Source organism: Bubalus bubalis, chromosome 10, assembly GCF_019923935.1.
Source record: "Bubalus bubalis isolate 160015118507 breed Murrah chromosome 10, NDDB_SH_1, whole genome shotgun sequence".
Lineage (NCBI taxonomy): Eukaryota > Metazoa > Chordata > Mammalia > Artiodactyla > Bovidae > Bubalus > Bubalus bubalis.
In genome coordinates, this window is record NC_059166.1 from 8,219,840 (window position 1) to 8,291,928 (window position 72,089).

Below are 72,089 nucleotides of genomic sequence, written 5' to 3' on the forward strand. Positions count from 1 at the left end.
TCCAGATTGATCTCTCTCACAAGACTTCTGGCCCACTCCAGACAACCTTGCAGGTTCTCTGTGCTGAACTCAGGCTGTGCTTTCTGAGTGTTATTTACGAATTAAACATAGATTTCTGACCGTTCACCCTGTGTTAATTGTTTGGCCTCGTTACTGAACTTTTCAGGTGCTTGTGATTTGTTTAATGACTCTTCTTAATACAGTCTCCTGCAAAATGTGATAGATGCACGCAGACATATTTGTTGAATGAATGACACCCTCAGTGTGTGATGGCATTTTTTGAAAGTAAGGGAACAATTAAAGCCATACTTTTTAAAGACATTGTTGATTGGTCAAAATCAAACTTCTAAATCCAGTGATTTCAAGTGATCAATTAGAGAACAAGTAATGATGAACTAGAAATTGACAATGAAGAAAGGAATTTTTGAACCAGAAGACAGTGGTTTTTGTAGCAGTGGATTCATTTAATTTGAAGTCTGTCTTTGACAATCATGAGGTTAAGGACAGGGAAGCCTGGCATGCTACAGTCCATGGGGTCACAAAGAGTTGGACACGACTGAGTGACTGGACAACAGATTCCTCTACCTATGAATGATTAGATGAAATTCTCACTGCAACATGAGCGTGTATGTCTTTCCAGACCCACAAATTACGTTCTGTACCCCAACCAGGAGGTTAAGGAAAATTCTGGGGATTTGGGCAATGCTGCCTCAGTCCTGCTCAGCTTTTGAGAGGTCCTCCCAGGAGGGCGCTCAAGTATTGGGCTGTTAGTTGTTGTTGTTGTTTTTCCCAGATATTCTTACTTTTATTTTCAAAAAAAAATAAACATTTTAAATGTTTACCTGAAACATTTAAGGTAGACAGCAGCATTACTTAGTATTTATGAATTTATCATTTTAGAACTTCACATTTTAATGTTTGCTTATTAGAGGGTCTCAGTTAATATACTGATACCACGAAGGTCTTTCGTGGGGCTGCTCTTCACCTTCAGGTTTGTTGAATTTTCCTCCCAACTTTGGTGGTTTCCTGGGTTTCTTGAGTCACCACAGCTCCGGCTTAAGGATCTTCCATCCGGTGAGGCACCTGGGGCTTACAGGGCTTCATTTCAACAGAAGATGCTCCTTTTCTGTTTTCGTCCAATGACCAAAGTGAACACACGGGCTGTTGGCTCCATTTTCGGAGGAGTTTTCAGGTCGGGCTTTAAAGCGCACGAATGACGTCAGCACGTCAGCGCGTCCGTGAACATGGACTTGAGTCCAGCAGTGTTCTTGTTTTCTCATTTGGCGGGGCGGGGGAGAGAGCTGCGGAGGTGCCGTCCTCCGGGGAGTTCCAGAACAGAGGCTTTGGGTTCTCTGAAAAGCTCTCTATTCTTTCTTAAAATGTTCACAGAGTCCCAGGCCAGAAAACAAAACAAGACGGCTTTATTAGTCACCCGACAATGGGAGAGGAAAGCCACCCACTTCTCCATGCTTCCTTTCAAAGTAACCTCAGCGACCCTGACAGATTCATGGAACTAATTAGAAACAACAGTAAGGAAGCCGCGGGAGGGGCGATTTTGTCTCTAGACAACACTTCAGAACTTCCCTGAGGAGCCTCTGCTGCCTCAGACCCCGCTCCCTGCCCCGCTCCCACTCCCCAGGGCAGACCCTCCTGAGAGGGGCTCGGACCACCTCCCCCTTGTTGAATCCGCCATCAGTTTAGGCACTCCCGGGTCCCACAACCCACCTGACACGCTGACGCTCTACCCAGGCCTCAGTGGGGGTCAGAGCTCAGTCAAGCCCTGCAGCCCCCTAAGCTTTCGCCCTGACCACAGGGTTGAGGGTGGTGAGCCCCTCAAAGCAGAGGTCACGACCTGTGAAGAAAGGGAAGGATGGAAACCTAGCTCTCAAGCGCCTGCTCAGAGCTGGGCACTGTGCTGGGGGGAATCTTAATTGTTGTTCTTTAGTCGCTAACTTATGCCTGACTCTTTGCGATCCCATGGACTGTAGCCCACCAGGCTCTTCTGTCCATGGGGTTTTCCTGTGTAATATCATTTTACCATGTAAGTGGCCCTTCAATTATATAGAAGGAGAAAAACAGTCAAAAAGATTAAAAATGTATAGAAGATTGCATTCCAGTTATCTCCAAAGTTGGGTGGGTCTGCTCTAGGGAAGGTGCCAAATTAAATCTCGTTGATGAACCACTAACTACCTGAAAGTGAAAGTCAATTGGGTCCAGCTTTTTGCGATCCATCAGATCAGATCAGATCAGTCGCTCAGTCGTGTCTGACTCTTTGTGACCCCATGAACCGCAGCATGCCAGGCCTCTCTGTACATCACCGACTCCCGGAGTTCACTCAGACTCACGTCCATTGAGTCAGTGATGCCATCCAGCCGTCTCATCCTCTCTCGTCCCCTTCTCCTCCTGCCCCCAATCCCTCCCAGCATCAGTGTCTTTTCCAATGAATCAACTCATCACATGAGGTGGCCGAAGTATTGGAATTTCAGCTTTAGCATCAGTCCTTCCAAAGCACAACCAGAACTGATCTCCTTTAGAATGGACTGGTTGGATCTCCTTACAGTCCAAGGGACTCTCAAGAGTCTTCTCCAACACCACAGTTCAAAAGCATCAATTCTTCGGCGCTCAGCCTTCTTCACAGTCCAACTCTCACATCCATACATGACCACAGGAAAAACCATAGCCTTGACTAGACGAACCTTTGTTGGCAAAGTAATGTCTCTGCTTTTGAATATGCTATCTAGGTTGGTCATAACTTTCCTTCCAAGGAGTAAGCGTCTTTTAGTTTCATGGCTGCAGTCACCATATGTAGTGATTTTGGAGCCCAGAAATGGAATTCTCCAGGCCAGAATACTGCAGTGGATAGCCTTTCCCTTCTCCAGGGGATCTTCCCAACCCAGGGATTGAACCCAGGTCTCCCACATTGGAGGCGGATTCTTTACCAGCTGAGCCACAAGGGAAGCACAAGAACAATGGAGTGGTTAGCCTATCCCTTCTCCAGCGTATCTTCCCAACCCAAGAATTGAAGCTGGGTCTCCTGCATTGCAGGTGGATTCTTTACCAACTGAACTATGAGGGAAGCATGCTAAGTCACTTCAGTCGTGTCCGACTCTGTGCTACCCCATAGATGGCAGCCCACCAGGCTCCCCCGTCCCTGGGATTCTCCAGGCAAGAACACTGGAGTGGGTTGCCATTTCCTTCTCCAATGCATGAAAGTGAAAAGTGAAAGTGAAGTCACTCAGTTGAGGGAAGCATGAGTGCCCTCCAACTGGCCAGTTTCTAGCTTAAATTGTGGCAGGAAAATTATTTGGGAAAAAAAATGGTGTTGACATGACCACATTAAGTCTCTGTCAATTAATGACTAAAAATAGTTTTGTGTGTTCACATAGGATTCCAAGTTTATGTCAAGAATTATTCAAATACAGGAAAAGTTTCAGCTTCAGAACACAAACTTTCAGCATCTTGTTTTGGCCCATCAGAAACTTCACTGAAAACACAAATATTATTCAAGTTTCCATCTTGATGCCTGGCAGTTTTTCCCTTGGGAAAGAGCTTCCAAAATGCATAGTTTAGATATAAATTTATTCATCGCTCTAGTGTCTCTTTTATTGGGAAACCAACATAATAGTAGCTAACATTTATGTAGCCATTGTCATGTGCCAGATGCTGCCTTCAGTGTTCTGTGTATATTTACTCACTTAATCACCATAACATCCTGTGAAGTGGATACCATTGCTATCTCTATCTTACATGTGGGGAATTGAAGGCCCAGAGAGGTTAAGACTTGCTCAAGGACACACAGCTGATAAATGGTGGAGCCAAGTTCTTGGTATACTGATTTTTCTCTTTTCGTATGCTTCCTGTTTCTGTCTTAATAACGTTATTATATCTATATCTCACTGTAGGCCACCCTGGCTTGGCTACATTTTAAAACAGAGAAGATGCTGGTTCCTCCTCTCATGGCCCACGTAGGGCAGAGTCCCCTTGCTTGGAAGGTGAAGGGAGTCGCTGGGTGCAGTGAGGGGCCATCAGACTGGAGCTCTAAAGGGCTCCTGCCCCGCTTCTCTCATCCTAGCACCCACACCGCTTCTGATTTTAATGTGTAATTGAAACTTGATTTAACCCCAACTAACAGGATTAGGCAGAGAAGGCAATGGCACCCCACTCCAGTACTCTTGCCTGGAAAATCCCATGGATGGAGGAGCCTGGTGGGCTGCAGTCCATGGGGTCGCTAAGAGTTGGACACAACTGAGCGACTTCACTTTAACTTTTCCCTTTCACGCACTGGAGAAGGAAATGGCAACCCACTCCAGTGTTCTTGCCTGGAGAATCCCAGGGATGGGGGAGCCTGGTGGGCTGCCGTCTATGGGGTCGCACAGAGTCGGACTCGACTGAAGCGACTTAGCACAGCATAGCATAACAGGATCAGGAGAAGGTAGTTTGCTGTTGTAAAACCAAGCAGAGGAAAACAGACCCTGCTGGAATCACATGTGTCTTTTCTCTGAGTTGTCCGTGGCCTAGAAGGGCTCAGATTCATTTAGTTGGAGGGGCAGGGATTACCTAATTCCCCAGCAAGACGTGGCAGCTCACTCCCTTGGTTCAGCATGTTCTCCTTAAATGTGCAGCCGTGGGAGTCGTGTAAACCCAGATGAGAAACAGCTCTGCTGTGGAGTTGCCTTAGGAAGGCGGGTTAACCGCTGAGTGCCATGTATGCTTGTCTGTACAATGGCTGCGTTAATAAAAGATACCCTCTCAGGATGCGGTAAGAGTTAACTAAGATTATGTTCGTAAAGCAGGAGATTAACACAGTGGATGGCACAAATGACTCAAAAAATGTACTAATATCAGCAGGAACACATTCCATTTTATTACAGTGATTAGAAAGGAAGCACAAGCAACATGGGTGGACCTATAGATTTTCACGCTAAGTCGGAAAGAGAAAGACAAAGACCGTATCACGTATATGTGGAATCTAAAATACGGCACAAATGAGCTTACCTGTGAAACAGAAAGAGACTCACAGACACAGAGGACCGACTGGTGGTTGCCAAGGTCGGGGGAGGGAAAGATTGGGAGGTTGGGGTTAGGAGATGCAAGCTATTCTATACGGAGTCAATACACAACAAGGGCCTACTGTACAACATGGGGAACTATGTTTAGTATCCTGTGATAAGCCATAATGGAAAAGAAAACGAAATACATAGATATGTATAACTGAATCACTTTGCTGTAGAAAAAGTAGAAATTAACACAACATTGCAAATCAACTATACTTCAATAAAATAAACTTAAAAAAGAAAGGAAGCAAAAAGCAAAAGCTTTTATAAACCTAAGTTTCTCAAGAGAAATATCAGGCACACTAAGTCCTAGAGTCTCCCATCCAAGTGGGCCACCCAGTGTAACGCTGAGGCTTCAAGCAACTCATGCAACATTTACAATAATTGGTTACATACTTGACCATAAGGGAGATCACAACAAAACCAAAGAAATCAATAATAAAAAGTCTGACCAAACTATAGCAATTTTTTGAGAGCAACAGCTAAAAAGATATCCCCTAAAGTTTTTGTGTATAAGCATTTTAAAAGTCAAATCAAATATGATTTCTAAATGATTCCTAGAGCAAAGAAAATGTCTTAATGGGGGAATTTAAATATTTTGAACTAACAACAAAAACACTAGCCAAAACTGTGGAATGTATTATAGCTAAGGCAATATATCGAGTGCAACTTCTGGCTTTAAATGTATACAAAAAAGTTTGTTAAATCAGTGAGCTGAGTTCCAGTTTAAGAAGGAAAAGAGCAACTGAGCAAAATAAAAAAAGGCAAGACCAGAAATAGTAAAGGTTAGAGCAGGGATAATGGAATAGCATTTTACAAAATCACAGGAAAGTAAAACAGAACTAAATCTAAGGAAACTAAGCTTTGTCATCTACAGAACGGTGGTGCTAACATTGCCTTCAAAGTGAAGCTCTAAGGTCACATGTTACTCTGTGCAGAAGCACTCTGTAGACTGCAGAGAACTACTCTGATGCGCATTTCATCTTTATATCATTTATTCAGCCCATCCTGACCAATTACCTCTTCTGTGCCTGGTGGTGGGAGTATAATGCCTTCTTGGGTATTGATCATGTCAGCCCAACAGGACCCCAAACAGTGTCTGCAGCAAAGAGACACACACCACTTAATGAGAACACAGGATGGGGATGTAACCCGCTCAGGGATGTTAGGAAGGTTCTGAGTGAAAATGAGGTTCAAGCAGAGAAAAGGAGGCAGGATGGAGGGAGAAGTGTGTCAGACGAAGGGAAGGGCACGTGGTGTGTGTGAAGGACAGAAAAAGGACAGAGGGGCTGAGGCACCATGGCTGGGGAGGGGGCGGGACTGCAGTGTAGGAAGGAGCTGGGAGGCTGTGCGTGGAGTTTCACTTTCTATGAGCCACGGGAAACTGCTGCAGTGTTTGTTTTTGAGTTGGAGGGGATGGTTTGAACCTCCAACTTGTAGCCAATCAGAAGCACAGGTAACAACCTGGGCTTGTGCTTGGGGTCTGAGCCCTTTACCTGCAGAACCTGATGCTCTCTGCGGATAGATGGTGTCAGAATGGAGCTCATTTGTAGGACCCCAGTTGGTGTCACGGAACATCACTTGGCGATGTGGGGAAAATCCCACCCACACGTCAGGATCATGAGCGCAGAGCCCTTAACTTCCCCTTATGGCATTTCATTTCTCTATCCTTAAAACTGACTTCTATTTCCCACCTCCTGGAAATTCGGCTGAGCTTAGGTAGGAGTCAGGGGACGTCTACTGAATAGAATCTGGGACTCTTTCCTGCTCTCTCCTGCCAAAAAACACATCCATTTCCAAGGGAGCTCCTTACTCCAGGGGAATGACCTCAGAATAGGATGAATGTGCTTTCTGGGAGAGGTCCAGCCCTTGGTTTTTATTGAGAGAGTCATCAGCGTAGGACAAATGGATAGCAGAGTTAAATTATTACATTCTTAAAGTATTGGAAGCCCTCTTATTCTGAGCTTCAATTTGTGGCTTCCAGGGCAGCTGAGAGTCTCACTGTTCTGAAGGTCCTAAATCTCTGCTTTGCCTATTGGTCTATTGGCTTTCAAAGCCCATGTCTTTACCGATCATATAAGTCACTTGGTAAACTCCTTTAGGGTCTCCTGGTAAAATGTTTCTACTAGGATGTTGTTTTGCCTGTAGACAACTGAAAAATCAAATAACATCACTTAGTTGATGCCTTTGAATTGTGGCGCTGGAGAAGACTCTTGAGAGTTCCTTGGACATCAAAGACATCAAACGAGTCAGTCCTAAAGGAAATCAGCTCTGAATATTCATTGGAAGGGTTAATGCTGAAGCTGAAGCTCCAATACTCTGGCCACCTGATGTGAAGAACAGACTCATCGGAAAAGACTCTGATGCTGGAAAAGATTGCAGGCAGGAGGAGAAGGGGATGACAGAGGATGAAATGGTTGGATGGCATCACCGACTCAATGGACATGAGTTTGAGAAAACTCTGGGAAATAGTGAAGGACAGGAAAGCCTGGTGTGCTACAGTCCATGGGGTCACAAAGAGTCAGACGTGACTTAGCGACCGAACAACAACAAACATTAAAATGTATCAGTTCAGTTCAGTTGTTCAGCCTTGTCTGACTCTTTGCAACCCCATGGACTGCAGCATGCCTGGCTTCCCTGTCCATCACCAAACTCCCGGAGCTTGCTCAAACTCATGTCTATCATGTCGGACATGTATAGCTTTACATAACAGGAGATCCCGGGTGAGCTTCTGTATTCCTATCTTCATCTCACTTTCTCAAACTGTGTACTGCTGCCTCTCCCACCTAAGAATTTCCCTTGTGTCACTCTCATCTTTTCCTTTCTTCAAAATGATATTTCCACTCCACTGAACGATACTCACACAAGGAAGCACCTACAACAACCCTGAAACATCTACACTAAAAGAACTGTTTCTCTTTTTTATAGCAAAACTGCTTCAGATGGTTTCCCTACTTACTAACTCTTCTTCTGTTCCTTCAATTTTCTTTTGAATCTTCTCCAATCAGGTTTTAAAAAATACTGAGCAATAACCAACATATAACATTGTGTTAGTTATATCAGAACAACATGATTTGATATTTTTATGTGTTGATAAATGATCACCACAATAAATCTAGTTAACATCCATAGCCACACATAGTTGCAAATACTTTTCTTGTGATGAGAACTTTTTAAAAATGACTTTTTATTTTTAATTGAAAGATACTTGCTTTACAGTGTTGTGTTGGTTTCTGCCATATACAACATGAGTCAGCCATAGTGATGAGAACTGTTAAGATGTACTAACAAGTCTCAAATATACAGCAGGGTGTTATTAACTATAGTCACCATGCTGGACAGTACACTCCCATGACATTTATTTTATAACTGGAAGTTTGTACACTGTGATTCTCTCCACCCATTTTGCCCACCCCTCACCTCTTGCCTCTGAAAACCTCCAATCTTTTATTTACAAGTTTGGGCTTTTCCTTTTTGTTTTTAATTAAAGGATGATTGCTTTGCAGTATTTTGTGGTTTTCTGTCATACATCAACAAGAGTCAGCCATAGGTACACCCATGTCCTCTCTCTCCTGACCCCCGCTCCCATCTTCCTCCCCATCCCACCCTTCTAGATCGTCACAGAGCCCCTGTTTGAGTTCCCTGCGTCATACAGCATGCAGAGAGTAACATGGAAATCTACGATACAGTGTGTGAAATAGACAGCCAGTGGGAATTTGCTGTTTGTTTTGTTTTTGATTCTGTACATACGTGAGATCATCTGCTATTGGTCTCCGTCTGACATCTCCCTTAGCATAACACCCTCAAGGTCCGTCCATTTTGTTGCAGATGGAAAGATTTCCTTCTTTTTACAGTTAATATTCCATCGTATTGTTGTTATTCAGTCACCAAGTCGTGTCCAACTCTTTGAGACTCCATGGACTGCAGCATGCCAGGCTCCCCTGTCCTTCACTATCTCTTGGAGTTGGCTCAGATTCATGTCCTTTGAGTCGATGATGCTATCTAACCATCTCATCCTCTGTCGCCCTCTTCTCCTGCCCTCAATCTTTCCCAGCATCAGGGTCTTTTCCAGTGAGTTGGCTCTTCGCATCAGGTGGCCAAATTATTGGAGCTTCAGCTTCAGCATCAGTCCTTCCAATGAATAGTCAGGACTGATTTCCTTTAGGATGGACTGGTTGGATCTCCTTACAGTCCAAGGGACTCTCAAGAGTCTTCTCCAACACCACAATTCAAAAGCATCAATTCTTCAGTGCTCAGCTTTCTTTATGGTCCAACTCTTATGTTGGTACATTTAAAAATCCACATTTTAAATGTATGCCACATTTTCAAATCCATTCATCTATTGATGGACACATATTGTTTCAATGTCTTGGCTGTTGTAAATAATGCTGCATTGAACATGAGAGGCACATGTATCTTTTTGAGTTAGGTTTTTGTTTTCTTTGGATAAATACCCAGGCGTGTAATTGCTGGATCATATGGTAGTTCTCTTTTTAATTTTTTGGGAAATCTCCGTTTTGTTCTCCATGGTGGCTGCACCACCTCCCCACCAACTGTGCACAAGGATTCCCTTTTATCTGCACCCTTGCCAACAATTGTTATTTCTTGACTTTTTGACAACTGCCAGTCTGACAGGTGTGAGGTGCTATCTCCCTGTGGCTCTGAGTTCTGTTTCCCTGACGTGGAGCATGAGTGGACTTTACCACCCTCTCCTCCACGGGAGCTCCTCTTAGCAGAGTTCCTGATGTGCTGGCAGACCCAGTGGGTGATTTTCCTTTCCTGACTCATCAGCAGCATTTGATGTAGTTGATCAGCCCTTTTGCTCTGAAACACTTTTTTTCTTGGCTCCTCTGTTCCCCTCCTGTAACGCTGACACTGCTCCTCAGTCTCCTTTTGAGATTCTTCTGGGTTTTTTGGACTTCGAATATTGAAATACCCTGAGGCCAGTCCTCAAACCTTTCTTCTCTATTTGTTCTCTTTCTTGATGAGCTTATCCCATCTCACCGCTTTAAAATTCATTCATGTGCTAATGATTGCCCATGTTAGACCTCCAACTTGGACTTCCCCACCAAACTCCAGACTCATAAATCCACCTTGTAAATCCACAAATCTAGCTTGACTATGCAATGTCTGATTGGCATCTCAAACAGTGCATCAAAACTGAGTTCTTGATGTCTTCTTTGCCCCAAATCTGCCCTTCCTCCAGTTGCCCTACCTCAGTAAATCACAACTCCATTCTTTCATTTCTTCTGCCCTCAAATCTTGGGTTTCTCCCACACTTTTAGTGTCCTTATATTTATATTTTGTTTTCATTTATAATTTTAAAATTGATAACATATTGAATGATAATATTTTAAGTATATTGGACTAATTAAAACAGATTATAAAAATTGATTTTTCTCTTATACCACTTTTTTTCAGAGTGCCTACGAGAAAATATGAAATTATGCATGTGGCTTGCATTTGTAGCTCACGTTCATTTCTCTCAGAGACCAATGATGCTTTACTTGAATCTTGAGAAGTGGTGCTGGCTCGTATCAGATTAATATACAACTCGGGTTATGCAAGTATGAAAGAGGTGGGTAATGGGAGTTAGAGGGCAACTGGCAGTGTTGGTTACATGAGAACAGCTGTTTGTTGCTTTTTAAAATATATATTAACATATATAGTGCTCAAGTATATATGCTATTTACAGTATATATCTATATCAACATAAAACACAGGTATCTATATGTGTGTACAATATATGTCCTAGGGTGTATAGGACATATACACTGTTTCTGGGGGTCACGGGGCCCACACACTTGCTCTGCGGAGAGGAGAGGTGGGGGAGTGACTTGGGGTCACTGGAGGGTGCACACCACATAAAAATCAAGGCCTTCCAGGGACAAAAAGGGGGCTCAGGACGTGAAGGGCTGCCCTGCCCACGTGGTCACCCCGGTTTTGGAACCAGCAAACAGTTGACATTTTTGGGTGTTTCTGGACTTTTGTGCAAAATGACTTCACTTAAAAACAACAACAACAACAAAAAATCCAACTACATGGGTTCTGAATCAGTGGTTGGGCTCTGAACATCTGTAAGGATTCAGACACACAGCTCCCCCACCGGGTGGGTTTCCGGGGCTCAGAGGGTCCTATGTGGCCTGGAGAGGAGGTGAGGGGGCTTCACTCAGTCAAGAGAATTGCCCTTCTCCTCCCAGCTTCTCAGGGACAGCACGTGTCAGCAGATGTCTGGTCACCGAGGAGGACTCTGCCAGTCCTGCTCACTCAGAAAACACCACCCACTGGAGAGGAGACACAGGGGTCCCCCCATTCTCTGGGTGGGGGCTGGCCTGCCATCTGCCTGTCCACCTCCTCGTGGCCCATGGGAACCTTCCTCTGATGCTCAGAACCACTCTGCCTTGCCAGCCCTGTGTGGGGTGCCCCAGGGACCCCTGGATCGTAACTGACCTCTGTTTCCAGCTTCCTGCTCTGAAGGGAAAGCCCTGGAAGCAGCTTCAGTTCTCATGGTTGTCCCTGGAGCCACAGATGTCAACCAAGTGATGTCATACTTTGGGCCCCGACAGGCTCAGTAGGTCCTGTGCCCTGAACCCACTGCCAACCACAGCCTGGGTGCAAATACATTAAATGGGAAACTACACCAAGGTACGGTTTTCTCTATTAAGGCTTAAATAAGCTGCTTCCATGGTCAAGGACTCATGAACGCCATGGCCCTTGGACTGAGGGGTGCGTGGGCAGGTGAGTTGGGGGGTAGAGGCCTTCCATGTTCCCCCACAAGTGGGGCAGGGAGAGGAGGGCAGGACAACGGGGGAGCCCTGGGCCAGTCTAGTCGATTGCTGGGGAGGTGGGGGTGAGCTGAGGAAACCCCAGCCCAGAATGCTGGGGATGCCCCCACCTGGGGAGAACCAAGCTCTGCCAGCCCCAGGAGGGTTCAGGGAAAGGAGAGGGCATAGGAGCTTGTGCTCCAGACTGCTGGGTCTCTAGGGAACCCTGTTGCCCTGAGGATGAGCGCTTGTGGTGGGGAAGGTCTGGACAGGACCCCCTTGGCAGTCTTGCTGGGAGTTGGGGCACAGGGCCTATGATTGGCAGGCAAGGTTCTGGGTGGCTGGGGTCCCTGCCCAGATCAGCTCCCCCTGCCCCCGCCGGGGGCTCCCTGGGAGCCTCACCAGCACACCACCATCCACTGGCCTCCAGTCTGCAGGAACCAGCCCAGAGCTGATGGAACCAGACACCAGCAAACACAGGATCCAGAGCCCCTGCCCTCACAAGGGCCTTCCTGGGCTCCATGAACTCTGTCCTGCTCAGCCAGCCCCCAAGATGACAGGAGAATTGGTACCCCAGCTTCCTTCGGCATCTACCAACGCCCCCCCTACCCCAGCCCTGGGTGAGGCCAGATGAGAAGGTGGCTGGGCTTACAACTCCCTGGGCCCCAGACATCATTTTCTGGGGTGGGGGAAGAGGTGGGGGTCTCACTGGAGGATCTGGGGACTCCAGGAAGGCAGGAAGGCATGGGGAAGCCTTGGCTTGGGTCCCAGCCATTGAGGGTGTCTCCTAGAGACCCATCCTCTGGGGGCAGCGGGGCCAATTTTCTAGTCTTTTGAGAAACACTGCAAGAGTCTTCAGGGCAGGGTGGGCCCAGGCCTGGGGGCAATGAAGGGGAGGAACAAAAGAGGCCCTCCATATTTTTCTGCTTGGCTGACTTTCAGGGCGCTGATGTTTTCTTCCGGCACCAGTGTGTGGAGGAACTTGAAGGTGCTGATGTAGTAGGTTGGGATGTCTGCGGCGGCCAAAGGCTCGGAGATCCAGGCCACTTTGAAGCACTTATCAAATCCCAGGGCCTGTCCTCCAATCCTCACCATCTTCCAGAGCCCCCCAGATGCACTCGTGAACAACAAATTACTAGGAAACCTCTGCTGGGTCTGCTTGTCCCTCACCAGGGAGATGTAGCCCTTTATCGGGGAGAAGGAGAAGAAGCGGATGTGGCCACAGTTATCGCCGGAGGACACCAGGGGGTCCTTCAGTCCACTGGAGTAGAACGTGACGTCCATAAGGAGTGTGGCAACAGTGGGCGGTATGTCAGAGTCCAGCTGGTGGCACAGAACCTGTTGCTTGGGGTGGACAGTGGGTGGATGACGGGCCTCTGGACCACCTTGGGTTTCATGAAGCAGTGTGTAATGCCAAGGTTCTCAGCTGCCAGCGTCTCGCTATTGATGACGTGCAGGGTGGTTAACTCTGATGACAAAGTGTGGGTGATGAAGGGCAGGTCCTACTCATGCACCAGGATGAAGTCCATCTGGTAGGTGGACAGCGTGGACACAGAGATGTTCTGATCAGCCAGTGGGGCAATGACTGACTTGATGATCTTGGTCATGCTGGTGGGCTGGAAACTGGAGAAGCTGCCGCCCTGGACACCACATTGAGGGTCAGCCAGGTGGCATTGGCCACACCCAGGTGTTCTGAGGAGGGCAGTTCCAGGAAGCCCTCCTCATTGACAATGATGGTGTAATCCTCTGGCGTCTTGGTCAGACTGAAGAACTTGCACCTGGTCTCGGAGGACGGGAAGGCAAGTTTGATCAGGCTGTAGGTGAAGAGTGGGATACTCTCCTTGACAATGCTGGCAACTTGCCGCTGAGGGAGCAGGTGTTTGGAGTGTGGGTTTTGGAGCTGAACAAGCAATCACGTCCTAGTTCCACTGCTTAGCAGCAGGTGACGTCTCTGAGCCTCAGTTTCATCATCTCTAAAATGGGGATAACAATATTTACCATGTAAGGTCATTGTGAGATTTGATAAGATGATGTTGATACAATTTAATATAGCACATCTTCCCAACCCAGGGATCGAACCCGGGTCTCCTGCATTGCAGGCAGATGCTTTACCATCTGAGCTACCAGGGAAGCCCGATATAGCACATAGTGAGCACAAATAAGTGGTAGTTAATATCCTGATTTCTCAAGTCTTGACTGATCCCACCTTTGGGCAGAGAGTCCTTGGCTGGCATTCAAGCCAAGATGCTGTTGGTACATGTTCTGAAGTTCCAGTTTCCTAAACCGCAGTGTTGAAAGCTCTTGGTCATCGTGGAAAGTTCAGTAGATATGAAATATATTATTCCTAGGAATCAGAATTTACCAAAATTACAGGCCCCTGGAGGTGATGTCATTTTAGCAAAAAGATCTTTTGCTACAAAGGATGTCACAGTATGTTTTGTTTGCTTTGTTTGTTGAGTCACTAAGTTGTGTTCAACTCTTTGTTACCCCATGGACTGCGGCATGCCAGCCTTCCCTGTCCTTCACTATCTCCCCAAGTTTTTGCAAACTCATGTCCATTGAGTTGATGATGCCATCCAATCATCTCATCCTCTGTCGCCCCCTTCTCCTCCTGCCCTCAATCTTTCCCAGCATCAGGGGCTTTTTCAGTGAGTCAGCTCTTCGCATCAGGTGACCAAAGTATTGGAACTTCAGCTTCAGCATCAGTCCTTCCAATGAATAGTCAGGGTTGATTTCCTTTAGGATTGACTGGTTTGATCTCCTTGCTGTCCAGGGGACTCTCAAGAGTCTTCTCCAGCACCGCAGTAGGAAGGCATCAATTCTTCGGTGCTCAGCCTTCTTTCTGGTCCAACCCTCACATCCATACCTGACTGCTAGAAAAACTATAGCTTTGACTATACGGACCTTTGTCAGCAAAGTGATGTCTCTGCTTTTTTATATGCTGTCTAGGTTTTTCATAGCTTTTCTTCCAAAGAACAAGAGTTTTTAAAATTTTGTGGTTGCAGTCACCATCCACAGTGATTTTAGAGTCCAAGAAAATAAAAATCCGTACTGTTTCCACTTTTCCCCCATCTATTTGCCATGAAGTGATGGGATCAGGTGCCATGATCTTAGTTTTTTGAATGCTGAGTTTTAAGCCAGCTTTTTTACTTTCCTCTTTTACCCTCATCAAGAGGCTCTTTAGCTCCTCTTCACTTTCTGCCGTTAGAGTGGTGTCGTCTGCATATCTGAGGTTATTGATATTTCTCCTGGCAATCTTGATTCCAGCTTGTGATTCATCCAGCGGAGCATTTCACGTGATGTACTCTGCATAGAAGTTAAATAAGCAGGGTGACAATACACAGCCTTGACGTACTCCCTTCCCAATTTGGAACCAGTTTGTTGTCCCATGTCCGGTTTTACCTACTGCTTCTTGACCTGCATACAGATTTCTCAGGAGGCAGGTAAGGTGGTCTGGTATTTCCATCTCTTGAAGAATTTTCCACAATTTGTTGTGATCCAGGCAGTCAAAGGGATTCATTCAACAGATAATTTTGCCAGCCTCAGAGCCTATCAACTGCCATTAGTCGCCATCTTACCTGCCCTCTAGGGTTTTCAGATCCTGGCCATCTTCCTCAGATTCAAGAACATCCTTAGGACCAAAGCTCCCTGTCAAAACTCTATGGTCTGATCCTGGAGGTGGAGCCTGCCTTGGAGAACTGTGCAAGTCACGCTGAAGCCGACAGCTTCACCCTCGTGGAAGGATCCTTTTAGGGTGACTCTGATGAGACTTTCTCAAAGCGGGGCTCTGCCAAGCAGTCACTACTTTTGACACTCACCATGGACTTAGGATTCTGCTGGTATCATGAGACATACTTTCTGGACAGGAGCAATGCCTGTTCAGCACTTACTTTGCTTGACTCACTGACCCATCGGGACCTGGCAGGGAGATGGCACACTGCTGATTGTCTGATTGAATGCAGCAGCCCATCGATCTGAAATAATCATGGTAATTGATGGTAAAATAGGACCCGAGTCAAGGAGTCACAGAGGGATTCTCAGAAACACACTTATTGTATAAAGTAGTGATTCTCAGTGTTTTACAAAGAGGAGCATGTTGCTACTTGTGTGATTTGCCATTGTTGCTCTCCACCTTTCTTTCATTGAAATAAGCTTTTTAACCTACTTTGAAAGATACACATTAATACTTTTAAAAAGAGACTGCAAATTAAAGCTTGTTTTTGGTTTTAAAAGCAATATGTATTTTCAGAATTTGATGACTCAATGGCCTCCACTCCCATGGGGATGATGGCGAACACCCTGATGCATAAAATAAGATCCAACTCTTCCTTATGTTCCTCCTGCTTTTAGATATGTTTCATAGTAGCTTTGTCCTGTCATTCCAAGCACTGGAATGTTGTTGAATAAAGTGAGAACTAGAATAAAAGTGAATGTCATAGCTTTTGGATCTTCCTTGAGAAGAATAGTTCTTTCTCCTGCAGTACTTAATCATGAATGAATGGAATGAATGTATGATTATTCTTAAATTGTTGCCTGAAAATTGTCATGTCATTTTTCATTTGTATATGTCACCCTTCATTCAAATGGTATGCTCCTGAAGGGAAGGCTATTAATTTTTTTTTTCTTTTTTGGATTTCAAGTGACAGGGATTTAATTCCATGCAGCTTAAGTAAGAGTTGAGATTTACTGACTCCTGTAACTGGGAGAGACAGGGCTGCATTGAAGAAATCAGCCTGTGTATTCAGGGCTTGCTCTCAGTCTCCATGTCTCATCTCATCTCATCTTCTCTTTGTGTTGGTTTTATTCTCTCTCATTACCAGGGTTTTCCTCTCTGTGGTAGGTGATGGGGGTGGGCAGAGGGAATGAGTGGAGGGCAGGTGACCTGGTAGCCGGCAGCTACAGACTTTCATCATCCCAGCTGTTGTATGATGAATTTGGCTGGCCTCCGTCCCTGGTTCCTGGAAGAAAACCTCAAAACTCTTGGAATTTCCCGAGTGATAGGAGTGCCTTTGTAATTCATCTGTGGGTTCTTGGACCACACCTGAGTTTATATGAGGTGACTCATTGTTGGCCCCCAGATAGTTTTAGGATGGGGCTGGCCAGGTCAGAAGGGCCAACCATGTTAATTAGAGGGTTGGGGCTATGAACCAAGTAATATCAGCCCCACTTTCCATGGGTGAAAGAGAGTGGAGATTGAGTTCAATCTCATGGCCAGTGGCCCCATCACATAGCTATAGAGTGAAACCCTAGTAAAAACTCTGACTGAGTATATCAATGTCCCAGAACAGTGACACATCAGGAGGACACAGAGCTTTGCATTTGGAACCTTCCCACATGATGCCCCATATGTCTCTTCATTTGACTGTTCTTGTTTGGTATCCTTTTGCTATAATAAATCTGGATAGTGTTTTCCTGAGTTCTATGAGTTGTCCTAGTGAATTATCAAACCCGAGGAGCTGGTGGGAACCCCTGCATTTGCAGCAGTGGGTCAGAAGTGTGGGTGGCTTGGGCTGGTGCCTGAAGTGAGGGTGGGCTGTAGAGGACAGTGCCGTTAACCTGTGAAATTTGACCTAACTCTGGGTAGCTGGGGCTTCCCAGGTGGTGCTAGTGGTTAAAAAAAAAAAAAAAAAAAATCTGCCTGCCAATGCAGGAGATGTGGGTTTGATCCCTGGTTCTGGAAGATCCCCTGGCGAAGGACATGGTAACCCACCCAAGTATTCTTGCCCGGGAAATCCCATGAACCAAGGAGCCTTGTGGGCTACAGTCCATGAGATTGCAAAAGAGTCGGACATGACTGAGCAACTAGACCAGCACCTGCGTCTTTAGTACACAAATTGCATTGCCCTGACTTTGGTGCAATTTCCAACACAGAAGTGGAAAATTCCACACTAAGACTTTGGTTGGACAGACTGGGTAATTTGGCCACCTTTGAAACTTTGGCTCCACACGGCATGAGGAGGAGCAGTTCTGCTGCCGTGGGGGGCGCGGGGACCCATGTTGGGTGACAGAGCAGTAGTTGTCTCCCACAGCAACAGTTTGCATCATTTTCTGACCTCAGCATGTTGCAGAGACAGTTAGTGTTCATCAAATATTTATTTGCCCCCTTACATATGTCAATATAACCACAAGTGGGGTCTGACTTCTCGCTGCTCAAAAGCCAATAAAGGGGCAAGTTTGGTGGAAAGGAAAGCTTGCTTTGTTTTGGATGCCAGCAACCTGTGTTGGGGGAGGACAGACTCCTGTCCAAGGGCCAGCTCCCCCTCTCCCTGACAATCAGGAGGCAAGAATTTTTACAGGCAGAGGGAGGGGGCTATGTGCAGAAACAGCACAGTCAGCTCTGACGGTCATCTTGAAATTCGTCATTGGTGGTCTGACCAGCGTCATCTTGATTATTTTAAGTCCATAATCTTTAGTTCCAGGATTGGTTTGTTCCCATTTCCTTGAGGCCAGTTCTCCCAAATTGTGGCAGATTATGTCATGGCTACAGTCTGGACTTATGCGGTTAACTTCTTCTACCTGGTGGGAGTTTCAGTATCTACAAGACAGCTCACAGGATATGGCTCAGAATATTATCTACAGCCCTTGAGGAGGAACTAAAGGTCCTTGGCTTTGCTGAATGACTAGAACTATTATTATTTAGTCTTGTTGGACTATTTTTTGTCCCTGCATTTTCTCATTTCTCCGATTAAACTTATTCTTTGGCTAAAGTTTTCCCACAGACAAAAGACGGGGTGAGGATGTGGTGGGGTAGGGGTGGGGAAGGGTCCTAAGATCCCACTCTGTTTCATCAGTATTCCTTACAGTTAAGTTGGGTCCTTATGGCTAGTTCTGGCCAATGGACTGTGAGCAGAATTAACATGAGTCAGTTTCAGCTGAAGGTAATTAAAAGCCTAGAATCTTTTCTTCTCCCTCTTCTTTCCTTGCTGCTCTGACCTTGGCCACCAAGTGTCCCAGTTGGCATACCACAAGATGGAGGAAGGTACTTGTTCATGTTGGTCTCTGCTGTGTTAAGTCAATGAAATTTGGGGGCTATGGTAGACTGATTAATTCCCCCCTAGAGATATTAGGTCCTAATCCCAGAACCTGTAAATGGGAAAAGGGTCTTTGCAAGTCTGATTACTTTAAGAATCTTGAGATGAAGTTGTTGTCATGGATTATGTGGGAAAGTCTTAAATGCCATCATAAGTCTACTCATAAGAGAGACAGAGAAAGATTAGACATCCACATAGAAAAGATGACGTGACCCTGGAGGCAGATTGCAATGATATGGCCACAAACCAAGGGAATTTACTCTCTCACAGTTCTGGAGGCCCGAAGTTTGAAGTCTGTATCATTGGGCCAAAATCAAGATATCTGCAGGGTCACATTCCAATTGACTTATGGGGGGACTTCTTCCTCGTCCTTAGCTTCTGGTGGTTCCAAGCATTTCTTCAGTGCAGCAGAATGACAGCAGTCTCTGCCACCATCTTCACACAAGCTTCTCTTCTGTGTTTTCTCCCTCGTGTGTGTGTCTTGTCTTTTCTCCCTCATGCGCATGTCTTCTCCCTCACGTGTGAGTCTTCTCCCTCATATCTCTGTCTTCTCCCTCATATCTGTGATTTCTCCCTCATGGATGTGTCTTCTTCTGCATATCTGTGTCTTTTCCCTCATGTGTGTCTCTTCTCCCTCATGTGTGAGTCTTTTCCCTCATGCGTGTGTCTTCTCCCTCATATGTGAGTCTTGTGTTTTCTCCCTCATGTGTGAGTCTTTTCCCTCATGTGTGTGTCTTCTCCCTCATGTGTGTGTCTTCTCCCTCATGTGTGTGTCTTCTCCCTCATACCTGTGTCTTCTCCCTCATGTGTATGTCTTCTCCCTCATGTGTGTCTCTTCACCCTCATGTGTGAGTCTTTTCCCTCACGTGTGTCTCTTCTCCCTCATGTGTGAGTCTTTTCCCTCATGCGTGTGTCTTCTCCCTCATATGTGAGTCTTGTGTTTTCTCCCTCATGCACATGTCTTCTCCCTCACGTGTGAGTCTTCTCCCTCATATCTCTGTCTTCTCCCTCATATCTGTGATTTCTCCCTCATGGATGTGTCTTCTTCCGCATATCTGTGTCTTTTCCCTCATGTGTGTGTCTTCTCCCTCATACCTGTGTCTTCTCCCTCATGTGTATGTCTTCTCCCTCATGTGTGTCTCTTCACCCTCATGTGTGAGTCTTTTCCCTCACGTGTGTCTCTTCTTCCTTGTGTGTGTTTTCTCCCTCATGTGTGAGTCTTCTCCCTCATATCTGTGTCTTCTCCCTCATATCTGTGTCTTCTCCCTCATGTATGTGTTTTCTCCCTCATATCTGTGTCTTCTGCCTCATGTGTGAGTCTTCTCTCTCATATGTGTGTCTTCTCCCTCATGTGTGTGTCTTCTCCCTCATGTGTGAGTCTTCTCTCTCATATCTGTGTCTTCTCCCTCATGCATGTGTCTTCTCCCTCATGTGTGAGTCTTCTCTTTCATGTGTGTGTCATCTCCCTCATGTGTGTGTCTTCTCCCTCATATCTGTGTCTTCTCCCTCATGTGTGTCTTTTCCCTCATGTGTGTGTCTCCTCCCTCATATGTGAGTCTTGTGTTTTCTCCCTCATGTGTGTCTCTTCTTCCTTGTGTGTGTCTTCTCCCTCATGTGTGTGTCTTCTCCCTCATGTATGTGTCTTCTCCCTCATGTGTGTGTCTTCTCCCTCATGTCTGTGTCTCCCTTCTCTTCTCATAAGAACACTTCCCTGGCCTAAGGGTCCATCCAGATTATCGGTGATCACCTCTTTAGCTTGAGATCCTTAATTTAATCATATCTGCAAGGACCCTTTTACTAAATAAGGTGAAATTCACACATTCTGGGTGGACACATCTCTTGGGGGCCATCCTTTATCCTGCTACAGATACCAATGTCTTGGATAGCAAGTCTGGGACAGGTAGTGTCCCCACAATATATATTCAATGAAAGAGTTTATCCAGTGAGCAATTGCCCTTTAGTCTAAAGAACATATTTTTAAATAAACATGAAAGCTATATTTCTGTGTACAGGTATGAACCAATTATTGCTTTATTGAAAACACACAAGATCCAGTGTATTATTTGAGAATGTTCTTCATTAGGTTGAACATATGCCTTATCTAGTAATTGCTTTCTTGGCTTTGAAATTGGCCTAGAATGTCTTCAGTACATCCAACACACCAGTCCCATCTTTGCCATGATGGTGAGATTGATGCCTGTTATGAGGATGACATGCCGAGTGAAGGTTTATTACTATAAATCTCAGGCTCCAAATACATCAAAGGAGATGACAGGCATGAAATGTTTGCTTACGATGCTAAACTCAAACCAGAAATTGACTCGAAATCACTTCCAAATATCTGAAAGTCTAAGATCCTTTGGTTCAACTGAATAAGGTTAGGATAGGCATGCTTCAGATTTTGGTGGCTTAAATTCTAAAGTAGTCTATCATTCGGAGAAGGCAATGGCATCCCACTCCAGTACTCTTGCCTGGAAAATCCCATGGATGGAGGAGCCTGGTGGGCTACAGTCCATGGGGTCGCAAAGAGTCAGACACAACTGAGCGACTTCACTTTCACTTTTCATTTTCATGCACTGGAGAAGGAAATGGTTCTTGCCTGGAGAATCCCAGGGATGGGGGGAGCCTGGTGGGCTGCTGTCTATGGGTCGCACAGAGTCGGGCACAACTGAAGCAACTTAGCAGCAGCAGCAGCAGTCTATCATTTGCTCCAAAGAAGGAGAGAAATTTAGGAAGGTGCCCAGAGGTTTGAGCTATTTTTAGGTATTTCCATTTAAAATGAAAACATTTGGAATCAAATTGGAAAACTGTAGAGAATCTAGGGGTCTACCATGTTGAGGTAGAAAGGGGATCCTGCAGTTTCTGAAGACCCTGCACCATTCCTGTCTCTGCAGCTAGATTGCTGTGTAAGCGTGTGCTAGTGACTTAACCTCTCTGGGTCTCTTGTTTTCTCAGTAGAAGCAATGTATTGGAGTAATTGATCTGGAAGATTCCTTCTAGCTCTAAAATTCTATGGTTCTGAAAGGGGACCTGCTTTACGACAGACCACCCAGGTGAAAAGTTAACTCTCTGAGGCAGATCTCATCCTTGGACCCAGGAGAACAGTGGTAGGTCATTGCAATATAATCTCAAGCAAGGGCAGACTGCGAAGCAAAACAACTGAAACAGGAACTTGGAACCAGTGTTGATTTATCTCTAAGATGTGTTTTTCCATTTTCTCTGGCAAGGTTGCTCTAAAGTAGAATCAGCTGAAAAAGTATGAGCTGGCAGGACACACATAGGCCCTTCTGCTTGGGGAAGGCTTTGGGGTCCTGGTCCCCACTAAGAACACCCTCTGTTCATCCCTTTCACCAACAGCTCTTCTGAAGGATGCCAGCTGGGGCCGCAGACCCTACAGCATCTTGCTGCAGAGACAGGGGCTTCTTCACCAGGGGCCAATCACCTTGACACCTTTCTAGTCCATCAGGAAGCACCCCTCCCCCTCCCAGCAGAAAGAGTGCTTCCTCAGAGCATGTCCAGGGCAAGGGGAATGAGTCGAAGGGGAAGGCGTGCTTATGATGAGCTGGATGAGGGGAGGCATTGGATGGTTTCCTAACGGTGAGAGCATACAGTCAGTTGCTTTTTGCCAGAACAATATTCCGTAGCTCAAGGAATGACACGGCCTTCTAAACCAGGCGCCTAACATGCTCAGGCCGAGATGACTTCATGTGGACAGTGACAACTGGCTTTGTCATAATAAATAACTCTTTACAAAAGGCCTGGCAGACTCTTGTGTTTTCTCTGCTTTATGGGTTGGAGGTATGGAAACAAGAAACAGGAGGCTTTCCTTCCTTTGAGAAATGTGTTTCAAACTTGAGAATCTTGGGAGAATTTAAAGTTAGGTTTTCCAGAGTTTTGTTTTTTTTTTTTTTTTTCCCTTATGATGATTGATGCCTGTTGGAGGGGAAGAACAAATTATCCTTATTGTGTGATCGTTCAGTTTTGAAAATCTCACGAGAAGATGACTAGATCAGTGACATCTGAACATGTCTTCCATGGGGAGTGTGGCATGGGCACTGCTCAGTGCCTGCGGGCATTTCCAGAATTGCATGCCCTTGGTGACACCCAGTCTCCAGGATACAGTAGAAAATCACTCATCTGACCAAGAAACTGATGGACTGATGCTGAAGCTGGAGCTCCAATACTTTGGCCACCTGATGCAAAGAGCTGACTCATTGGAAAAGACCCTGATGCTGGGAAAGACTGAGGGCAGGAGGAGAAGGTGTGACAGAGGATGAGATGGTTGGATAGCATCACTGACTCAATGGACATGAGTTTGAGCAAATTCTGGGAGACAGTAAAGGACAGGGAAGACTGGCGTGCTGCAGTCCATGGGGTTGCAAAGAGTCGGACATGACTGAGCGACTGAACAACAACCAAGAAAGAGGAAAATCTCCAGTTGAATGAAAAAAAATTCACAGCTGCCAACACCAAGATGACATGGATGAGGAAATGATCTCAGGCCAAGGGCAGTGAGTGACCTCCACCCCGACTCTGCACAGCGCAGTCTCCAGTGCATCACCACTGTGAGGGACCAGTGGCCTGGGGCCAAGGGACTGGTTGGGGATGGGCATCTAGAGAAGGGAGGTCAGCTGGAGACGAGGAGATCACAGCCCATGCTCGGGAGGAGATAGACTTATGTGGAACACAGAAGAAGCTTTGACAGTCAGGTATGTTGAGAGGTTTACTATGAGTTACAATACAAAAATCTTGGTGTGCGTGTGTGTGTGTGCGTGTGTGTATGTGTGGTCAGATTTTATAGTTTGTGTCTTCTCAGATGCCTCCTCTGCAAAAAACAGCCTCACCTACTTGACTGAACTATTAAGATTTATATATCCACACATGTAGTGCTTAGAACAAGTCCTGGTATGAAGTATTTGATGCCTACAACTTAGCTTTTATTATCATATGAATGAAAATGCATACTATATATCAGCTGATTACCATTTATCACATTGAGAAGTTGTTTGTGCATGATCAGTTGGTAAGTTGTGTCTGACTCTGCAACCCCATGGACTGCAGTCCATCAGGCTCCTCTGTCCATGGGATTCTCCAGGCAAGAATACTGGAGTGGACTGCAAGTCCCTCCTCCAAAGGATCTTCCTGACCCAGGGATCGAACCTAATTCCCCTGTGTCTCCTGCATTGGCAGGCTGATTCTTTACCACTAAGCCACCAGAAGTTGTTTATCCAGAGTATTTCAATCTGGAAAAGAAGAAGCGATTGGCATTTGAAAACGTGCAAGGCCGTGGTAAAAGCCAACTAAGAGATGCTTGCAAGGAAAATCTTGTTAGACTGAGGTTGGAGTTCGTGAGCTCAAAGACATCCCCCTTTGAGGATCTCAGTCTAACATGCTCTAGTGACTCTGTGAATGTAAATTGGCACAAGACTTTGGGAGGGCATTTTGATCATGGTTTTCATTTTTTTTTTTTTTTTTTAAAGAAAAGGCTTACATCCTTTGGCCCAGCAATTTAACTTCTAGGAATGAATCCAGATGGAATATCAAGGGTGCAAGCCATATTTCTTTACAAGGACGGTCACTGAAGCATAACATACAATAACCAGAAATGAGAAACAATGCAAACATCTAACAACAAGGGAGTGCTGTGTCAAAACTAGGTTATGTACGTGTACAGATGATTAAGCCACCGTTACTGTTAGTAATGTTGAAGATTCTTTAAAGATGAGAGAATGTCAGCAATGCATTTTAAGTGGAAAAAAGTTTACAAAACTGTTTAGTGTGATTTTGGTGGAATACATCCTTTGTCCACTTGTCTTCCTTCACACGATAGACATGAGTTTGGGTGAACTCCAGGAGTTGGTGATGGACAGGGAGGCCTGGCGTGCTGCAATTCATGGGTTCGCAAAGAGTCGGACATGACTGAGCGACTGAACTGAACTGAACTGAACTGAACTTCCTTCACAGCAACAAGATGGAGGTGTTCCCACCTCAAGCATTCAGCCAGCACACCCTTCCCAGTCGCCCATCACAAACAGCAGGAGGGCACAGCTGCCCCGTGGCTCCCATGCCACTGATTTCAGTAAATATTCGTGATCAAAGTGTGACAGCAAGTGAATACTCAGACTGGGTCAATAGGAAATGAAACCGTTTTATTTTTCTCTTCATCCTTGATGCCTTAGAAGGATGGAACACAAATATTTCTCTTCTCCCTCCTGTGTGTTAGTTGCTCAGTTGTCCAACTCTACAGCCTCGTGCGACCCCATGGACTGTAGTTCCTCTGTCCATGGGATTTCCCAGGCAAAAATACTGGAGTGGGTTGGCATGCCCTTCTCCAGGGAAACTTCCCAATCCAGGGATCGAACCTAGATCTCCTGCACTGCAGGGGAACTCTTTACCATCTGAGCCACCAGGGATGTAAAAAATTAAATGCTCTTTGCTCTTGAAGTTGAGGCAACTTGCATTTTTGGTAGGACTGATGAAGAGGCTGGATGTAGCAGGCTGTAAATATCTACTGCGGCAAGAACAAGAGAAAGAAAAGGGGTTGAGCAAAGAAGTCATTTATTTTGGAGAAACAGGAGTAGACGTTACCTTGGAATATAAGCCAGCAGAGATCTTTAAGTTCCTGATAGCATCCTGGGAAGATGGAGGGACCCCAGAAAGGCATGGTCTTGGCATGAGAGAGGGCATATATTCTGAGCCTTGTTTTTTAAAAAAATGACTGTGTCCCAAATGTGGCACTCAAGAGTCAAGGGCCATATGTTGAAGAGAACCAGTTTCTTAGTGGTTCAGATCAGATCAGATCAGATCAGTCGCTCAGTTGTGTCTGACTCTTTGCGATCCCATGAATCGCAGCACGCCAGGCCTCCCTGTCCATCACCAACTCCCAGAGTTCACTCAGACTCACGTCCATCGAGTCAGTGATGCCATCCAGCCATCTCATCCTCTGTCGTCCCCTTCTCCTCCTGCCCCCAATCCCTCCCAGCATCAGAGTCTTTTCCAATGAGTCAACTCTTCGCATGAGGTGGCCAAAGTATTGGAGTTTCAGCTTTAGCATCCTTCCTTCCAAAGGAATCCCAGGGCTGATCTCCTTCAGAATGGACTGGTTGGATCTCCTTGCAGTCCAAGGGACTCTCAAGAGTCTTCTCCAACACCACAGTTCAAAAGCATCAATTCTTCGGCGCTCAGCCTTCTTCACAGTCCAACTCTCACATCCATACATGACCACAGGAAAAACCATAGCCTTGACTAGATGGACCTTTGTTGGCAAAGTAATGTCTCTGCTTTTGAATATGCTATCTAGGTTGGTCATAACTTTCCTTCCAAGGAGTAAGTGTCTTTTAATTTCCTGGCTGCAGTCACCATCTGCAGTGATTAGAGGACCCTCCCACTTCCTAGTCCCCCTTGGAATTGCGTAGGTTTACACTCCTTTGAGAGTTTGAAATTGTCAGAGTCACTCTTGCTGAAATCCCTACTGAGGGAAGACTTTACAGACAGCGATACTTTCAAATACTCCTTTGGTTTGTTCGATAAACACAGTTTATAAAGGCTCTCTATTCCTGCACTTTCTCTCTCTCTTTCTTGAAGTATAGCTGGTATACAGTATTATATAAGTTACAGGTGTACAATATAGTGGGTCCCAAGGTTTAAAGATTATAAACCATTTATAATTATTATAAAATATTGGCTATATGCCTTGTGTGGTATCCTTGTAGCTTATTTTGTTTATTTTTTTTAAGATATTTATTTGGCCTCATCAAGTCTTAGTTGCAGAATCTAGTTCCCTGACCAGGGATCGAACCTGGGCCTCCTGCATTCGGAGCGTGGAGTCTTAACCACTGAACCCCAGGGAGGTCCCCCTTATAGTTTACTTTATACCTAGTTGTTTGTACCTCTTAGCCCCCTACCCCTAGGTTGCCCCTTTCCCTCCCCGTCTCTACTGGCAACCACCAGCTTGTTCTCTGTGTGTGACAGACACCTTATTCTTAATCACACACTACATTCTTTATCTTCTCTCTCTTTCTTTCTCCCTCTCTCTTTCATCTACGTGTTATACCGACCTGACTGAATGACTTGGGAGGTGTTCCTTTCTTTTCTGAATCCTAGAATAGTTTGTGCAAAAGTGTGTTCTCTGACAGATCTATTGATTCAATTTCATTAATGCTTGTTAGACTATTAAGGTTTTTCATTGTTTCTTAACTCAGTTTTGGTAAGTAACATTTTTCTAGGAATTTGACTCTTTCAGTTATGTTGTAAATTTTATTTTTACAAACTTTTTCCTAAACATTTTTCTTAATATTCTGTTGTTTCTTAACATCAGCAATTCTTGAAACTTTGTCTTAATTGTATTTGTTATTTCCCTTTTTTTCTTTATCAGTTGTTTGCTATTTTTTAGTCTTTCCAAAGGACTTACTTTGTTCTCTTTTATGTTTCGTTTTAGTACCATAAATTTTCTTTCTTACCTTTGTTTTCTTCTGTCTACTGAAATGGAATTTATTTTGCAATTTTTTTTCTAGGATCTGTAGATGGATGCTTATAGCAATTATTTTTGGCTTTTCTTTGTCACTAATCTGAATTTTTAAGGCCATGAATTTCCATTTAAGTTCTGCTTTAGCTGCATCTTGAAAGCTTTGATACATAGTATTTTCATTAGCACTGTTAAATTTTTTTCAATTTTCATTTTGATTATTTTTGATCTGTAAATTACTTAAAAGTGATTCTTAATTTCAAATATATGGCAGTTTTAGTGGCCTCCTTGCTATATTTTATAATATCTATTGAGACCATTGTAATAAAATGTGTTCTGTATGATGCCAACTCTTTCAAATGTGTTGAAACTTGTGTAATGGCACTCTGTATAGTCAGTTTTTACAAATACTCTGAGTAGCTGTTAGGTATAATATTCTATCTGTTTATTAGGTCAAACTTTTTAATTCTTTTATTTTCAAATCTTTTATGTCTCTGATGATTTTTTTGAACGCTTAGATTCATAATTTCTGCGGGTTTTATTTGAAAATCTATTGCAATGGTGGTGTGCTGAGTGCTAAGTCACTTCAGTTGTGTCCAACTCTGTGATGCTATGGACTGTAGCCCGCCAGGCTTCTCTGCCCATGGGATTCTTCAGGCAAGAACACTGGAGTGGGTTGCCATGCCCTCCTCCAGGGGATCTTCCCAACCCGCGAACTCAACCCACGTCTCTTACCTCTCCTGCATCGGCAGCAGGTTCTTTACCACTAGTACCACCTGGGAAGCCTGCAATGGTGGTGAAATTATTGATTTTATATCATCTGTCAGTTTTTGCTTTATTTATTTTGAGGCCTTGTGATTAGGTGCATAATAGTTTAGAATTACTTTAATTTACTACCAAATTGAATCTTTTATCATTAAGTAGTGACTCTCCATACCTATAGCAATGCCTTTTGCTTTAAAGTCCACTTTTTTCCCCTAAAATTTCTATAACCACAATGGTTTTCCTTTGACTAGTATTCATCCACATATATATTTTTACCTTTTCCTTTTAATGCTTTTGTATCCAATTGTTTTTAATGTGTTTCTTTTAAAAATCGTTTGTTAATTATTGTCTTTAACTGGAGAAATTAATCTGTTTTCATTTATTATAATTACTGACATTTTGTGTTTATTATATTGTTCTGTCATAGCTTTTCTTCCAAGGAGCAAAGGTCTTTTAATTTCATGGCTGCAATCACCATTCACAGTGATTTTGGAGTACAAGGAAATAGTCTGTCACTGTTTCCATTGTTTCCCCATCTATTTGCCATGAAGTGATGGGACTGGATGCCACGGTCTTCATTTCTTGAATGTTGAGTTTTAAGCCAGCTTTTTCACTCTCCTCTTTCATCTTCATCAGGAGGCTCTTTAGTTCCTCTTCATTTTCTGCCATTAAATTGATGTCATCCACATATCTGACATTATCGATATTTCTCCTGGCAATCTTGATTCCAGCTTGTGTGTCATCCACCCCAGCATTTCACATGTACTTTTCATAGAGGTTAAATAAGCAGGGTGACAATACACAGGCTTGACCTATTTACTTAATTTTGAACCAGTTTGCTGATCTGTGTCTGGTTCCAACTATTGTTTCTTGACCTGCATATAGGTTCCCCAGGAGGCAGGTCAGGTGGTCTGGTATTCCCATCTCTTGAAGAATTTTCCAGTTTGTTGTGATCCACACAGTCAAAGGCTTTATCATAGTCAATGAAGCAGAAGATGTTTTTCTGGAATTCACTTGCTTTTTCTATAATCCAATGGATGTTGGCAATTTGATCTCTGGTTTCTCTGCCTTTTCTAAACCCAGCTTGTACATCTGGAAGCTCTCGGTTCACATCCTGTTGAAGCCTAACTTGATGGATTTTGAGCATTACCTTGCTAGCAAGTGAAATAAGTGCAATTGTGCAGTAGTTTGAACATTCTTTGGCATTGCCCTTCTTTGGTATTTAAATGAAAACTGGCTGAATGTGTCCAGTCCTCGGGACGCTTGCTCCTTGGAAGAGAAGCAATGACCAACCTAGACAGTGTGTTAAAAAGCAGAGACATCATTTTGCCAACAAAGGACCATCTAGTCAAAGCTATGGTTTTTCCAGTAGTCAGGTATGGATGTGAGAGTTGGACCATAAAGAAGGCTGAGCACCGAAAAATTTGTGCTTCTGAACTGTGATGCTGGAGAAGACTCTTGGGAGTCCCATGGACTTCAAGGAGATCAAACCAATCCATCCTAAAGGAACTCATCCCTGAATATTCATTGGAAGGACTGGTGCTGAAGCTGAAACTCCAATTCTTTGGCCACCTGATGCCAACAGCCAACTCATTGGAAAAGACCCTGATTCTGGGAAAGATTAAGGACAGGAGGAGAAAGGGAGCAAAAGAGGATGAGATGGGTGGATGACATCATGGACTCCACGGACATGAATGGGAGCAAACTCCAGGAGATAGTGAAAGACAGGGAAGCCTGGCTTGCTGCAGTCCATGGGGGTCACAAGAGTTGGACACAACTGAGCAACTAAACAATAGCAATATATTGTTGTAATTTTAATATTTTTAATTAAAATAATTGTAGTTTCTCCTTGTTACACTGTTTCTATGTTCCATTCTCTCTCCTTTCTTATTTTGGATTGATTGTTCAGCTTTTCCATTTCATTTTTTCCTATGGTAGTTTAAGAGTTATGCATTCTATTATTTTCATGGCTATTATAGTAATTTAATATACACAGTTTATCAAAATGTTATGTTATCGACAGTAAACCCTCTTTCCAAGTAACATGATGTCCTTAAAGTACTTCAATTTCAGTTGTTCCTTCTAACATTGTGGTATTATTACTGTGTATTTTATTTCTATTTTTAAATTGTTCCCTAAGAACATTATTATTATTATTCGCTTATTCTTCTTATTTTATGTATCAATGTTTTTCCATATTTACCCACATATTTTCCCCTTTCTTTGTTTTTCTTTCTGTATCTCATTCTTTCCATCTGGGATAATATCCTTTTTTCCTGAAATAAATGCTTAAGGATTTCCTTTAGTAAGGGTTTGCTGCTAGCAAACTCTTTCAGTTTTTGTTTTTCTTAAAAGATCTTTATTTTATCCTGGTCCTGGAAGGACACATGTGATGTATACAATCTTCTTTTCTTATGCAACTATTTTTCTTTCCATTATAGTGGTCTGTAACAGAAGAAGATTTAAACCCCATCTATCAGCACTGTTGTCCTCTCATGGAAACAAGGTATACCTTTATCTGGATGGTGAGTTTAGAGAAAACTGGAACCACCATTCTCTTTCTACTGAAAAAATAAAAAGGCTCTCTCAAGCACCACAGAGGTGGAAATGTCCATCTCTTGATTAAAACACATAGCTCTAAAGGTCTTCTATTAAAACGCAACTTCTCACCAGTAGGAAGGAATGTTAAGGGATATTTGTTATTCACTGTCAGCTTCACACGGTGAGTTAATTCTTGGGCTGCTAGGTAATGTTGTCAGCTTGGAGGGAGGCCACATAGGAGGAACAGGAAAACTAATTTTGGGTAGAAGGAAGGAAGGAAGACAACTCTCTTTTTGCCCCAAAAGTCGGTCCTGGAGACAATGTAGGACAATCTCGACAGGAAGCTGGGGCAGGAGGACACGGGCTCTCGGGGGTGGCTGGGCAGGTGGCTGGGTGTTGACCACGAGTTTCCATGTTCTTGTCAATTCCCAGCTCTGAACTCTTCAGCCCATGCCTGTGGCTTCTTCCTCACTCTCAGCCTTGAGGAAATAAAGTGTCAGAGGAGAATGTTCTCCACTAAGCTGAGTTGCTGCATCCCGCCCCACCTCACCCCTCCGAATTTTATTTTACACACTTCTCCCCCCTTCTTTTTCTTCCCACTTTCTCTTAGGTCTTGGCTTTTAATCATGCTTGAGTCTCGAAACCAAAACCTGTTACCAGTACCCATGTAATACACTAGTCACCGTCAAAGACTTGGAAAATCCAGAAAAGTCTGAAGAAGGAAAATAAAACCCCCAAATCCACTTACTATTAGAGGATAATGACCTTTCTCATTTTTGTGTATTGTATTTTGAATTTTTTGGTCTGTGTGTTCTTTCTCACTCTCTTTATCTACCCTCCCCCCCCCCACCTGCCCCTCCACACACAATTGGGATGATTACGAAGATTAATTTTCTCATTTACTTTGTCTTCCCATTAAAATGCCTTTCTTCATGTTGTTAATATATTCCTTCTATCTTGCTGTTTCCTTCCATCTTCCTTTCCCTCATAAACATCAAGTCCTCCTTCAGTCCTCACACTCTTGAAGACTGTATCCTGCACCAGCAAATCCCACTCCCCATCCCCACCAGATGCTGGCAAATGCTGTCAAAGACCTTGGCGCTGGCAAATCTGAGACCCTTATTCTTTCCTCTTTTTATTGAACTTGCAGTGACAGTTGTCTCTATAGGTTGCAGCCTCCTGGAAACACTCTGCTTCCTTCATGTTCATGGAATAGTTCACCCTGCTTTTCTTTTTCCATTTCCTTCTCAGAATGCATTGCCAGCTTCTTCGGGTAGCCTTCCTTGTTATGGGCAGGTGGTCTTCATGGATCTGTCCTTGGCCCTTCCTCATTCTCCAGCCTCTGGACAATCACATCTGTATCAGTGATTGCATCTCGAGTTCAGACGTTTCTCTAAACGTGCAGCTCTGGATGTCTCACTGGCATGTCAAACTCAACAGGACTGAAGCAGAGCTCACACGGCATGTGGGAGGGTTTCAGGGGCCAGAATGAAAATAGCGTCCATCATTCTGGCCACCTTCTTTGCCTAGGACCCAGGCACAGGGTGCCCCTAATACTGGGAAATGGAGTAGCTGGATACCCAGGAGGGAATGACACTCAGCTGGGAGAGCAGCCAGCTAGTGTCCATCACGTCTGCCTGTAAGGAACAGGCTATGGCAAAACCCACCAAAGGGATGGCTTCTGAAGAGGCTACTGTTAACTGCTCAGGATGGCAAAATGGGAGCTCTTTGGAAACAGTCTTCAGGAAAGTTTGGAGCTGACGTCATTCTGGAGGTTCTGCAAAGAGAAGCCAGAAAACAAGGACAGATATTAAAAGCCGCACATGAAACACGATTTGCCTGTCCATGAAGCCATCCAAGATGAGCTCAGTGAAGGGGCATGAGGTCAGCAGGGACGCCTCTGAAGCATCCAGATGCTCGGCACAGAGTCTTTCAGTGCTGTTTCGGGAGGACACCGGGACAGCTGAGGCAATGCTTTGGGCCCGCTTTCATTTCACACTGTTCTTTTTTTTCCATTTCAGTTGCAACTTCGAAAGTGTTTTATGCTTTGAGATTTCTGGTCATTTTCAAAAAGAGCTGAAGTATTTCAGTTCTGTTTTTACTCTTGATCCCTCTCCTTAACCCTCCCAATCTTTATATTCTTTTATCTTATATTGCCAAGTATGTTTTAAAAGGGAAATCCCTGGTAGTGAAGTGAAAGTCGCTTCAGTTCAGTTCAGTCACTCAGTCGTGTCCGACTCTTTGTGACCCCATGAACTGGCAGCATGCCAGGCCTCCCTGTCCATCACCAACTCCTGGAGTTTACCCAAACTCATGTCCATTGAGTCGGTGATGCCATCTAACCATCCCATGGACTATGCTGTCCACGGAATTCTCCAGGCCAGAATACCGGAGTGGGTAACCTTTCCCTTCTCCAGGGGATCTTCCCAACCCAGGGATCGAACCCAGGTCTTCCACATTGCAGGCAGATTCTTTACCAGCTGAGCCACAATGGAAGCCTGAAATCCCTGGTAGCTCAGCAGTAAAGAACCTGCCTGTAATGTAGGAGATATGGGTTCGATCCTTGGGTCAGGAAGATCCCCTGGAGAAGGAAATGGAAGCCCACTCTGGTATTCTTGACTGGGAAAGTCCATGGACAGAGGATCCTGGCAGGCATGGCGTTGCAAGAGTCGGTCATGACTAAACCACCACCACCATTTTCTTAGAAGGCGTGGCTTCAGACGATGAAGGAGGCTGAGCGCAAGCACAGACTGGGTGCTGTCCTTCCTGTGATCATTCTGTTTGAGCCATGACCTATGCTCTATACGAAGTGTGAGATATCAGTCCCATTAGAGCAAAGAATGGGCTTGGCAGATAGAAGGAGCATCCTTAGGACACCTGCGAACATTTCCTTACTTGCAAAGCAAGGATGGAGGTGAAAACAAATCATTCTTACCAATCATCCTTCTCCTTATAAAAATGCTTAGTGAAAATTGTCTTTCAATTTTCTGGCCAGTAAGTTTCCACGTACACTAAATAATAGTGTTTAGAAGTCTATGTTGATTTATCTATAACCAAGTCTTCTTTCTTTCCCTTTTCATTCTCCAAAACTGCTACCATCTCTTAATTGTTTTGTCTGCTTTTTGGTTTCTTATGAGGTACCACTCTTGGGGTAATTAGAAGCATCACCCTTTAAGCCAGACCACTAGCAAATCTGAGCTCTGCCACTTACCAGCTGTGTGATGGTGGTAAGTTCTTTAACATCCCTTCATCCCAGTTTCCTCATCTATAAAACGAGGAAAATAAATGATGCTGCTGCTGCTGCATCGCTTCAGTCATGTAAGACCTGTCCAAAAGGTGGGTATGAGGATTAACTGAGTTAACTTTTGTAAAGCCCTTAGGGCAGTGCCTAGTGTGTGTTTAGCTTCTGTTATTATTATTATTTTAATCCATTCAGAAAGCCAGGGTCAGAATGTTGAGGCTATCAATTTTCCTGCTAACCGTCTTCATTGGCTCTGCATTGCCAAGGAAACAAAGTGTGAATGTCATTTAGGGTTCTTCGTGATCAGGCCAGGATGCCCCTTCCAGCACATTCTCTTACTCATCAGAATCAGCCACCAGTTTATCCTTCACACACACCAGTCTCTTTCCTGCCTCTCCACAGTAGTACGTGACATTCTCTTTGCCTGGAGTTTTCTCTTTCTAGATGGAAGCCTCACTTCTGACAGGCTGCTTTCCTCTTATCCTGGGCAGATGATGACTTATCCATGGCTGTCAGGCTGGGGCTTCTCCCCAGCTCCCGGCACACCTGCAACTACCTGGGAGAGAGGGCAGGTGTGTGCTGATGAGCTGGTGGCCCCAGTGAGAAGAGCAGGAAGGTGTCCGTTCCCAAATGGACACTCGGATATGCTCACGGCTAATCTTTACACTTTCAAGAAATGACATTCCCTCACGTATAAAATGACCAGACAAGACATTTTCTGCCCCTTTTCTCAGAGTCACTAAAAGGTTTGAATGATGTCAACGGCAAGAACATTTTGTGAGAAGAATAATATGCTTTGCAAACATACAAAAGATCATCATTATTCTGATAGACAGGATTGAGTGGAAAGAGTATGCCCGAGACTTTGATTTGTTACAGAAATCAGAGTGTCTACTATGTATTATGGTCTCATTTAATTTTTACAACCTCTGAGTCAAGGCTCAGAGAGGTATAGGAATTTGCCCAAGTTCTCATGGTTGGCTGGCGAAGGATTCACAGGCTGAGACTACAGATTGAATCCAGATCCTTCTGGCTCTGAAACCTCGGTTCTTCACAGTGACTTCCTGCTTCCAGACTCCACGAGTGATGTCAGTAGCGTGCATAGAATTTGGAGCCGCATCTCTGGAGCAGAGGCTTTTCATCATGAACAGCATCTGACTCATCCAAAGAAGCTTCTCCAAAACACAATTACCCGAATGCAGCCCCAGAGATTGGATCCAATAGTCCTGGGAAGGGCCAAGGTCTCTGCATTTTGAAAAAATTTCCCAAGAGGTCCAACCATTCATACCTGTTAAAAACCCCTACCCTTAAAGCTTCATTAGTTGAGGACGAGTAGCATGCCAGTCTTTGTGTAGGCCCAGGGCACAGATATAAAGAAGTCTGACTCTTGCTCTTAAGATCTTAGGGTTTAGAGGAGAATTGAGTATGTTGACTCTGCAACACATAGCAACATGTGCTCATGACACTTACGAGCAGTGCTGGGAGACTGTGCAGGAGCGAATGGCAGGCTCCACCTGAGGGCCCAGGAAGGCTTCTCAAGGAAGTTAACACCTGAGCAGAGGCTCCAAGGATGTGCACGTGTTTATCAGTTGGAATCAGTTGGCCTTTGTCAAGCATGCAGTTCAGTTCAGATTTTGCTATTGGAAAGAGCACTCTGGAGATTTCTAGAAGGATGGGTTGGAGAAGGAAAAACAGACCCACAGCAAGTCAGCCTCCCGGTCCCAAATGACCTTCACCTGTGGTCCAGGTCAGCTCTCCCATTCACACTGGACCCGTTAGCATTAGGGTCTGTGCTCTAGGTCAGCTTGGGCTTTCCTTTCCTGACATTCTCTCTGACACTTCTTCTTTCCTGTCTTCTCTCTCCTCCCCTCCCACGGTGACTGCTCCTCATCCTTACTCTCTTTTCCCAGCCGTCAGACGACCCTAAACCTCACAGTTCACAGTTCCTTCTCTGACCTCGCTTGCCTCACCACACAGCCTGGACGGAACCCTTTGATAGTCATTGGCAATGACATACTGGCTAATGTGGTTCCTTTGCCCAAATACAGAGAAGAGTGTTTTTTTTTTTTAATTTTTTAAATTGAACTTTTAATTTTATATTGGAGTGTAGCTGATTAACAATGTGGTGATAGTTTCAGGTGGACAGCAAAGAGACTCAGCCATACATATGCATGTATCAAATCTCTCCCAAACTCCCCTCCCATCCAGGCTGCCACATAACATTGAACAGAGTTCCCTGTGTTACACAGTAGATCCTTGCTGGTTATCCACCCTGAATATAGCAATGTGCACATGGCCATCCTAAACATAAATGAATCACTTTAAAAGTATTATTTTGGGGAATCCCAAGTATTTCGTGTAAGAAACATGGTTAGACCATTCTTGCCTGGAAGACAGACATCTGTCATACCTTCTAGTTGCTTTCTCGCCATTGACTATTTTATGATTATGATTATTTTATTTTCTCCAGGTGTAATTGACATACAACATAATGATTCAATATTGGTATATATTGTGAAATGATCATCATGATAAGTCTAGATAATATCTATCACCATACAAAGTTACAGAACTTTTTTTCTTGTGATGAGAACTTTTACAGCCTGTTCCCTTAGCAACTTTCAGATATGCAACACAGTATTATTAATTATTATTAAATAATAATAATTAATTAGGGCTTCCCAGGTCACTTAGTGGTAAAGAATCTGCTTGCCAATGCAGGAGGATGTAGGAGACACAAGTTCAATCCCTAATTGGGAAGATCCCCTGGAGAAGGAAATGGCAACCCACTCTAGTATCCTTGCCTGGAGAATCCCATGGAAAGAGGAGCCTGGTGGGCTGCAATCCATGGATTCACAGAGTGTATACACACACATTGTTAATTACAGCCATCATGCTGTATGTTTCATCACCACCCACTGACCCTTCTCCCATCTCCTCCAAGCTTCACACATGCTCACCTCTTCCCAACATTATACCATCTGCTTTTCTAACACTGGCTCTTTAACCCTTTCCTCCCTTCCTCATCAAGCTACTAGACCAGGTAATTGCCTTTTTCTCCCTGTCTTCATTCCAGGACAAAAGCTATTTACTTACACATATCTCATTAGAATTAAAATATTCTTTCTTTCACTGCTATTTATGTACACCTTTACTTCTGTCTTTTATGACTTCAGTTTGGTGTGTGTCTTGAAAATTTTCCTTCACTAGAGACAAACTACTTAGGCTCAGATGCTGTGTCTGATTCACCTTGGTTATCTTGCAATACCTTGTACAGTGAAATGTGATCTTTGCTCAGATGTTACCTTCTCATAAGGTCTGCACTTATCGTCTTGCTTAAAATTCCAGCTTACATCCCACCTCTAGCATTCCTGATTCCCCTTACCCCTTATTAATTGAAATACATTTAGGGCAAATAAGTGCCTTCTAAAAATACCTTCCTGGGACTTCTCTGGCAGTCCAGTGGTTATGACTCTGTGCTTCCACTGCAGGGGCCATAGATTTGATCCCTAGTTGGGAACTATGATTCTGCATGTCATGCAGCATGGCCAAAAAAAAAAATTCTTTCTCAATAATTTATAAATGTGTAGCTGAGAGATTTGGGATTATCAGAGTCTGATCAAAGTGAATGAGGGATCTACAGCAGCACTGAAGTTGTGATTAATAAAGAACTCAGTCAATTGTCATGTACTGTATATACTGGATGATTTGAACAGGATCTGCAAGAAGGAAGAATAGTTGAGAGGTCTCCCTCTATTGGGGGGCGGGGAGCAGACAGCGTGCTGGCTGCCTGCACGCACTGCCTGGTCTGCTGGACTAGCCCAGGCCTGTATGGGAGATGGTGGTTGCTTCAAGCTGACTCAGACCTTGAAGTCAGGCCACCAGACCTTAGGATACTGACCTACAGCTTAGACAGGACCTCCAGGGCCAGGTAATAAGGGTTATCTGTGGCCAGAGGTCAAGGCATCAACAGAATCCCAGAGTTGATCAACTAAGTGGAGTCAGCTCTCCCTGACTACACTCTAAGAGGCAGATTAGAGATCAGAAAATTGAAGCTGCAATCTACAGTGAGAAAAATACTGCCATTTTCTCCTGCTGGCGAATATGCAGAAGAACCCACTGGGAAGCAGGAGGTTGCCAGATGTGCACAGAGTCAGGACATACTGCCTTCCTCTGCCTTCAGCAGCCACCGAGGAGGACCCACTCCTGGACACCTCCTCCAAAGGCCACGGGCCCTGCTGCGTCCACACGTGGGAAGTAACATCCCAGCTAAGTTGAAACATACATGCTTATTCTCAGGCAGCTTTCCACCACAGCACTGTTGGCAGGAAGCACTGGAATAATTTCTGCAAAAGACAGAAATGATTTTATTTCTTTTGGTCCATCTGGACCAGGAGATTTGCCTTCTGTTGATGCTTTATTTAGGTTAATATCAAAAATTAGCATACACAATATGTGGACACACAAGCTCAATAAAAGAGATGAATAATAAACGAGGATGTTGGTGGGTGGAGGGAGGAGGAGCCAGCGATGGATTCTGAATCCCTGAGAGTTCGGCTGAATGTCGGCAAGTTACCAAGGGGCTAATCCACCACCGGATGGTATAGAAATGCCTCTCTGTTTACATGGCAAGGCCTGAGAGCCAGCTTTCCAGCAGTGACAAAATCCTGCTGAAATCTACCAACTCGGGCTGGTGGGAGGCCTCTAGTCATCTCAATAAACAGTAACCTAAATAAGGCTTTATTGTAGCCGGGCGTTCTCATCCCTGTGCAAGATGTCTTGAAGCACATGGTTCCCAGGGCAGAAGATCAGAGAGAATGTTATAAATTACCCAGTAATAAGAATGATCATTTCTTTGGGCTGGTTTTAATTGGCAGCATCTGTCTGCCCATCCTGGGTCTATCTAGGATTTCACAATTCGGTGTCGCCATGTGAGAGCGACACCCCAGGGTCACAGTCGGCCTCCACACAGACCCCCTCGAGGGGTGGAGGGATTCACGTGTGTCCTGCTCTGGGTCATGTTAACAGTCACTCCAGTAATACCCGCTCCTGGGCCCTGCTGTAATCTTGGTCACGCTGAGCAAACTGTTAAAATCTGAAAATCCTCGTGAATCACAGGAGCTCTCTGAGTTCCTACTACCCATCTGGCTTCCCAAAAGATAATGCAACAGTAACTAGATAATAATAAAATAGCAACTAAGGGCTTATCATAAATTTTCCTGCTCGGAATAAAACCACTTTAATTGATCCTTTTAATGTAAAACTATATGGCTATTAATTCCACTAATGAAGCATGTTTTTCATAGAACACATAAGTAGAGAAATGCAAGCAGATTCTTTATCATCTGAGCCACCAGGGAAGCCCTGAGAAATGTATGAGTACTATACTGAATTGATGACAAGGATGTATATATAATTTTTTGCCTCTGGCCCTGGGCTGTACTACTGTTCACTTTTGCCTTCACGAAATACTCACTGAAACAGAAGAAAACCTACGTGTTGGGGAGTATGAGGATTAAACAAAGAAAAGTACATAAAAATGCCTGTTTTGAGCCCTGCACACAGGGTGCTCCATAAATATGTGTTGAGTTGAAATGATTTTGAAAATAGAATTTCTATTTCATAAATTGTGGCACTGCCCCTAAGGATATTTGTCACCCAGTGAGTCAGCTTTGAATTTAGCTGACTTCGGATCAATGGATACTGAACAAGTGCCTTATGACAAGAAGTGTCTGGGTAGCTGGTGAGAATCCTAGTAAGAAAAGGCATTTCTGAAGTTCACTTCCAGAGCAGAAGCCACATTTCTTCAGCGCAGCTGTAAAATGTTTGTCCTGGGAGTTGTGTCCCTGTCCCTAGGGCCAGGTGACACGGCCCAGTGGTAGCTTCTGTACCTGATGTGACGTATAGACCCAGCCCTCGACCTTCAAGGACACATGAGAGGTCAGCCGGGAGGCTGAGGTTCATGACAGAAGGTGAGAAGAGAGCTTTGACACGAGCCATTACAAGCATTTGGATTTCCAAAGTTGGTTGTACATGAGACTGTGAGTACCCAAAGGGCTCAAAAAAGAAAAGTAGGAAAGGAAAAGGAAGGATGCCTGATGCCAAGTTTACAGAGATACTGGATGAAATGCTATGCCTTTCCCGAGTCCGAGGGCTTCTCTGAGAAGGGAATCAGGCTGAATGGCACTTGAGAAGGTGGTATTTTCAGCTTAACAGAAAACACCAAGCAAATATTTAAGACAGCTTGTGGTCATTAGGAAAAGGGCTAAGCTGAGACAGAGAACAGTCTTTAGCTGGTGAGGAGTCAGGAGCACACAGATGTGGCCCAGTGGACACAAATTCTGATATGTATTCTGTGCCAACAAGAGGCATGAACTTGGGAGAGTAATTTCTCTTTCTAGATGGGTGGACCCATCTAATAATATTTCCAAGATTATTTAGTTCTCAGCTCCTGTGAGACCTGCTGGTGAATGATATTGTTTGCTTACTGTGCCCCAGTCACTGTGCTAAGACACTTTTGTGTATTTCCTCATTTTGTTGTTAGTTTTTAGTTGCTCAGTTGTGTCCAGCTCTTTGCCACCCCATGGGCTGCAGCATGCCAGGCTTCCCTGTCCTTCCCTGTCTCCTGGAGTTTGCCCAAGTTCATGTTCACTGATTTGGTGATGCCAACCAAGCATCTCATCCTCTGTCATCCTCTTCTTCTGTCTGAAGTCTTACCCAGCATCAGGATCTTTTCCAACGAGTCAGCTCTTCACATCAGGTGGCCAAAGCATTGGAGCTTCAGCATCAGTCCTTCCAGTGAATAGTCAGGACTGATTTCCTTTCCCTGTGAGTTAAGTTAAACTATCCTCCTCGTTTTAGAGGTGGACAGTGAGTCTTGAAGAGGTTAAGTAACTTGCTTGGATGCACAAGCTTGGACAGTTCTGGAGGCAGCATAAGATCTAAGCCTGCCTCTCTGGAGTGTATTGTGAGGTGGTGATGCGGCTACTGTGTGTCTGTCTCCATGGCACCCAGAGAGGATGGTCCCCAGCCTGGTTCCCTGTCTGCCCTAGTCAGTGGTCAGCTGCCACTTTCATGAGGTTTCCTCACAGACACGTGCGTATTTTCTCCTCTCTTGCCTGACTGCCAGGACTTGGGAACCAAGGTGAGGAGAAGAAAGAGGGGCTCTTCAGGTCAATGAGGGCTTCTCTGGGGCCCGCAGGGCTCAACTTGGGGAAACCCTTCTGGGAATGTCAGGATCCCCAGCCCTGCAGAAAAGTAACCCTGGAATCACAGAGTCTTTAGGGCTTTAAAGTAAAAGGGATATTTGCATTCAGCTACTCTAACTTTGTCAACAAAGGTCTGTCTAGTCAAGGCTATGGTTTTTCCAGTGGTCATGTATGGATGTGAGAGTTGGACTGTAAAGAAAGCTGAGAGCCAAAGAATTGATGCCTTTGAACTGTGGTATTGGAGAAAACTCTTGAGATTCCCTTGGACTGCAAGGAGATTCAACCAGTCCATCCTAAAGATCAGTCCTGGGTGTTCCTTGGTAGGATTGATTTTGAAGCTGAAACTCCAATACTTTGGCCACCTGATGCGAAAAGCTGACTCATTTGAAAAGACCCTGATGCTGGGAAAGATTGAGGGCAGGAAGAGAAGGGCACGACAGAGGACGAGATGGTTGGATGGCATCACCGACTCAACGGACATGGGTTTGGGTGGACTCCGGGGGTTGGTGATAGACAGGGAGGCCTGGCGTGCTGTGGTTCATGGGGTCACAAAGAGTCAGACACGACTGAGCAACTGAACTGACTGACTCTAACCCTTGAATTCATCTGAATCCCATGGCCCAAGGCCAGACTTGGAGATGGCAGGAGATCAGGTCTCTCGGAGCTCAGGGGCGGCGATGGAGGAGCTCTGAGTGCCACGTGCAGGCCTCTTTCTGGACCTGGACTCAGGCCTCCTTGCTGTCATCCAGGCTGTGTGGAGTCAGGCCCTGTCACCATCCTGAGGGAACGTTGTGTGGATGAGAGCAGAGCCAGGACCTGTCAGGGAGGCAGCTGGGACCGGGGTCTGTATTTGTGTTTTGTATCCAGACCCAGGTGACTAGAAGTCCAGATGCCCCTTTCTCCCTGAAGTGAAAGTTCAAGCTTTCTTGGTGTCTCCAGATTTGATTTCACTGCTTCACCCAAATACTCGGGAGATTTAGTCACTTGGAAATGTGTTCATAAGAAGACAGAATTATAGCCTGCTCTTTATTTTCCGGTGTTAGGTTTATTATTATTATTATTTTTAGTTGGTGGATCCACGTCTCTTCCTTTTCTCTTCCTGTATATTATTTCTTTCCTCGTGTTTTTGCATTTTGGATATTGCGCTTGGATTTTCTGATAGTGGAGGGAAAGAGAATGGGAGAAGGCTCAATAAACTGCTCCCTGTCAATGACAGTAGGAAGAGGTTCAGGGTCAGGTGTCAGGGAGTCTGAGGGGCACTGGGCGCTGAGGGCTGCCAGCGGGCAGTTACCCAGCTGTGTAGTGTCTGTCGGGATCGCTCCTTGCTCTGAGTGGCCTGGCACAGCAAAGGGCAGAGGGAACGGGACTGGGGTGTTGCTGAAGGGCTCAGTGAGGTGAGCCCAGACAGGGAGCCACAGAAGGTGCTGGGAAATTGGGATGAAACCTGCCCCAAATGAAACCAATGTTGTAAAAGGAGGCAACGCATCCAACACCACCTTTGCTCCCTGCTTTCTCCTCGTTGATGGTCAAAGTGGGAGCGCATGGATTCCACTTTACTCTTCACGAAAGCAATATGGTGTGATGATGGAAAAAGCATCAGACTGAGTGGTACTAGAGTTTCTAGCCCAGATTCTATCAAGTGTGACCTTGGGGACCCTGCTTATTTCCTTTGGCATAATAACCTCAAGGGCCAACCGTGTTGTCCAAAGGGCAAGATTTCGTCTTTTCTATGGCTAAGTAGTAGTCCTTTGCATAATATACTACATCTTCTTCTTCCATTCATCCATTGATAGGGACCTAGTTTGCTTAGGTTGCTCCAGTATCTCAGCTGTTGGAAGCAGGGCTGCGATAAACATAGATAAAGGTGTGTGTATCTTTTGGGACTGCTGCTTTCATATCTTTGGATAAAGTGCAGAAGTGGGATAGCTGGATTGTATAGTAGTTCCATTCTCAATTTTTTTGAGGAATCCCATACTGTTTTCCATAGTGGCGGCACCAATTTACATTCTTATCAAACGTGCACAAGGGTTCCCTTTTCTCCACATCCTTGACAACATTTGTTATGTTTTTTTTTGTCTTTTTGATGATAGCCATTCTGACAGGTGTGAGGTAAAACCTTGCTGTGAGGTTGATTTGCACTTTTCTATTAATTAGGTGGCTCAAATGGTAAAGAATCTGCCCACAATGCAGGAGACCTGGGTTCAATCCCTGGGTCGAGAAGATGCCCTGGAGAAAGGAATGGCAATCCACTCCAGTATTCTTGCCTGGAGAATCCCACGAACAGAGGAGCTGGTGTGCTACTGTCCATGGGATCGTAAAGCGTCGATACAGCTGAGCAACTAACACCAATGTTAATAGTTAGTGATGTTGAACATATTTTCATGTGCCTGTTGGCCATCTGTACATATGGAAAAAGGAGAATCAATTTTTTTGCCATCTGTAAAGTGAGAGTTTCATTGGATGTGCCCTGAGAGTTCTTTCGGCTTCAAATTAGGATAATTGTGACCACTGAACTCAGCACAATTTACGATGCATCTATGCATAGGTGGTCCTTCCTCAGGGCCTCCAGCCTGGGATGCTGCAGGGATATTCTGGGTGCGTGAGCTCTGTTGGTGGAGCACGTACCATGATTACACAGCACCTTTCATCAGCTCAAGGAATTAGATGTGCTGTTTACACATCTTAGCTGATACATGAGATGCAAACCCCTGGGTGTCCCAACACAGGGAGGTGATCAGGGGCGGCATTGACTGGCAAAGCTGGTCTGGAATGTCCACCTGCCTAGACATCTCTGAGCCCTCAATGCTTTAAAAATCTGGGTGATGGGAACGGGTGTTGGTTACGTCGTTCTTTCTGCCTTTCTGTATGTTTTAAATACTCCAGGACAAAGCTGATCTTTATTGACTTGAGAACATGTGGGACAAATGCCCTGTGTTGTGAAACAGCCAACAGTATTTTGGAGCCTGGCAGGCAGGAAGGCTGGGCAGAATTAAGTTTTGGGAGCCTTAAGACTAATGGTAGTCCTGCCTCACCCACTCCCAATAAAGATCTCCCTAACCTTCCTTCTCTGCCTCCCTCCTGTGGGATGTGGGTGGGCTGCAGCCCCAAATGGTGAGGAGGTGAAGTCTGAGCTCTAGGTGCTACCCAGCTGATTCCCATTTCTGGGTCTTAGGGTGGGACCTGAATTTTCCCTGCTACAGGGGAGCAGTCCTACAGCTTCTCAGAAGAGAAGGAAATGGAAGCGATGATACAAATGGGAAGAGAGTAAAGGCTGTGGGTCCCTCATCTCTTCTGCGGAGCTATAATCAGTTGCCTTCCTAGAACACAAATATTTACAGCAGACACAATAGCGTGATGACAACTAGCATTCCAGGCCACATACGGAAATGGAATTTATGTATTTTATGTGTCTGTTGAAGGCCTTGGGGGATAGGAGGAGGGAACCAGGGAGATTACTTTCATACAGCAAAGGGGCCCTTTGCTCCCAGTAACATGTCTTTAAGCATCTTCTCATGGAACTTGGCAACAACACTGAAAGCTGAAGATGAAAAATTTAATAAAAAGGATAAACCAGTGACTTCAACTGCTGAGAATAAATCCACAATCACTCCTGCCTGGAGACCGCCCAGTCTTACAGAAATCAGTTTCTTGACAATTTCAGTCCATTTTCCACATATGTAATAAGAATCTCAGAGATGTTCACCTAGGCTAACCCTCCTTCTTTCCTTCCCTTGAAACAAAGAAGGCACATACTCGAAAGCAAATATTCCTTTCTTTTTCCTGAAGTACTAGAGTAGGTTGCCATTTCCTTCTCCAATGCATGGAAGTGAAAAGTGAAAGGGAAGTTGCTCAGTCGTGTCCAACTCTTAGCGACCCCATGGACTACAGCCTACCATGCTCCTCCATCCATGGGATTTTCCAGGCAAGAGTACTGGAGTGGGGTGCCATTGCCTTCTCCGATTGGGGTTAAAGGAAATTGGCAATTTTAGAAACTAAAGTATGAATTTAAATGGATGTAGCTGAGTTGCTGCTGGCATCATAAATGTGAAGTGGGGACTTTCTGTGACCAAACTTTATTTTATATATTACATTTACAAAATATTTCCCCAAATTGTCCAGATTATTACGTAAATTCTTTTTTTGATTGTATTGTTCCTGCCTAAATTCAGGATAGTTAAACTTTGGACTCTGTGTCTTAAGCTCTATTTTTGACCTTAATAAAACTCTTAATTCTTTAAAAATGAAATTAGGATTTAAGTGCTTCTTTCTTAGCTTGGTCCTGAAATTGGCATGCTATTGTCTTAAGGGACTTCAAATTAAAAAAAAAAAAAAAATTTCAAAAATCCAACAATTTTTTCCAAATTAGACAAGGTGTTTTCTTACTGCCTTAATTCCAGGATTCAGAGTGAAATAATTGAATTGCATTTTCAGGTAACTGGTAAATAGTAATAATTTCTAATATATTTGTCAGAGATGTCCCATTTTTATTAATTAATTCTTAGGCCATGCTAATGTAATAATCTGGACATGCTACGTGGCTTGAAGTATCTTAGTTCCCCAACCAGGGATCGAACTTGTGCCCTGTCCTTGGGAGCATGGAGTCTTCACCACTGGACCACCAGGGAAGTCCCTTTATTTATTTATTTATTTTTAGAGCTGTCCTATTTTAGACTGTAGTGGAAAGATGGGCTGTAAAGTCATACAACCCTGGATTTGAGTGCAGACTTTAGCACATGCTAAATCCTGGAAAAGTTTTCTATCCATTCAAAGCTTTGGTTTTTCTCATCTAAAAAATGGGAATATCGAGACAAACCACCTTGACTCACTGTAAGTATTAAATGAGAAAATGTACTAGGGGCAAAAAATACATATACTATGTGCAGATAGTAAATGTTCAATAAAAGTGAGATCTTCCTATTTCCTCAACACAGTCTACTGCATATAACCACATTTTCTAGAAAGACGTCCCAGTGATGCTTAGAGGAGGGGGAGGTGGGAAGAGCAGGTGGCTTCTGGATCTGCAATCAGAGACTGGCTGAGAAAAATGACACAGAAGCCCCAGAGAGCGGGGCTGAAGAGGAGCCAGTTCCTAATGCAGGGAGGGGAGGAAAAGGCTGAGAGTTTCTGTGTAAAGGGGGAGAATAGAGCAGAAGGCAGCTGGAGAGGCTAGGAAAGGGAGAGATCATTCCAGCAGAGGGGGGATGAGAGCCCCCAGCCCCATCCAAGCCAGCCCATCCTTGCAGGCATCAGGCCTTGAGTGGGAACTTTAGGAGGAGGGAGAAGAAAATGTAAACCCTGGGTCCATGGGCCCTAAATGCTTGGAGAGAGGAGAAGGGCAGATGCTTAGGAGGTTTTGAAGGGTGCAGAGATTCAAGGTGGGCACTGTTTAGGAGAAAAGCTTGTCTAAATGATATCGAGTTTTCTTGTTTCTAGGAAGAGGCTCAGGGGCTGCAGAGGGTTTGCAAGCCTCGTAACAGCTACACAGTATTCTAAAAATATTTGTCTATGAATCATCAGACAGTGGTTTAGTAACCTGAAGGGCACCATGTGACTCAGACACTGGCTGGCGAGTGCCTGAGTGGCTTGATAAAGGTGGGGATCACGCTGAGTAGAGTTCTGATCTTCTGTTTATAAAGAAGAAATTAGGAGCTATGCTGTAGCTGATAAATGGGCCCCGATGTGTTTCAGACAGAAATGTTTGACTCCAGGGAGCCCCAAGTGTGTATTCTGAAGGGCATAAACCCGGATACCCTGTGAATAGCAGGGACTCACATTCAGCTTTCCCCTCTCAATAATCTCAGCAAAGGATTAACCTGGGCCTTGTGACTGTTGGAAATTTGGTTACAAAGTACTGATTTTCCTCCCTTCATGCTTGCATGATATGTATGCTAAGTCGCTTCAGCTGTATCTGACTGTTTATGACCCTATGGATGGTAGCCTGCCAGGCTCCTCTGTCTGTGGGATTCCCCAGGCAAGAATACTGGAGCAGGTTACCATTCCCTTCTCCAGGAGATCTTCCTGACCCAGGGATTGAACCCGTGTCTCTTTAAGTCCCCTGCACTGGGAGACGGGTTCTTTACCACCAGCACCACCTGGGAAGCCCCTTTTCTCCTCCAGGCAACTTCATTTATGAGGGTCATGATGTTTCAGAAAGCAGGACAGGCAGGGGCAATTCCCCGGGAAGGCTCTGGGAACGGAGCTGGTCTTGTACAGAAACTGTGATTGACAGGTTGTTTTCAGGGCCTCCCTCATCGCTTCACTTGGAAAATGGGCAGGGCCGGAGGGCAGCTGTAGGAATTTCACCCAGATCAAAAGGAATGTGAGCTTCTCCTAAAGGGGAGGGGAGTTTTGATATGGGAGAGAGTTTAGGACCGAACCGAGTCAGTTTATGCTGTACATTGTAAAGCATGCTAGAAATTGCTACTTGGGGCTAGACCCTGTGAACCTGAATTCTCTTTAACTGCTGGAGTTCCTCCCAGTGGACTCATTAAGACTAATTTGCATCACTGCATTTTCACCACCTTAAAAAACACACCTGCAAGGCTGGAGGGCTTGCCATGTCAGGTTGAGTTTGGCTTGAATTAGATTTGCCTGGGAGCAATGGAGAAGCCCTCTCTCCAGGAGAAGTTAAATTTTTTTTCTCTGTCTCATGCAGAATAAGTCTAGAGGTTGGCAGCCGTGGGCAGGGTTGGAGCTGGTGGGCAGTCCCCTGGCGTTAGCACTCAGTCTGCCTTCGATATTGTTTTCCTATGTGTGAATTTCATTTCCAAGGTGAAGTCTTGATTCTGTATCATCAGCTCCAGCCACCAGCTTTTCTTTCCAGATGGCAGGAAGGAGGAGGGAGAGGGGCCAGCTCCTTCCCTCCAGACACTTTTCAGGAGCCACATACATTTCTGCTCGTTTGTCATTGGCTGAAGCTCAGTCACATGCCTACCTTTAGCTGCTGGAAAGGCTGGAGAACCAATGGTCCCAACTAAAAACTGGGGTTCTTCTTGCGAAGGAGAGGCTAATGGCCCCTGGGAGGCGCCTCTCAATCTCTGTGGAAATTGATGTGTATAATCAGGTTCCAGTGCTGACTTAGCTCAAGGTCTTAAAATTAATCAAACAAATTTTGAGGAATGTTCTAAATATCTTCTGGCTAGAGATTGGGCTTCCTAGGGGGAATCTGCCTGTCAATGCAGGTAGACATAAGAGACCTGAGTTCGATCCCTGGGTGGGGAAGATCTCCCGGAGAAGGAAATGGCAACCCACTCCAGTATTCTTGCCTGGAGAATCCCGTGGACAGAGGAGCCTGGTGGGCTAGAGTCCATGGGGTCGCACAGAGTCGGACATGACTGAAGCAAGTTAGCAGCAGAGGCTGGAGGCTCATCTGTACAGAGGGCACAGCAACTAGCAGATGGGGAAACTGAGGTCTGTTTTAGTGCCTTGTGAGTTGTTAGTTGAAGTTGGACTGTGTACCTTTGTTACAAGTGTAATTTTATAAAATTACCATTCCCCAAATCTCCTGACCGCACTGACAGTTTACTAATGTATTTTATTAAATATATTCATTTTATACTATTGGCAGAGATGTGTGCTAGGCACTATGGAAAACAGACATCTTCTCTGAAGGAGTTTACAGTAAGTAGAATAATAAAGATTATTTATGCAAACTTGGAAAGTTGACAATAGGAGCAAAGGTGGGAATCTGATGATCCAACAGTAGACAGAGGTGTTACCCTAGTCTTCAGCTGGGCACACAAAGATTCCTTAGCTCTGAATATACTCAAGGCCTCAAATGGGCTTTGGTGAAGGTTCATATTCCTTCAACAGAGAAGGCAATGGCACCCCACTCCAGTACTCTTGCCTGGAAAATCCCATGGATGGAGGAGCCTGGTGGGCTGCAGTCCATGGGGTTGGGAAGAGTCGGACATGACTGAGCGACTTCACTTTCACATTTCACTTTCATGCGTTGGAGAAGGAAATGGCAACCCACTCCAGTGTTCTCACCTGGAGAATCCCAGGGACGGTGGAGCCTGATGGGCTTCTGTCTATGGCGCCACACAGAGTCAGACACGACTGAAGCGACTTAGCAGCAGCAGCAGCAGCAGCAGCATATTCCTTCAAAGAAGACACAAATGACTCTTGCTGTTTTCTCTAAACAAACACTAACTGAAGATCAAGCTGAACAACAGCTTTTCATAATAAGTTTTGGGGGTATTTGGACCCTGACCGTCTTCATGAAGTCAATCCATGTGGTTGGAGCTCATGGGAAGAGGGACCTGGATAAAGTGAGGGAGAATTCTGGTGGGAGAGGGTGTGTTCACGTGAAGGAGTGGAAGGATCACGCACTTCCATACTCTGAAGGGCAAGGACCTGTCGAAAGTAGCTTTGGACTTGTCAAAGGTTTGCTTGACTGAGAAGAGCAAAGGAGATGGGTAATGCAAGGGCCAAAGAAGAAATGAAATGAATTGGACTGCAAACAGCTGAAGACAGCCAGCCGCAGGCACTGAGAAGGAACTGGGTGACTGCCATCCTGTACCTGTACCCTCGGAGTCTACCTGGTGTCTGCATGGCAGGGTGCTGAGTTTGCCCCATCTAATTCTATTTCCTTTATCTCCTCCATGGGACTTCCTCAAGGGAGCCAATATATGAAGCTATAACTTTTAAACTGGTAACTTATGTGAGGTGATGGATGGTAACTTGATTGTAGTAATCATTTCACAGTGTGTGTGTGTGTACACACACACACACATATATAATCATGTTGGACATCTTTTTAAAATATTTATTTGTTTTTTAGTTGAAGGATAATTGCTCTACAGAATTTTGTTGTTTTCTGCCAAACGTCCTTGTTGGACATCTTAAATATATCCAATTTATTTGTCAATTATGCTTCAGTAAAACTGGAAAAAGTGGAATAAAAGCACTGAGTTCTAGAGTCAGGGTGCCTTGGCCTCATCTGGATTTCATCTCCTATGAGTGAAGTCACCACAGGCTGCTCTCTGAGGCTCTGCTTCCTCATCTCCAAAATGGGAACCCCAATAACCTTTCTTCATGTTGGGAGGATGAGATGCTCAATGTCAAGTTCACAGCATAGGTAGGCAATCAATGCATGTAAGTTGCCAGTGTTGTGGTTGAAGTTTTGGGCAAGGACTGGCCTCCAGCTTTCCATTCCTGCCTCTCGGCCTTGATTATGAGGACTCCTACTTCTGTTGGGTTGAAGAGTCCTGGGGGCTCTTCCCAGACTGAATTCCAATTCCAGGTTGGTCTAGTTTGATGACTTCTTCCTCTTTGTCTGGTAGGCGAGGCTGCGAGCGATTTTCTCCTTGAGCCCTGGTTGATTTGTAGCTCTCCATGCAGCCACCAGTGTTCTCTCAAGGTAACATGCTACAGCTATCATTGCTGCTGTTCAGTCTCTAAGTGAAAGGTGCTCAGTGCTGTCCGACTCTTTGCGACCCCATGTACTATACAGTCCATGGAATTTTCCAGACCAGAATACTGGAGTGGGTAGCCTTTCCCTTCTAAGGAGGATCTTCCCAACCCAAGGATTGAACCCAGGTCTCCTGCATTGCAGGCGAATTCTTTACCAACTGAGCCACAAGGGAACTGGTGACCTTAGTTCAGTCGCTAAGCTGTGTCCAAGTCTTTGTGACCCCCATAGAAACTGTAGCAAGAATACTGGAATGGGTGGCCATTTCTTTCTCCAGGGGATCTTCCAGACCCACAGATCAAATTTGAGTCTCCTGCATTGGCAGGCGGATTCTTTACAGCTGAGCCGCCAGGGCAGGCCACAGCTCTTGCTCCTGCCCATACTATCAATCGTATACAGAGAGGAGTTGATGACGATGAATCATCCTCACCAGTCTGAGTGCCACTCTGTGCTGGGTGAGTTCTGACCCTGAGCAGAGCTGCTGGACTTCCTCTGTTCATGTGGGAACTTGTGGGCTGGCCCACCGTCACCCCTGGTCTCTGCTCTCCCCCTGAACTTCTTCCAGGGCTCTTGTTCACTTCCGGTCATGGTCCAGATCGCTAACCTTAGTCACATCACTGCATGGATCAGGCTCAGGATGGAGCTTCAGGGCCCTTCAGTCAACCCCCTTGACCCATGCGGGCCCAGTTACTTCGTGGTCACTGTGGATGAGCAATGGTGGGGTGAAGTCACTACTTCAGGTCACAAGCTTTCAAGGTAGGGGAATCATGAGAGCACGTTTGGATGTGAGGAGTGGGGAGGGTTGGTAGGGGCCATGGAGAAGAGGGGGAGATTTGGAGCTCAAGAGAACATCAGTTCTTTGCCTTTCATCTCCCCCAGTCTTTACCTTGTGTTTCAGGGTTTCTTTAGCCTCTAAGTTCTGCATGGTGATTTTTCACCATGTTTCTGGAAGTGTCTCTCTTTTCTCTCTTTTCACAGAAGCATGCAGGGGGCTCCAGACACCGACTGCTCACCAGCCTCCCTCCAGACTGCAAGCAAAAATATAGCATCCAGCCAGCCCCTCACAGAGGAAGAGGTCTGGGGACCTGAACACAATCGCAAGGCTCGCAGAGATGAGTGCTTACATCAATGTGGGGCATTTGCAGTGACTGAACCCTGGATCTGTTGTTTCTAAACTGGAAGCTGCCTCTGTCACCTGTGTCTCTGCAACAGGTGTTCCTTCTGTATGCCGCTGGACCCTTGCCACCAGGGGGCAGCAGCTACCAGGGCCCCCTTCATGCATTCTCAGCTCTTAGGATGTATGTGTGTCTATTCTGAGATCCAGAGCATACCCAGGAATTTTCCAAACCACACTTACAAAATAAAAACTACATTAAAAAAAAACCCAAGAGTAGAGTAGCTACTTCTTATGGAGTAAACTCTTAAAAGAAACAGAATAACTCTATTAGCTTCTATGTTGCTCTCACTAAAAATTAATAATTATCTAGGACAGTTGAATTTAATACTGGTCTAGCATTTGATCTCAGAGTCGAAAATTAATTGGTCTTAGTCTATAGATCTGGGATCTACAGCAGTGACCCCTGTCCCTCAACTCTACTGCTGCTGCTGCTGCTGCTAAGTCACTTCAGTCGTCTCCGACTCTGTGCAACCCCATAGACGGCAGCCCACCAGGCTCCCCCATCCCTGGGATTCTCCAGGCAAGAACACTGGAGTGTGTTGCCATTTCCTTCTCCAATGCAGGAAAGTGAAAAGTGAAAGTGAAGTCGCTCAGTTGTGTCCGACTCTTAGCGACCCCATGGACTGTAGCCTACCAGGCTCCTCCGTCCATGGGATTTTCCAGGCAAGAGTACTGGAGTGGGGTGCCATTGCCTTCTCCGCTCAACTCTACTAGAGGAGATTTATCCACTGTGCTTAGATTGTTCAAGCTAATCTTAATCCAAATCATTAACAGATCTCCTATGAGGCCCCTCCCATTTTTCTAAGAACCTTGCTTGTTCCCCCTGTCATGCAAATGGTTTGGATGACACTTCCAGACCACAGACTCTTCTCTGTAGATCAGCTGAGCTCTGCCTCTCCTGGCTTCATTAATTCTTTTAAAAAGTAAAGACAAACCAGTTTTCTTAATATTTATTCTTTGAACATTGTAAAGCAGTAGTTAAAGACATTATGTTCATTTATTGATATAGTCACACCTTTGTTGCTGCTCGGTTGCTCAGTTGTGTCTCACTCTTTGTGACCCCATGGATTACAGCACATCAGGCTTCCCTGTCCTTCACTACTCCCAGAGCCTATTCAGACTCATGTCCATTGAGTTGGGGATGCCATCAAACCATCTCATCCTCTGTCGTCCCATTCTCCTGCCTTCAATCTTTCCCAGCATCAGGGTCTTTTCCAAAGAGTGGGCTCTTTGAATGAGGTGGCCTTTCTCTAAAAAATTGTTGAATGGTCATGACAGTACTCAAACCTTTTGTCCTTCTATTCTTTATCTTTCCTATGTAAAGTATATTTCTTATCTCTGTTCATTCTTTTTCTTGTTCCTAGCTCTCTTTAGTTCAATTTTTAATAATTGCAAAGATCTAAGCTAGATACGATGCTATAGGAATTTTGAGACCAAAACTGATAGTAACAGGGCAATAATTTCCCAACTTTTGGAAGCAATTGTCTTTTCTTGGTTCCTTTGTTTCTTCTGAGCTCTACCTGTTGAATCTTTATCCTCTGGGCATGTGTGATGCTCTTTTTTAATCTTATTCCTGGCAAACTTCATCTTTTTTTTTTTCCCCTTTGAATCATTTGTCTAACTCATCCAAGTGGCTGAATTCTGCATCTTTCTTCCAAGATGCTAGCTGTCCTGCCTCCCTCAGCAGCATCTACCAAGCTGGATGGGGTGTTCTCCATTCTTTCTTCCAGATCATTGACAAAGAAATGAAACCACACTCATCGTGCGGGTGACTGCTGGCAGATATTAGTGGTCGTGGTCTCTGGAGAGTGATCATGAGCCGTGCATGGATAACTCAGCCTTGGACGCAGAGATATAGGGTTATCAGCCAACTTCAGCTCCATGAAACTTGCCACTGGCAACTCAGATGCCTATTTTCAGAAGCACAAGAACCATAACTAGTAGAGCTTCTCTTCTAGAGGAAAAAGTGCTCTGCCTGCCACCCCTTCTCTGCAACCTAGGACAGCCAAGATCCTTACTGTGCATTAAGCTCTGCCCAGCAACTGAAGGGCTTGGATGGCTTAATGCTAAAGTTCTACTTGGTTCTGAAACTCCTCAGTTCCCATTGAAAACTGACATATTTTTCCAAGGAAGACTTACTGGCCAAGAGGTCCATGAAAAGTTGCTCAACATCAGTGATCAAGAGGGAAATGCAAATCAAAACCACAATGAGATGTCACCTCACACCTGTTAGTATAACTATAATTAAAAACAGCAAAAGATGACAAGTGTTGGCAAGGATGAGCAGAAATTGGAACCCTAGTGCCCTGTTGGTGGGATTTGTAAACTAGTGCAGCTGCTATTGGAGAAGGCAATGGCACCCCACTCCAGTACTCTTGCCTGAAAAATCCCATGGACAGAGGAGCCTGGTAGGCTGTAGTCCATGGGGTCGCTAAGAGTCAGGTACGACTGAGCGACTTCACTTTCACTTTTTACTTTCCTGCATTGGAGAAGGAAATGGCAGCCCACTCCAGTGTTCTCGTCTGGAGAATCCCAGGGACAGGGAAGCCTGGTGGACTTCCGTCTATGGGGTCACACAGAGTCGGACACGACTGAAGTGACTTAGCAGCAGCAGCAGCAACAGCAGCAGCTGCTATGGAAAACAGTATGGAGATTCAGTATGGGTCTGTGAAGAGTAGACCCATCATATCATCCCACATCTGGGTATTTACCCAAAAGAATTGATCTGGATCTCGAAGAGATACCTGCACTCCTCAAGTTGACTGCAGTGGTATTCAAAATAGCCAAGACAGGGAAGCAACCCAAGTGTCCACTGAAAGATGAATGGGTAAAGAGACTGTGGTTTATACACACAAAGGAATATTATTCTGCCTAAAAAAAAAAAAAGAAGTCTTGCTATTTGCTACAGCTTGGGGAGACCTGGAGGACATTATACTAAGTGAAATAAGCCAGACACAGAAAGACCAACACTGTATGATCTTACATGCATGGAATCTAAAAAGCTGAACTTGTAGAAGCAGAGAGTAGAGTGATAGTTACTAGGAACTGGGGGGAGGGGAAATGGAAGATTCCAGTCAAGGGTACCAAATTTCAGTTATGTAGGATGAATGGGTTCTGGAGATCTAATGTACAGTACGGTGACTTTAGTTACAACAGAGTCCTATATACTTGACATTTATAAAGAGGGTGGACCCTGAGTGTTTTCACCATGTAAACACACACACATACAGTAATGGTAACCATGTGAAGTGATGAATGTGTTCATTGGTTTGGTTGCAGTGACTATTTCATTCACAATGAAATATTCGTGTATATCATACCATCAACTTGCACACTGTAAGTGTCAGTTCAGTTCAGTTCAGTCGCTCAGTCGTGTCCGACTCTTTGGGACCCCATGGATTGCAGCACACCAGGCCTCCCTGTCCATCACCAACTCCCAGAGTTCACTCAGACTCACATCCATCGAGTCAGTGATGCCATCCAGCCATCTCATCCTCTGTCGTCCCCTTCTCCTCCTGCCCCCAATCCCTCCCAGCATCATAGTCTTTTCCAATGAGTCAACTCTTCACATGAAGTGGCCAAAGTACTGGAGTTTCAGCATTAGCATCATTCCTTCCAAAGAAATCCCAGGGCTGATCTCCTTCAGAATGGACTGGTTGGATCTCCTTGCAGTCCAAGGGACTCTCAAGAGTCTTCTCCAACACCACAGTTCAAAAGCATCAATTCTTTGGCGCTCAGCCTTCTTCACAGTCCAACTCTCACATCCATACATGACCACAGGAAAAACCATAGCCACACCACACCATAGTGTGCTCTCACCAGACCCCAAGTCTGAGCTTCCAGCCTCCAGAACTGTGAGAAGTAGATTTCTGTTTATAAGTCACCCAGTCTGTGGTACTGTGTTACAGCATCCTGAATGGATCAATGCACTAGTTGTTTCTTCTTCATTACTTTTCAAACGTTTAAAATCTGTAACCATTTTTCTTCCATCTAGATCAAGGGAGTGGAATTGTTGCAGCTTAGATAACCAACAGCGTTCTACTTGCAAAGTCCAGTGAATGGCTCCTAGGGCTTGTCTTACTGACTTGTGTACCCTGTGATCCTCCTTCACCCTCCGTGAGTCATTTCCTTTGCCTCCTTCATGACTTGCCCTTCTCTTCCCTCTTTAAATGTTGACGTGTCACAGGCTTCTGTCTCCTGCCTGTCTCCATCCTCCTGCCTCATTTTCTCTGCAGATAAGATTGATTATTTCATGATTCTAACTGTCTCCTTGTTGTTGTTCAGTCGACAAGTTGTGTCCAACTCTTTGCGACCCCATGGACAGCAGCATGACAGCCATCTCTGCCTCTGTCGTCCCCTTTTCCTTCTGCCTTCAATCTTTCCCAGCATCAAGGTGTTTTCCCAATGAGTCAGCTCTTCACATCAGGTGGCTAAAGTATTGGAGCTTCAGCTTCAGCATCAGTCCTTCCAATGAATATTCAGGGTTGATTGCCTTTAGGATTGACTGGCTTGATCTTGCAGTCCAAGGGACTCTCAAGAATCTTCTCTAGTACCACAATTCAAAGACATCAATTCTTCGGTGCTCAGCCTACTTTATGGTCCAGCTCTCACATCCATACATGACTACTGGAAAAACCATAGCTTTGACTAGACAGACCTTTGACACCTAAATGCATGTTAATGACGTTTTCTATCTACGTCTGATCATCCCACAGCTTTGGATGTGTTTTTAACCATCTCTGAGCATCTCTGCCACAGGAAGCTCAAGTATCAAGTGTCTAAGGCTGAGTCCATCCCCTTCCCTTCACAGTGGTTTCCCTGCCTTGTTTGTTGACAACATCACGTCATTACCTATGCTTGAAATCTAGGGCCTCCTGTCAGATTCCTCTCTTTTCCCACCTCCCCTACCCATGGAAGGTTCTAAACTCTTCCATGGTGCCCTCCTGATGTTCACGACCCATTCCCCTGCCCCCTGCCCTGCAGGCTGCATCTGGCTCGGTGCCCACCATCCCCTCCTCCCAAGCCCCCTCATCACACTTCTCACTAGTTCCGTGCCCACCTGGCTCCCCTGGGGTCCATTCTCCACATTCTCACTATAGAGACCTGGAAAAACATGGCCAGGTTGCTCTTGTCCTTAAAATCCCTCCTGTGGTGCTCATCCTCTCCAGCAGTTGATTTTAAACTACTGGGGGTCACATGTGTCTTTGAAAAGTTTATGAAAAATAAACAGACACACAGTTTCAAGACGATAACAAAAATTTCCAAAAACTTACTCTCTAGACCCCAAATGAGGACCTCACGCTACAGGCGGTCCCTTCGCTTGGCATGAAAAGCCCACCTTGGGCCGCTTCCACCAAACCTGGGCGGCCCCCTAACACACACCCCACCCCCCTCAACCCCCCCACAGCTGCTTCTGCTTGGAAAGCCCATCCCCCGCTCCTTGCCCTGTTTGCCGGGGGTGGGGAGGGGGCAGTTCTTCAAGGCTCAGCTCCTTCTGGACGCCTTCCTCGAGTCCCCCCTCCCTCACCACCCCCACTCTCTCAGCCCAGTTCATCGTGCCTCCTCTGAGACTTCAGAACATAAAAGGACACAGCTGTAGGACACTTAGGAGTCACTCAAAGTAATAAAGAGCTGGCTTTTATGTTACTGCTTACAAAGGAAGAAGTATTCTTTCTGCCCTTAACAAAAGAACCCCAGTGACAAGACCAGCCTCCTCTGGAGTTGTCAGCAGTGGGGACAAATAAAAGAAGGCTTTAAATCTTCAGATCTCTCTCTCTTTTTTGGTCTGCATTTGCTTTACCAAATTATATGTGATTAGTTACCCAAGTAGAAAATTTCAGGGACTTCCCTGGTGGTCCAGTGGCTATGATTCTGTGCTCCCAATGTAGGGGGCCTGGGTTTGATCCCTGGTCAGGAAACTAGACCTATGCACCTAGAATATATATATATATATATATATATATATATATATATATGTACACGTATGTATATATAAGAAAAGTGCATATATCTGTGAGTTCTGGGAGAGGGCCCTTCAAAAGGTTGATGCCAAAGTTTCATTCACAGGCAACTTCCTATCCTGGAAGATTTTATTTTAACATTATCCTTAGCAAATGAACATGAAGGTGAATAAAGCATGTGTAATCATAATTACAGGCTTCCCTGGGGGTTCAGACTGTAAAGAATCTGCCTGCAATGCAGGAGCCACAGGAGACATAGGTTCGATTCCTGGATCAAGAAGATCCCCTGGAGAAGGAAATGGCTACTCACTCTAGTATTCTTGCCTGGAGAATCCCATGGACAGAGGACCCTGGCAGACTACAGTCCATGGGATTGTGAAGAGTCGGACATGACTGAGCAGCTAAGCACAATCATAATCACTCTATTCTCAACTCAGCTCTTCATTCAAATCTCTATAAAACTTGGTGCCATATGCCCTCTTGACACGGCAGTCTAGAGGTTACACTGTGGACTGTCAGGGAATAAGATGGTTGCAAACAGATGCCACTGTACACAGAAGGTACATTTAGAAGCAGATGGGATTATTTTATGTAGAAATGAGAATAAAAAGCAGTAAAAAAAAAATATGAGGGTGAAGGAGTCACAGAAGCAAGCAGAGAAACCAGGAAGGCAGAGGAGCATAGGATGCTTTGATTAAAACTACTGAACCGAGTTTAGGATTTTCCGAAATTTTATCTCTGAGCCTGTTATGTTTAGTACAGAAATAGCCATGGCATTAAAGAAGAGAATCCTGAGGGTTTGGGCAGTAGTAGTTTAGGCTAAGAGACAGCAGAGGCATCTTAACCCCTGCTCTACACGGGTGGAGGCTCAGATGGTAAAGCATCTGCCTACAATGCAGGAGACCCCAGTTCAATCCCTGGGTTGGGAAGATCTCCTGGAGAAGGAAATGGCAACCCACTCCAGTATTCTTGCCTGGAAAATCCCATGGGCGGAAGAGCCTGGTAGGCTACAGTCCATGGGGTCACAAAGAGTCAGACACGACTGATTGACTTCACTTCACTTCTACACAGGTAGAAGAGGGAACTTGAACTTGTGACCAAACCTCTTTGGATCTCAGTATTGTCATCTGTAAAATGGGGAACAGCCTGAGGGATCTCAAACAGCCTTTCTAACTTGAAAATACTGTGATTTCTGACTCTATAGATAGGACTACATAGCCCCAGACAGGCAGTTTGAAGATAAACTATTAAACAAGATTAAATTAAAACCTAAGAGGAAATCAACCCTGAATGTTCACTGGAAGGACTGATGCTGAAGCTGAAGCTCCAATACTTTGGCCACCTGATGGGAAGAACTGACTCATTGGAAAAGACCCTGATGCTGGGAAAGATTGAAGGCAGGAGAAAAAGGAGACAACAGAGGATGAGATGGTTGGATGGCATCATTAACTCAATGGACTCGAGTTTGAGCAATCTCTGGGAGTTAGTGATGGACAGGGAAGCCTGGAGTGCTGCAGTCCATGGGGTCACAAAGAGTCAGACACAACTGAGTGACTGAATAGCAACAAAACAAAACCAGCTAACAAAATTAGAAATCTCAGCTGACCACAGATAGACTGACTTTTAGCTAAGTTAGGCAAGAGGTTGTTTTATTTGAATTTTATTTGTTGGTGCACCACCCTCTTTGGTAGCCCTGCTCCCCTAATCACCCCCACCCCTGTTCTTTCAGGGGACAGTTGGATGGTCCTCCATCAGCCTTGGAACGTTTGGTGGGTCAGACCCATGCCTGCCTCAGTACCTTTCCACGACTGATGCCTAGAATACTTGCCCTGGTTATTTGCATGCCTCACTCCCTCATTTTGGAGAGGGAAATGACAACCCACTCCAATATTCTTGCCTGGAGAATCCCATGGACAGAGGAGCCTGGCAGGCTACAGTCCATAGGGCCGCAAAGAGCTGGACATGACTGAAGCAACTGAGCACACACGTACTCATTCTGTTTGTTATCTGGCCTCCACTGCCTCCATGAGGGCAATTATTCTCCTGTTCATTCACTGCAGTATTGCCAGTGCCTGGACCAGTGCCTGGCACGTGGTGGGTGTTGAGGAATGTCTGTGAGTGAAAGTCTGTGTGTCCACAGCTGCAGCAGACCCTGTGGTCCAGAGGGCAGGTGGAGAGCAACGGCCCCGAAACAGGCTAAGGTGAGAAAGTCCCACGTGTTAAGGGAGCCAGGCCTGGCAGCTCCTCGGAGGCAGTGAACCGTCCGGGGCCACAGCCTTAAACAATGCTCCTTTTAGATGACACATGCCCTCTAATGCTGCAGGAAGGGAGCTGTGGAGGCACTGAACCAACCCACGGGGGCATCAGCCCCGTGGACGCTATGTCTACACACACTGGAGGCCACCTTTCATTCGCCCATGACTTTATGTCTTAAGTTGGTCTTGAAGCCCTGAGGTGAACATCTGAGATGTTGCCATGATGGTTCTGGGGCTCCAAGGCCAGTGAGAGAAATTGCGGACATTGCGTCTTCAGTGCAGAGGACCCCAGGTAAAGTCGGACACGCTCCAGTGCCCCATGGTTCCCCGAGTCCCACTCTAGGACGTCACCCAACCTGCTTCCCCACACTGGTGACTTGCGAGAGTGTCCTGATCCTGCTGCTGAATCCTGAGGCCTTATTACAGTGCAGGAGCTCTGTCGGCAGAATTCCTGGGTCAAACAGTGCCTCCGACACTTGGTCATACTGTGACACCGGCCACATTACTTACAGCACTCTGTGCCTCTATTTGCTCTTCTGTAAAATGGGAACATTGACGTCTTCTCCCTAGGGCTGTTGTGAGGATTACATATATGTCAGGATATGTCAAGTCCCTGGAGTTGAGCCTTATGTGCTGTAAGAGCTTTACCATGCATTGTCCAGGTGCCCTTGATGCCCAGCAGAGTGGCTGGTGCAGTAGCCACTCAACACCATTGACTGGGGATACGGAGGGAGTGAAGCGATGGACGCACAGCTAGAGATGAGTGAACTTGGCCTCTGAACAAGACGATGGCTGTCCTGGGGGCACAGCCCTCTTGGTGCAGCTATTAGAAAGGAGCTCTGGGGGCAGCGGGTCTCAAAGTCAGGCCTTGGGACGTAAACCAATGGGGTTCCTGGTGATTGAAACAGGGGAGGGAAGGGCTGAGTTTGTAAATACAACTGCAAACACATACTTGGTAACTAAGCAATTTGGCAAAAGTCCCCACGCTAGAGAGGAAATTTTCCCTTTGAAAATGAGCATAATAACAATGACTTCATCCAGAGCTTTGGCGCGTGTGTCTGAGAGTGGCCATCCTTTTACTGATAGCTGTAAGGCCCCAGAGGTCAGGTGAGGTGCACATGCAGAGTCCCCCCTCCTCCATGGGCATGGTGGAAGGTCAGTCCAGGTGGTGTCTTCATTCCATTCTTCCAGGGAGACTGCTGTGCTTGCCCCTTGGCTTGTCCCTGCATTCTCTGCAAGGTGTGCACTAAAAGCTGAGGTTTTTCTCAATTCAGCTTACAATCCAGGCATTAAGGGACATGAAACCCTTCTTCAAGGGCTTCCCTGGTGGCTCAGATGGTTAAGAATCCGCCTGCAATGCAGGAAGGCTGGGTTTGATCCCTGGGTCAGGAAGATCCCCTGGAGAAGGAAATGGCAACCCACTCCAGTACTCTTGCCTGGAGAATTCCATAGACAGAGGAGCCTGGTGGGCTACCATCCATGGAGTCGCAGAGTTGGACACAACTGAGCGAGTGATACTTTTTTCACTTTTCATGCTTGCTTCTTTGCTCTTCCCCTGCATTGGAGGTGATTTGGATCAGAGGAGTGGGAGAAGGCAGAGGAAACTCACTGGTGGTTATACCACTCTCCTCCTGCACTGGAAGCGCGCTGGTCACCTGATCTCTGGACTTTTCAAACCAAAGGCAAGAGCCGCATCTCCCCGACCCAGCCTCGCCGACCAGGGTGGTGGGAAGCAGATCTTCCTACTCCTCTGGTCTCCAGAAGGAAAATGTATGCTCACAGGGAAATAACAGTTCATCACACAATCTTGCTCCTGAGGGGAATCACTTTTTTTTCTATTTCTTCTCCAATCAACCATCCTTCTCTTCTCCACTTGTCATCACCGACTACAAATCAACTTCACAGAACTTGACTCACCCTGGACTGGTTAGGATACCCAAGTTCAAAAGCAATCATATCCCTCTTTTTCTTTTTGAGGATGAAGAAATATCCTCTTACTTTGTTGATGGCTTATCTGTTTTCTTGCCATGTTGTTCTTGAGAGCATATTGGGCAGGGTTGATATTAGAACATTCATCTAAACAACACCCCTACCAAGAATTTCATTAATTCCCAGAACAGTTCTCTCTCTTTATGAAAATTGGTGATATTTGGGAACATGTTCTTTTGGAAAGAGTCTCCCATTCTAAGAACTGAAGACTCTAATGTTCTCTGAGCCATATTTTATATAGCACCAAGTACTGCTTGGATCCAAGAATTCCTGTAGAATTCCTGTGCATGCACACACACACACACACACACATCACTGGGAAATAATTATTGTTTCAGGGCAAGTGTGAACTCATAGCTATGTGGTGAGTACCATGACCCCTGGCTTGGTGCCTATTGTTCATTGCAGTGGGGGCCTGACCATCTGCAGTTGTGAACTCTGACCTCCTGTTGGAGGAGGTAATTGGAAGGAAGTGACTGTTGTTGACCTGAGAACTGGACCTGGGTGCACAAAGACTGCATCCTCCACCCCTGACCTTGGAATGTAGGCTCTGTCCTCTGTCCCCATCAGTTCAGTTCAGTCACTCAGTCGTGTCCAACTCTTTGCGACCCCATGAACTGCAGCAAGCCAGGGCTCCCTGTCCATCACCAACTCCCAGAGTTTACCAAATAAACTCAAGTTTATTGAGTCAGTGATGCCATCCAACCATCTCATCCTCTGTCGTCCCCTTCTCCTCCTGCCCTCAATCTTTCCCAGCATCAGGGTCTTTTCCAATGAGTCAGTTCTTCGAATCAGGTGGCCAAAGTATTGAAGTTTCAGCTTCAACATCAGTCCTTCCAATGAACACCCAGGACTGATCTCCTTTAGGAAGGACTGGTTGGATCTCCTTGAAGTCCAGGGGACTCTCAAGACTCTTCTCCAACACCACACTTCAAAAGCATCAATTCTTCAGTGCTCAGCTTTCTTTACAGTCCAACTCTCACATCCATACATGACTACTGGAAAAACCAAAGCCTTGACTAGATGGACCTTTGTTGGCAAGGTAATGTCTCTGCTTTTGAATATGCTGTCTAGGTTGGTCATAACTTTCCTTCCAAGGCATAAGCATCTTTTAATTTCATGGCAGCAGTCACCATCTGTAGTGATTTTGGAGCCCCAAAAATTAAGTCAGCCACTGTTGCCACTGTTTCCCTATCTATTTGCCATGAAGTGATGGGACCAGATGCCATGATCTTTGTTTTCTGAATGTTGAGCTTCAAGCCAACTTTTTCACACTCCTCTTTCACATTCATCAAAGGCTCTTTAATTCTTCTTCACTTTCTGCCATAAGGGTGGTATCATCTGCATATCTGAGGTTATTGATATTTCTCCCAGCCCAATCTTGATTCCAGCTTGTGCTTCATCCAGCCCAGATTTTCTTATGATGTACTCTGCATAGAAGTTAAATAAGCATGGTGACAATATACAGTCTTGACATACTCCTTTTCCTATTTGGACCCAGTCTGTTGTTCCATGTCCGGTTCTAACTGTTGCTTCCTGACTTGCATACAGGTTTCTCAGGAGGCAGGTCAGGTGGTCTGGTATTCCCATCTCTTTCAGAATTTTCCAGTTTATTGTGGTCTACACAGTCAAAGGCTTTGGGATAGTCAATAAAGCAGAAATAGATGTTTTTCTGGAACTCTCTTGCTTTTTTGATGATCCAGTGGATGTTGGCAATTCAATCTCTGGTTCCTCTGCCTTTTCTAAATTCAGCTTGAACATCTAGAAGTTCATGGTTCACTGTTGAAGCCTGGCTTGGAGAATTTTGAGCATTATTTTACTAGCATGTGAGATGAGTGCAATTGTGCAGTAGTTTGAGCATTCTTTGGCATTGCCTTTCTTTGGGATTGGAATGAAAACTGACCTTTTCCAGTCCTGTGGCCACTGCTAAGTTTTCCAAATTTGCTGGCATATTGAGTGCAGCATTTTCACAGCATCATGTTTTAGGATTTGAAATAGCTCGACTGGAATTCCATCACCTCCACTAGCTTTGTTTGTAGTGATGCTTCAAAATGGGCCTTAGGCCCACTTGACTTCACATTCCAGTCACGTGTTTATCTGGGTCATGAAGATCTTTTTTGTACAGTTCTTCTTTTGTGTATTCTTGCCACCTCTTCTTAATATCTTCTGCTTCTGTTAGGTCCATACCATTTCTGTCCTTTATTGAGCCTACCTTTGCATGAAATGTTCCCTTGGTAGCTCTAATTTTCTCGAAGAGGTCTTTAATTTTTCCCATTCTATTATTTTCCTCTATTTCTTTGCATTGATCACTGAGGAAGGCTTTCTTATCTCTCCTTGCTATTCTTTGGAACTCTGCATTCAGATGCTTATACCTTTCCTTTTCTCCTTTGCTTTTCATTTCCCTTCTTTTCTCAGCTATTTGTAAGACAAATAGCTCCTCCTCAGCCATTTTTGCTTTTTTGCATTTCTTTTTCTTGGGGATGGTCTTACTCCCGGTCTCCTGTACAACATCAAAAACCTCCATCCATAGTTCATCAGGCACTCTGTCTATCAGATCTAGTCCCTTATATCTATTTCTAACTTCCACTGTATAATCATAAGGAATTTGATTTAGGTCATACCTGAATGGTCTAGTGGTTTTCCCTACTTTCTTCAATTTAAGTCTGAATTTGGCAATAAGGAGTTCATGGTCTGAGCCACAGTCAGCTCCCAGTCTTGTTTTTGCTGACTGTATAGAGCTTCTCCATCTTTGGCTACAAAGAATATAATCAATCTGATTTCAGTGTTGGCCATCTGATGATGTCCATGTATAGAGTCTTCTCTTGTGTTGTTGGAAGAGGGTGTTTGCTATGACCAGTGCATTCTCTTGGCCAAACTCTGTTAGCCTTTGCCTTTCTTCATTCTGTGCTCCAAGGCCAAATTTGCCTGTTGCTCCAGGTGTTTCATGACTTCCTACTTTTGCATTCCAGTCCCCTATAATGAAAAGGACATCTTTTTTGGGTGTTAGTTCTAAAAGGTCTTGTAGGTCTTCATAGAACCGTTCAACTTCAGCTTTTTCAGCATTACTGGTTGGGGCAAAGACTTGGATTACCATCATATTGAATGGTTTGCCTTGGAAATGAACAGAGATCATTCTGTTGTTTTTGAGATTGCATCCAAGTACTGCATTTTGGACTCTTTTGTTGACTATGATGGCTACTCCATTTCTTCTAAGGGATTCCTGCCCACAGTAGTAGATATAACTGTCCCCATAGCCGGAGCCATTTTCAAAGGCACAAACTTGAAAGAACAATGTGTTTTGAGACCACCAGAGGGTGTATGTAACTGAAAGCCATTAAGGTCTCTAAATATTCAAGATCGTGGTAGGCAGTGGCAGAGATCTGCCCATCTTGAGGCTGCCCAAGACACACCTACTGTGTAAGTTCTCTGCTTATTAAGCCTTCCACCTACCAGTCTAAAGCTGTCTGCCTCTTCCTTTGGTCTCTCCTTGACCTCCAAGTATGAGGGCTAGTTTCATGTTTCACTGGGAAGCTTCTGAGGCTGTGAACCAGCACGTCTATGCCTTCTGAGGAGCATAAAGTAGAAACAGAATGCAAAATAGCATGCACAACCCGTGTGGTCCACCTCCTGCACTGAGCGTTGCCATGCTGCCAAGGCCCAGCTTCTCCAGGATTCTTCCCTCCCTCGGAACATGTTGGATGTTACCTTGTGTTGGGTTTCACAGGTAGCACATTGTCCCATCAGCACACAAATTTTCCTGAGCGTTGTTCTACCAAGTGCTGGGGACAGAACCACTGAAGAAGCACAGAAGGAACAAATGTCAGAACTCACACAAGGGCAGGAATAATTTGTGTTCCCTGCAGCCAGAGAGGAAAAGCCTTGGAATTCATGGGACGACGAGTAGAGTACATAGCTGAGTTTTGGCTCACCAGGAGGCGGGTAGGTTAGAAATTTGCCTGAGACTAAAGGCTATTCTGGTCTCCCTTAGGAAAGCTTGACGACAAGCCTCAAAATGATTCAACTATTGGAAAGTAATTTAACTGCACCCCAGAACAAAGCTCTAGAATATTTGTAGAAATTCAAAAGTATTCAGCACTCAGTAAGACAAAATTCACTCAATCCATTATCTAATAAATAAACTATCAAGCTACAAGAACACAGGGAAGTATAACCTATAATGAGAAGAAAAGTCAATCAATGGAAGCCAATCTGAAAATGATACAGATGATTCATTTCAATTAGTAGACAAGGATATTAAAATAATTTTAACTGTAAGAGGAGAGTGAAAAAGCTGGCTTAAAACTCAGCATTCAGAAAACAAAGATCATGGCATCCGGTCCCATCACTTCATGGCAAATAGATGGGGAAACAATGGAAACAGTGACAGATTTTCTGGGCTCCAAAATCACTGTGGATGGTGACTGCAATCATGAAATAAAAAATGCTTGCTCCTTGGAAGAAAAGCAATTACAAATGTAGTGTATTAAAAAGCAGAGATATTACTTGGCATTACAAAGGTCCATCTACTCAAAGCTATGGTTTACCAGTAGTCATGTATGGATTTGAGAGCTGGACAATAAAAAAGGCTGTGCGCCGAAAAATTGATGCCTTTGAATTGTGGCACTGGAGAAGACTCTTGAGAGTCCCATGGACTGCAAGGAGATCCAACTAGTCCATCCTAAAGGAGATCAGTCCTGAATGTTCATTGGAAGGACTGATGCTGAAGCTGAAGTTCCACTACTTTGGCCACCTGATGCGAAGAGCCGACTCATTGGAAAAGACCCTGATGCTGGGAAAGACCGAAGGCGGGAGAAAGGGATGGCACAGGATGAGATGGTTGGCTGGCATCACTGACTCAATGGACATGAGTTTGAGTAAACTCCAGGAGTTGGTGAAGGACAAGGGAGGCCTGGTGTGCTGCAGTCCATGGGGTGGCCAAGAGTCAGACACAACTGAGCAACTGAACAAAACAACAGCAATTCCTTGTATTTAAGAACATAGAGGAATACTTGAGTATTAAGTGGAGAAATATTAAGTAAGTAAATATTAAGTAGAGAAGTAAAAGATATATAAAATATCCATATTAAACTTTTAAAGACTTATAGATACAAAGTTTCCTGGACAGAACTAACAGACTACAGAAGGAAAGGTTAATGAACTTGACATAGCAAAGCGAGACACAGGTTTTGCAGTTGTCCTGATGAGAAACAAAACCATCCTCGAAGTGAGAGAAGGACAACAGAATTTAACACTTAGGGCAGAAGGATTTGGAAACTGATGGAAACATAGAATTGTCAGGTTGCTCCCGGTTTCTGGCTCAGGTGAGTGAGTTGACTAGCAGGAAATACAGCCATTGAGAGGTTTTCTGGGGTTAGTAGAGGACGGAGAGTTTAATTTTGATATAAACATTGAGAGGAGTTGACCTGAATGGGTCATTCTTTCTTTCTTTTTTACCCCTCGTTTTGCAATTTTTGAAAACTATTGATTGGAAATCATCTTTAAAATATGCCTAATTTGCTTTAACAAAGTGTGCAGTGTGGTGGGAGGAGCCCTGGATGGGAAGGAAAGAGAGCTTCTGGTTTTGGCTTGGTCCCTGACTAGCTGTATGATCGTGGGGGAAACCTCAGTGCATACTGTTTCCCGAATCCTTTCCTGCAGGCCGCTGCATCGGAACTACCTAGGTGCTTGTTAAAAATGAAAACACCAACTCATCCCAGAACTACAGAATCAAAATTTCCCAGGGCAGAGCCCAAGTACCTCAATGTAAATTTTTAAAATTTTTGACACAGTGTGAAAGTTACAGAAAAGGTGCAAGAATCACACAAGGAATTCCTGAACAATTTCACCTAGAGGACCTGCTGCTGCTGCTGCTACTAAATCGCTTCAGTCGTGTCCGACTCTGTGCGACCCCAGAGACAGCAGCCCACCAGGCTCCCCTGTCCCTGGGATTCTCCAGGCAAGAACGCTGGAGTGGGTTTGCCATTACCTTCTCCAATGCATGAAAGTGAAAAGTGAAAGTGAAGACGCTCAGTCGTGTCTGACTCTTAACGACCCCATGGACTGCAGCCTACCAGGCTCCTCCGTCCATGGACCTAAATGGTAACAAATTACTATATTCGTTCGCTCTCTCTTTCTACACACACACACACACACACACACACACCACGCACAGACACACAGAGATTTATTATTATATATGTGTAGGGTTTTTTTCTGAACAATGTAAGAGAAAGTTATGGACATGAGATATGGTTCCCTTTTATTCCTAAATGTCTTTGTTTCCTAAAATCCAGGAATTATAATATAGAGTATAATTATATCAAAAAATGGAAATCAGCACTAATACAATAACACTATTTAATTTGAAAACTTTAAATTGCCAATGGATCAACAGTGTTCTTTACAGAAAAAGGAAGCCCAAGGCCTTGCATTCCATTGCCTTGTCGCATTAGTCCTTCATCCTCTGGAGCAGGGCCTGGGGCTTTGTTTGTTTCTCATAACATTGGCACTTTTGAAGAGTACAGGTCACTGATTGTGCAACTCGTCCCTCACTCTGGGTGTGTTGACGGACTCCTCGTGATCAGGTTCGGGCTGTGCACTTGGGGCCATCCGTCATAGCAAGGGAGTGATGATGTGTCTTTGTGCATAGAGTCCAGAGGCCCTGGCAGTTGATCAGTTCTGTTTCTGGAAATGGAATTTGGTGATTGGTTAAGGTGGTCCCTGCCAGTTTTCTCCACTGAAAAGTGACTTTATATCTTGTAATTAATAAGGATTTGGTGGGGAGAAAGTGTGAAAGTGTTAGTCACTCAGTCGTGTCTGATTCTTTGCAACCCCTTGAACTGTAGCCCATTGGGCTCCTCTGTCCATGAGATTCTCCAGGCAAGAACACTGGAGTGGGTGGGTAGCCATGCCCTTCTCCAGGGGATCTTCCCAACCCAGGGATTGAACCAGGGTCTCTGGCATTACAGACAGATTCTTTACCATCTGAGCCACCAGGGAAGCCCCTGTGGAGAGAGACTTTGAGAAAATATTAGTCCCTATAATCTTGACCCTCTCACCCGCTGGCTTTAGCATTCATTGATGGAAGAATGTTACTGCTGTGAGTTGCTCAGTCGTGTCTGACTCTCTGCGACCTCATGGACTGTAGCCCACCAGACTCCTCTGTCTGTGGGATTTCTCAGGCAAGAATACTGGAGTGGGTTGCCATTTCCTTCTCCAGGGGATCTTTCTGACCCAGGGATCAAGCTCACATCTCCTGCTTGGCAGGTGGATTCTGAGCCACCTGGGAAGCCCTTTCATTGATAGAGGGCCAGTGCTTGGGAACCTCTGCACTCACTGCATGGTGACCTCTGCAGGCCAGTCCCAGCATGTGGCCTGGTGTCTGCTCCATAGCAGGTGGTTCCCGAGTGGTAAAAAGGAAGCCAGAGGCAGCTGCGTCTTCTCTCCTGGCTGTGAGTCATCATGGATACCATGAAGGAGATCACTAGCTGTAACTGTGATGTTTTATGATAAATTTTCCACTTACCCCATGAGATGTTAATTCCATTTTAAAAATTCTTAATTTTATCTTTTCTTTAAAGATTTTTTGGAGGTGGACCATTTTTCAAGTCTTTATTGAATTTGTTTTGTGTTTTGCTTTTTTGGCCGAAGGGGGATGTGTGATCTCAGCTCCCTAACCAAGGATTGAACCCACACCCCCTGCGTTGAAAGGCGAAGTCTTAACCACTAGACAATCAGGGAAGTCCCAGTAATTCCATTATACAATGCTTTCTTCAACATGGGAGGCTGCAGTTGTGTGTGTCGTGGTAAAACAAGAAACTAAGACAGCTCAATATACACTGCTGCTAAGTCGCTTCAGTCGTGTCAGACTCTGTGCGACCCTATAGACAGCAGCCCACCAGGCTCCCCCGTCCCTGGGATTCTCCAGGCAAGAACATGGAGTGGGTTGCCATTTCCTTCTCCAATGCATGAAAGTGAAAAGCGAAAGTGAAGACGCTCAGTCGTGTCCGACTCTTAGCGACCCCATGGACTGCAGCCTACCAGGCTCCTCTGTCCATGGAATTTTCCAGGCAAGAGTACTGGAGTGGGTTGCCATTGCCTTCTCCGCAATATACGCTACAGGAAATGAAAGCTGGACTTAGTTTATTCATTCATTCATCCAATAAATATTTACTGCATGATTTCTGCATGTTAAGCCCTGCTATAGCAGTATATAGTGGTAACAAGACAGCCATGGTTCCTGCCCCGTGGAGTGTGTCATCATGGGATGCTAAGAAGTACCATTTTTCTCTGCTCTCGTCTAGCAGTTGATGATGAGCAAGGGCAGGATTCCAGAAATAACCCTCTCTTCCCTCCCAGGTTATTTCTGAAGCATCTCTCTGGAGGGTTTGGCAAAGCTGTATGTACAATGTATAAAAAGGAGCACTTATTAGAAAGAAGCTTATGTAATTCACAGCTGTCTTTAAGATTCATCCATAGCGTTATTCACCTAAACTTTCTACATACCTGTGCTGTGGAAAACATACTTCGAGTTGTTTTCAAAAGAGCAAATCTGAATCTGATCAGTTCTATTTTATTGCCCAAACCTGCCTGTAGAGTGAAAACTGAGATAAACTCTTGATACTTTCTGATTCATAAGCGAAGTCAAACCATTCACACAGATGAACTTTCCATAATAAAATTAGTGAGGTCATGATAATGAGTTAAATGCAACAGTGCCGATGTGTACATTATAATTTAGGTGAGTAAACTAATGTCCTCCCATAAACATCTGATAGCAAATACAACTTTCCAAAACAAACAAAAGAGTGAGGAAATGCAACTCTCCATAACAACCTTGCAAAGCCAGTACAGCCTGGAGATTAAGGGTTACATCCCCGATTGAACTCCGATAAGATAGGAGTAAGGCTTTTAGGATTTACAAACAAAATGGCCAAGGAGAATTTCCTGCAAACAAATTAGCCTAGACTCAGTTGGACAAGATACAGAATAAGAATTTTTCAAACTGCTTACTGTTTATATCCTTGAGTGTTTCTGATGGGTTTGACTTATAAACCTTCCCAACCTTCTGTCGTAATTTTGTAGTAAGATGTGACTGCGAGCTCAGTGCCAAGTATTCTCAACATAACCTTTGTCAATGGCTTTATCTTGTTATTAACTAAAGTCCAGAGCTTACTGTGCTTCACGGTCCACAGGTTTGGACAAATGTATAATGCATTTACACATGTGTGTGTTAGTTGCTCAGTTGTGTCCGACTCTGCAACCCCAGGGACTGTAGCCCACCAGGCTCCACTGTCCATGGGATTCTCCAGGCAAGAACACTGGGGTGGGTTGTCACTCCCTTCTCCAGGGGATCTTCCTGACCCAGGGACCTAACCTGGGTCTCCTGCATGGCAGACAGATTGTTTACTGACTGAGCCACCAGCATAGAATAGTTTATAACAGTCTAAAATTTTCCTGAGTTCTACCTATTCATCTCTCTTCCCATCTCATTTAATTTTCAGAACAATACTATGAGGTGGAATTTCACAGGCCCTGTTACAGCTGAGAACCCTGGCCCCTCATCTCCTTCTCTACGAAGCTGTGATGTTTGTGTTCACCTCAAGTGTTGCTGTGAATCTTCACGGGGTTGACAGGCAAAGGCTTGGGAACCATCAGTATGGTGGGTGTACATGGCATTTGGTGTGAACTCCGAGTTATCCAGACTTCTCTGCCTATGTGGCCAGGATAAGACTGTCCCTTCTTGGGACCCTGATGGATTTCCCTTGTAGTCCATAGTTCCAGATGAAGCAGAAGATTTAGGAATAGTTTGTTTAATAACGACTAGGCTGAGCAGAAAGAGGGCTCCTGGGGAAAGGGTGGCCCCAGCAATTCCTTGTTTCCTCTGGAGCTCCTAGAACTCTGAGCAGTTGACACAGAATGGGAGTCAAGGTGAAGAGCATTCTGACTTTGACCGGCAGTGACTGAGGGGGTGGTGGTCAGGAGGGTAAGCAGGGAGACAAGGGTCTAGGCTGGGCCAAGTAGGGGGAACCTTGAGACCTCAAGGCCCCTTTGGCGGGTGCCACGAGAGTGTGTCACACAACTGCTTTCCCCAGTTTGGCCTCCTGTGTCCCCATTGTGTCTGCAAGCTTCTGGGATGGTCCCTGACGTCTGTCTAGGTTGCCTTTCTCTTGGAGAGGAGGTGTCCCGAGCCCTCAGAGGGGTCCTAATCTAACCTGAGAAAAGCCTC

The 72,089-nt window shown here is 45.0% G+C and overlaps 1 non-coding gene and 1 pseudogene across 1 annotated transcript; both read right to left on the reverse strand.

Moving 5' to 3' along the window:
- Positions 1–10,478: 10,478 nt before the first annotated feature.
- Positions 10,479–15,788, reverse strand: LOC112587618 (annotated as a pseudogene).
- On the reverse strand, positions 13,877–13,948 carry TRNAC-GCA. Its single transcript has one exon. It is a non-coding gene; the product is annotated as a tRNA-Cys (tRNA).
- Positions 15,789–72,089: the final 56,301 nt, after the last annotated feature.